This window comes from Rattus norvegicus, chromosome 20, assembly GCF_021556685.1.
Source record: "Rattus norvegicus strain SHRSP/BbbUtx chromosome 20, alternate assembly SHRSP_T2T, whole genome shotgun sequence".
NCBI lineage: Eukaryota > Metazoa > Chordata > Mammalia > Rodentia > Muridae > Rattus > Rattus norvegicus.
This window is the reverse complement of record NC_141553.1, coordinates 108,441-180,529: the sequence shown is the minus strand read 5'-3', so window position 1 is coordinate 180,529 and position 72,089 is coordinate 108,441. Positions and strand designations below refer to the sequence as shown.

At 41.7% G+C, this 72,089-nt stretch overlaps 2 protein-coding genes and 3 pseudogenes across 6 annotated transcripts in view; 2 read left to right on the top strand and 3 right to left on the bottom strand.

Moving 5' to 3' along the window:
- Tmlhe (trimethyllysine hydroxylase, epsilon) overlaps positions 1-20,603 on the bottom strand; it is a 52,991-nt gene extending 32,388 nt beyond the window's left edge. For 2 of the 4 annotated variants that reach the window (NR_197948.1, NM_001434566.1), the window contains 2 exon segments: positions 9,532-9,713; positions 20,451-20,533. Coding sequence is in view for 2 of the 4 variants with exons in the window: in NM_001434566.1 (NP_001421495.1) it covers positions 9,532-9,712 (181 nt within the window). In the remaining 2 variants the exon portion in view is untranslated. 4 annotated transcript variants of the gene reach the window in all.
- Dnd1-ps3 (DND microRNA-mediated repression inhibitor 1, pseudogene 3) lies at positions 11,930-12,914 on the top strand (annotated as a pseudogene).
- A 7,075-nt stretch (positions 20,604-27,678) lies between the features above and the next one.
- Cbwd1-ps1 (COBW domain containing 1, pseudogene 1) lies at positions 27,679-29,438 on the bottom strand (annotated as a pseudogene).
- A 2,290-nt stretch (positions 29,439-31,728) lies between these two features.
- Positions 31,729-33,920, top strand: Slc37a3-ps1 (solute carrier family 37, member 3, pseudogene 1; annotated as a pseudogene).
- A 5,499-nt stretch (positions 33,921-39,419) lies between these two features.
- On the bottom strand, positions 39,420-60,083 carry Or2n1el1 (olfactory receptor family 2 subfamily N member 1E like 1). 2 transcript variants are annotated; one of them, NM_001101012.1, is made up of 6 exons: positions 60,056-60,083; positions 59,549-59,706; positions 51,414-51,584; positions 50,417-50,469; positions 47,942-47,993; positions 39,420-40,608 (listed from the first exon to the last, which is right to left on the bottom strand). In NM_001101012.1, exon 6 carries the CDS (start codon positions 40,586-40,588, stop codon positions 39,650-39,652), a length of 939 nt encoding a protein of 312 aa, NP_001094482.1. In that variant the 5' UTR covers positions 40,589-40,608; positions 47,942-47,993; positions 50,417-50,469; positions 51,414-51,584; positions 59,549-59,706; positions 60,056-60,083; the 3' UTR covers positions 39,420-39,649. The 2 variants fall into 2 exon arrangements, with proteins under 2 accessions (NP_001094482.1, NP_001417458.1); NM_001430529.1 differs by lacking the exon at positions 60,056-60,083 and adding an exon at positions 59,994-60,003.
- Between the last annotated feature and the right edge of the window lie 12,006 nt (positions 60,084-72,089).

Here is a 72,089-nt window from a genome sequence, read left to right as displayed (position 1 = left end):
ACCCAATCACAGAAAGGCATACATGGTATGCACTCATTGATAAGTGGCTATTAGCCCAAATGCTTGAATTACCCTAGATCCCTAGAACAAACGAAACTCAAGACGGATGATCAAAATGTGAATGCTTCACTCCTTCTTTAAATGAGGAAAAAGAATACCCTTGGCTGGGAAGGGAGAGGCAAAGATTAAAACAGAGACTGAAGGAACACCCATTCAGAGCCTGCCCCACATGTGGCCCACACATATACAGCCACCCAATTGGACAAGATGGATGAAGCAAAGAAGTGCAGACCGACAGGAGCCGGATGTAGATCGCTCCTGAGAGACACAGCCAGAATACAGCAAATACAGAGGCGAATGCCAGCAGCAAACCACTGAGCTGAGAATAGGTCCCCCGTTGAAGGAATCAGAGAAAGAACTGGAAGAGCTTGAAGGGGCTCGAGACCCCAAAAGTACAACAATGTCAAGCAACCAGAGCTTCCAGGGACTAAGCCACTACCTAAAGACTATACATGGACTGACCCTGGACTCTGACCCCATAGGTAGCAATGAATATCCTAGTAAGAGCACCAGTGGAAGGGGAAGCCCTGGGTCCTGCTAAGACTGAACCCCCAGTGAACTAGACTATGGGGGGAGGGCGGCAATGGGGGGAGGGTTGGGAGGGGAACACCCATAAGGAAGGGGAGGGGGGAGGGGGATTTTGCCCGGAAACCGGGAAAGGGAATAACACTTGAAATGTATATAAGAAATACTCAAGTTAATAAAAAAAAATAAATAAATAAAATAAAAAAAAAATGGGGTTCAGAGCTAAACAAACAATTCACAGCTGAGGAATGCCGAATGGCTGAGAAACACCTAAAGAAATGTTCAACATCTTTAGTCATAAGGGAAATGCAAATCAAAACAACCCTGAGATTTCACCTCACACCAGTGAGAATGGCTAAGATCAAAAACTCAGGTGACAGCAGATGCTGGCGAGGATGTGGAGAAAGAGGAACACTCCTCCATTGTTGGTGGGATTGCAGACTGGTACAACCATTCTGGAAATCAGTCTGGAAGTTCCTCAGAAAATTGGACATTGAACTGCCTGAGGACCCAGCTATACCTCTCTTGGGCATATACCCAAAAGATGCCCCAACATATAACAAAGACACGTGCTCCACTATGTTCATAGAAGCCTTATTTATAATAGCCAGAAACTGGAAAGAACCCAGATGCCCTTCAACAGAGGAATGGATACAGAAAATGTGGTACGTCTACACAATGGAATATTACTCAGCTATCAAAAACAATGACTTTATGAAATTCAAAGGCAAATGGATGGGACTAGAAAATATCATCCTGAGTGAGCTAACCCAATCACAGAAAAACACACATGGTATGCACTCATTGATAAGTGGATATTAGCCCAAAAACTTGGATTACCCAAGGTGCAATCCACAGACCACAAGAAGAAGGAAAACCAAAGTGCGTATGCTTCAGACTTTCTTGGAAGGGGGGAAAAATACTCACAGGAGGAAATAGAGAGACAAAGTGTGGAGTAGAAACTGAGGAAATGACCAGCTAGAGACTGCCACACATAGGGATCCATCCCATATGAAGTCACCAAACCCAGATGTTATTCTGGATGCCAAGAAGTGCATGCTGACAGGAGCCTGATAGAGCTGTCCCCTGAGAGGTTCTGCCAGAGCCTGACAGAGGCAAATGCTTGCAGCCAACCATTGGACTGAGCACAGGGTCCCCAATGGGGGAGTTGGAGAAAGGACTGAAGGAGCTAAAGGGGTCTGCAACCCCATAGGAAGAACAATAATATCAACCAACCAGAGCACCCAGAGCTCCCAGGGTTTAAACCACAAACCAAAGACATGGACAGACCCATGGCTCCAGCTGCATATGTAGCAGAGGATGGTTTTGTTGGGCATCAGTGGGAGGAGAGGCCCTTGGTCCTGTGAATTCTCAATGCCCCAGTGTAGGACCAGGGCGGGGAAGTGTGAGAGAGAAGATGGGTGGGTGGGGCAGGAACCTCATGGAGGCAGGGGTTGGGGGGATGAGATGGGGGCTTTCCAGAGGGGAAACCAGGAAAGGGGATAACATTTGAAACATAAATAAAGAAAATATCCAAAAAAAGGAACTTCAGGACATCCAGGGGTTCATAAAGAGACTTTGTCTTAAAAACAAAAAGAGGGGTTGGGGATTTAGCTCAGTGGTTGAGCGTTAGCCTAGCAAGCGCAAGGCCCTGGGTTTGGTCCCCAGCTCCAAAAAAACAACAACAAAAAAAAAAAAACAACAAAAAAAAAACAACAACAACAAAAAAAAAGAAAACAAACAACAACACCTCCCCCCAAAAAATGATGCCGAAAGATTTGGGAATGCTCATGCCAATAAATGAGCCTTGACTTTCACTTCGTGCCATACACAGAAATTGAATAGGAATTAAAATACTAAAATCAAAACTTCTAGAGGAAACTAAATAAAAATCTGGATATCTTGGGCATACCTATAATCCCAGCACTCGGGAGATGGTGATAGAAGAATGTGGAGTTTAACGTCAGCCTCAGCTATACAGTTAAAAGCCAGCCTGAAATATAGGAGGGAAACTGAGGGGAGGAGGGGGGTGGAGATAGAGAGAGAGAGAGAGAGAGAGAGAGAGAGAGAGAGAGAGAGAGAGAGAGGGGCTGTTAATAAACCAAATAGGAATATACAGAGATACAGAGATATCTTGTTTGTTTATTGTAGTGCTGAGATCAAACTCAATCCTCTCATTTACTAGGCAAGCAATCTACCGTTGAACTATATCCCCAGCGAAAGTAAAAACGTAAATAAAGGAAACACACTAGACAGCTTTAAAAACTAAGTACAAATTAATCAAGATTGAGGGGCTGTGGAAATGGCTTAGCTGATAAAATGCTTGTCTTGAAAGCACTAGGACCTGAGTTCAACCACAGCAACTTTGGTGACATTTGTCCTCATCCACTCTCCATGAGGCAGCTAAACTCACTGATCCATATTTGGGCACATTTTATTAGAGTTTCAAAACAATGCTTCATTCTTGCAAACAATATTAGGATACTATGTGCCAAGCACTGCTCTATATACTATGGACAGGTGAATAGCAGAAAACTTCCTACCCTTGGGACTTACATCCTCGGGTGAACAGATAAATAAAATGAAATATAAAGTACCCTGATGTACTAACGTAGCTAATCGTGTAGTATAGGACAGCTCGGGATACACAAGCCCCTGTTGTAGTTTGTTATGTGATTCTAAAAAGTGAGCGTGTTATCTCCCCTGCAACAGCAACAAATCAGGGCTACCCCTAAAACAGCACAGCATATGTACCCGAGAACTAAGCACTAAGTGGGAAATCCAGCACCACGGCGAAGAGTAATAATATATACTTATATTGGGAAGTGAATCGTCTGCCGATTTGCATCCGCTGGCCATATGAAGGATATCTAAGAAATTATATTTGAGAGATGTAAGTTAAAGAGTAAACCATGTGGGTTCCTTTGAGTTCCTGCAGACACACTTTTATGGCTAAAAGAACAGCAAAGACAGGGTTGGGGATTTAGCTCAGTGGTACAGCACTTGCATAGCAAGCGCAAGGCCCTGGGTTTGGTCCCCAGCTCTGAAAAAAAAAAAAAAAAAAAAAAACAGCAAAGACACAAGTCAAGAAATCAGACTGGTGTGTCAAAACCAAGTGATTACAGTGTCAAGGTATTTTCTCCAAGTGGAAGACGTAGAATGAGGGTTACAATTTTGAGAGAATTTAAGAAAATAGAATTATTTTAAGATATAAAAATTCCACTCACAAGTCACCCCATGTCTTAGTTAGGGTCTCTATTCCTGCACAAACATCATGACCAAAAAGCAAGTTGTGGAGGAAAGGGTTTATTCAGCTTACACCTCCACATTGCTGGTTCATCACTAAAAGAATTCAGGACTGGAACTCAAGCAGGTCAGGAAGCAGGAGCTGATGCAGAGGCCATGGAGGGATGTTTCTTACTGGCTTGTTTCCCCTGGCTTGCTCAGCTTGCTTTCTTATAGAACCCAAGACCACCAGCCCAGGGATGGCATCACCCACAATGGGCTGGGTTCTCCCCACTTGATCACTAATTGAGAAAATGCCTTACAGCTGGGTCTCATAAAGGCATTTCCACAACTGAGGCTCCTTTTCTGTGATAGCTCCAGCTTGTGTCAAGTTGACACACAAAACCAGCCAGTGCACCCCACAACTCTGCCTGCCTCCCAAGCAGTCAGCTCTAACCCAAAACACAAAGGTAAGACACACACTCCAGTCCCAATCCCCTAGCACCTGCTGGGATCCCAGCAAGCCTAGCATTCGTTGGCCGTACCCAGCCCCATCCAAGCTCATCTTCCTCTGGTCAGCACCTACACCTGCATCAGTTGCAGATCAGGGTATGGAGCATCACTCCACAGCTCTGCCTGCTTCCCAGGAGGCCTGAATCAACCACAGACACCCAGGCCACCCAAAACCAGAGACAACCAGATGGCAAAAGGCAATCGCAGAACATAATCAACAGAAGCCAATACAATATGACATCATCAGAATCCACCTCTCCTACAGCAAGCCCTGGACATCTTAACACCCCTGAAGAGCGAGACTGTGACCTTAAATCTCATCTCTTGAAGACGATAGAGGCATTCAAAGAGAATATAAATACTTTCCTTAAAGAAATACAGAAAAAAATCAAACAGGTAGAAGCCTTGTAGCAATACATCCTTTAAAGTAATACAGAAAAATAAAATCAAACAGGCAAAGGAAATGAATGAAACAGTGCAAGAACTAAAAAAGGAAGTAGAAGCAATAATGAAAACACAAAGAGCATCCTTGTAGGGGCAGGAGGAGGGGGCAGGGTGTGGGGGAGAGGGGAGGGAAAGGAGATAACATTTGGGGTATGAATACATAAAATAGCCAAAAACTAGAATTAAAAAAATTTTTTTCAAAAAAAAAGACAAAAATGGAGGCAACCCTGGAGAAGGAAAACCTAGGAAAGATAACAGGAACTACAGACACAAACATCACCAATAGAATAAATGAGATGGAAGACAGACTCTCAGGCATAGAAGATACCATAGAAGAAGCAGATACATCGATCAAAGAAAATGCCAGATGTAAAAAGCACCTAATTCAAAACATCCAGGAAATTTGGTAACTATGAAAAAAACAAAACTAAGAATAATAGGAATAGAAAACGGACAAGATTCTAGCAGAACACCAACTATATTGAAACAGAAGAGAAAATCCTCTGACACATAACAATCAAAACAGTAAGTATACAGAACAAAGAAAAATTATTAAAAGCTGCAAGGGGGAAAGGTCAAGTAACATGAAGGCAGACATAAGAGAATTTCACCTAACAGAGACACTAAAAGTCAGATGTCTTACTTATCCCAAGAGATACTAGTCCAGACTACTATACCAAGCAAAACTCTGAATCACCGTAGATGGAGAAACCAAGATATTGAATGATAAAAACCATGTTTAAACAATATCTTTCTACTAATCCACCCCTACAGAGGATACAAGAAGGAAAATTCTGACACAAGGAGGGTAACTATACCCAAGAAAGCACAAGAAATTAATCATCTCATAGCAAAACCAAAAGAAAAGAAACACACATACACAGAGAGAGAGAGAGAGAGAGAGAGAGAGAGAGAGAAACACTACCAACATCAAAATAACAGGAACTAATAATCATTGGTCATTAATAACTCTCATATCAATGAACTCAATTCACCAATAAAAAAGACACAGGCTAAAAGAATGGATATGAAAACAGGATCCATCATTCTGCTGCACACGAGAAACACACCTCAGCACAAAGCTAGACACTACCTCAGAGTAAAGGGCTGGGAAAAGATTTTCCAAGCAAACAGAACTAAGAAACAAGCTAGAGTAACCATTCTAATATCTAATAAAACAGACTTTCACCCAAAAGTTATCAAAGAGATGGGGAATGACCATTCATACTCATCGAAGGAAAAATTCACCAAGATGACATCTCAATTGTGAATATCTACGCCCCCAACGCAAGGGCACCCACACTCATAAAAGAAACTTTACTAAAGTTCAAATCACACAGTGAATCCCAATACAATAGTAGTGGGGGACTTCGACACCCCAAATCTCCCCAATGGAAAGGCCATTGACACAGAAACTAAACAAGAAACAAGGAAAATAACACGTTATTAACCAAATTGATTTAACAGATATCTATAGAAACTTTCACCCAAAAACAAAAGAATATACCTTCTTCTCAGCACCTCATGGGACCTTCTCCAAAATTGACAAAGCAAGCCTCAGCAGATAAAAGATGACTGAAATGGGCTGGAGAGATGACTCAGCGGTTAAGAGCACTGACTGCTCTTCCCGAGGTCCTGAGTTCAAATCCCAGCAACCACATGGTGGCTCACAACCATCTGTAATGAGATCTGATGCCCTCTTCTGGTGTGTCTGAAGACAGCTACAGTGTACTCATATATAATAAATAAATAAAATATATAAAAAAAGATGACTGAAATAACATCACGCATTCTATCAGAAACAACAGAAAACCCAAATAATCACGAAAACTGAACAATTCACTACTCAGTGATCACTTGGTCAGGGGGAAAAAAACAAAGATATCAAAGACTTTCTAGAACGTCTATGTACTAATTTCCTCCATGAAGAAATTAGCGAGATCTCATACCATCAACTTAATAGCACACCTGAAAGCTCTAGAACGAAAAGAAGCCAGCACACCAGGGAGGGGCAGACAGCAGGAGATGCAAACTCGGGACTGAATACAATCATTTAGAAACAGAAAGAACGGCACAAAGACTCAAGGAAACCAAGAGCTGCCTCTGAGAAAATCAACAAGGTAAACGCTAACAGCTAAAGTAACTAAAAGCCACAGAGACAGAATCCAAATAAACAAAATCAGAAACAAAATGGGAAACATAACAATGGACACTGAGGAAATTAAAGAATCGTTAATCAGGTCTTACTTTAAAAGCCTGTACTGCACAAAACTTGAAAATGTAAAGGAAATGGATGAATTTTGAGAGAGATCCTACACACCAACGTTAATTCAAAATCAGGTAAATTATTTGAACAATCCCACAACCCCTAAGGAAATAGAAGTTGTCATTAAGAATCACACAACAGGGGCTGGGGATTTAGCTCAGTGGTAGAGCGCTTGCCTAGGAAGCGCAAGGCCCTGGGTTCGGTCCCCAGCTCCGAAAAAAAGAACCACAAAAAAAAAAAAAAAAAAAAGAATCACACAACAACAATAACAAGAACGAAAAAGCCCAGGGCCAGATGGTTTTAGTGAAGAATTTTACCAGACTTCGATTCTCCCCAAACTGCTCCACAGGATAGAGACAGAGAGAGCCCCACCTAACTCATTCTATGAGGCCACGATTACCCCGATACACAAAGACTCAACAAAGAGAACTTCGGAACAATTTCACGTATGAAAACCGACACAAAAATACTCAATAAAAACCTCACAAACCGAATCCAAGAACAAAACAAAGACATCATTCACCATAACCAAGTTGGCATCACAGGGACGCAGAAATCGTATAACATATGAGAACCCATCAACATAATCTACTACATAAGCAAACTGAATGAAAAGAGTTACAAGGCCATCTCATTAGATGGCAAAATCCAAAACCCCTTCATGTTAAAAAACTTGGAAAGGGCTGGAGAGATGTCTCAGTGGTAAGAGCACTGACTGCTTTTCCAGAGGTCCTGAGTTCAAATCCCAGCAACCACATGGTGGCTCACAACCATCTGTAATGAGATCCGATGCCCTCTTCTGGTGTGTCTGAAGTGGGCTACAGTGTACTTATATGTAATAAATGAATAAATCTTAAAAAAAAAAACTTGGAAAAATCAGGGATTCGAGGCCCATAATTAAACAATACAGCAAACCAGCAGCCAACATCCACCTAAATGGAGAGAAACGTGAAGCAACCCCACTAAAATCAGGGACAAGGCAAGGCTGCCCGCTCTCCCCCTATCTTTCTAGCTTGAGCAGTTAGGCAACAAAAGGTGATCAAGGGGAAACAAATTAGAAGGAACTAGTCAGAGTATCACCATTTGTAGATGATAAGATAGTATAAATAAGTGACCCAAAAAATTCTACCTCAGAACCCCTACAGCAGATAAACATCTGCGGCAAAGTGCCTGGGATGCAAAATTAACTCAAAGAGGTCAGCAGCCTCCCTTATACAAACGATAAAAAGGCAAGAAAGAAATCAGGGAAACGACTCCCTTCACAACAGCCACAAACAATAAAACATATCTCGGTGTGACTCTAACAAGCAATTAAATGATCTGTGTGACAAGAACTTCAAGTCCCCGAAGAAACGAGTTGAAGATGTCAGAAGATGGAGAGATCTCCCATGCTCATGGATTGGTGAGGGATGAGGTCACCATGCAGGTGAAGGCAGGTAAAAGGAGGCCTGTCATTGGACGAGAAGGAAGGATGGGTGGGGAAAAGTTTTATAGAAGAGGATGGGGAGGAGGGGGGAGGAGGGGGAGGGGAGGAGGGGGAGGAAGAAGAGGAAGGGGAAGAGGAAGAGGAAGGGGGAGGGGGAGGAGACTTGAGAGGAGGAGAGCGGACGAGTGGAGAAAACATGGAGGCGACGTTAAGATTCCTCTCTGCACATTTACAGGTTGCTATGAATATTCTTGAGGGATGGATGTGTACAGGGCTTTGTATGTCTAAGTGGGCAATTTTATCTTATCAGTTGCATCAGAGGTTATCGTGTTGTGTGTTCTTTCATGTGGCGATGTAATTGAATTCAAGAGAGTGTGTGGTGGCTGGAGACACTGGGCCGCCACGGAATTGGGATGCGTATGTCTGGCCTGGTGTCAACCAGGGAACTGGATGGGTAGAGATCGCTGCCGGGCTCAGAGAGAAGCCATCGGCTGTGTGATGTGGGATGGAGCAAAGTGGGTGGGAGGCTTTGCTGACCGAGATGAAAATATCAAACAGATGTCGTGGGGCACTAAAAGAAAGCCCGTGTTTTATTTTACCACAACAGATCAGTAGGTTTAATACAGTGAAAATGGCCACCTCACCAAATGCAATCTACAGATTTAAGGTAATTGCTTCAAAATTACAACACAACTCTTTACAAATCTTGAAACAACAATTCTTTTCTTTCTTTTTTGTGGATGATGCAGGGTAAGGAGTTTGGCTGGAACACTGTAGAGTTATCCTTAAGTTGGGATTTTAATGTTGTATTTTTGTTGTATTTTTGTATGTTGTATTTTTGTTGTATTTTGTCATTTTTGTGATTTCTCCAATAGTCTTGAAGATAAGTCTCCAGATAACTATTCCAACTCTACTGGAAACATGATCAGACTACACAAAAAATTTTGTTGTGCAGCAAAATGAACATATTTAATGCCGTTGAGTAGTATGTTTAAGTGGTTGATGGGTATATTTTATGTCATCTATTTTTACCACAATTAAAAAAAATAACATTTCCTCAGACATCTCTTACCCAAATGATCTTCATGTTGGTGCCAAGTACAATTCACAGACTTGGAAGCCGTATGGCACCAATGGAGCGAAAATGGAAATAAACTTTTAAAGCTGGACAGACGAAGACCGTGAGCTATGTCTCCTCTCTTCATCAAGTTCTGGAGCCTGCTTTGTTGCTGCAACAACTTATAGTACCACATCCTAGAAGACAAGAGAGAACAACAATATAACACGTGAGGCCATGGGAATCATGTAACAGCTATACTCATAAAGATAGAAGCATTGAAAAACAGGTTCAGTGATCTCAATTAGACAAAAAGGGTAAAAATGTATTAAAAAGTTATGTTAGTTTGTTATATGGGAAGAGGGAGAAAGCCATGGGTATTAGTCAGGGGTCTCTTCAGTTGCAAAGCTTATGGAATAAATATCTGTCTGTCTGTCTGTCTGTCTGTTCCTTCTTTCTTGTCTTCATATAGGATTCCAGTAGAAGGCATGGCCCAGGTTAAAGCGGTGTCTTTTCACCTCCAGACCTAGACTGGAGGTCTGTCCTCCTTTCTCAACCGTCCAGAGAAATTACTCACTCTACACTTGGGCTGGATACCCAGACTGAATAAAAGGGAAAGAGAGAGAAAGCCTGGTGGGTTCTCGACTTCCTGTCTGTCTGCTTACTTCCTCCCCCCACCAAAGCCATAGCTGCTTCTGCCGCCACGACCTCCCTGTCGTGATGGGCGACGTCGCTTTAACCCGTTAGCAAAATAAGTCTTTCCTTTTAAAAGTTGTTTTGTCGGATAATTCGCCACAGTGAGAAAAGTAACTAAAATCACTTTTTGTTCCAGTAACTATTTGGAGATTTCTTGGGATTTCCTGCATAAGGGATGACAACTATGAGTAATGACAGATTTATATCTTCCATTCTAAACTTTGTACCTTTTCTATTATATAGTGTACAATTATATATATATATATATATATATAAATTTACTTATTTAATGTGCATGAGTGTTCTGCCTGCATGTATGTATGTGTACCATGTGAAATGTGTAAAGCATATGTTTACCAGGAATTTTATCAAATTTTTGTTGATTTCACAAAATGAATTATTAATTATTAAGTGTTATCTCTCTAGCTCTATCAAAAACTCGTTCAAAATATTGGTACTGTTTCTTAGGTTTTCTTTTTGAGATTTTATTTATTTTTATTGCATATTTATTGGCATTTTGCCTGTATGTATGTTTGTGTATCACATGTATGCAGTACCCATAGGGGCCCAAAGAGGGCATCCTCAGATCCTACAGCTCTGAAGTAGATGTGTGTGAGCTGCCATGTGGGTTTTCCGAAGGGTTAACCAGTGCACACATCTTCTTTCCATGTTTAGCAGAAATTACTAGAGAATCAAAGGGAGTCTGGGGTTTTCTTTGTGGATATTATTTTCTTTCTGGAACTCGAAATCTGCATTAAAATTATTGTTTGGTTTTAATATTTCTTATATTCATTTTATTCAACTTTGTTACTTTTCCATCATATTTTTCTATTATTCAATTTTGATAGTTTCTATTTATTATGTCCTCTTAGTTTCTGTCCAGTATGCAATTAAGACCATCTAAGTAAGCTTTAATTTAATGTATTTCCTTTTTGCGTTTGAGTATTTATACTTGGTCCTACAATTTTCTTTAAAATTCTAATTGTAAGGCAGGGCGTGTTGGCCTTTAGTCCCAGCACTCAAGAGGCAGAGTCAAGATCCACCAAAAAGTGAATATTGACTGATGACATTATCTTTGCCTCATTTCATATTTTTGTTTGAGTTTTACATTTCAACTAATGACTGTGTTTTAGCTTTTAACTCGACTGAATGGGGTTTTATGACTTATTTTTCAGCACCTATTCTATAGTATTGTCTCTATTTCCTCTCATACCTCTGATTTATATGCTTTCCCTCTCATTTTTACTGCATCTCTTTGTTTTTCCTTTACTCATTCACTCTTCTTTTCATTTAGTTATTAAGACCTATAGCTGGTCTTTTACTACTTTGTGAGTTCTTTTTCCCACCCGTTATCCCACCACCATCCCTCAGTTTCACATCCTATCGGTAGACTGGAGAGAAACGAGAGCAGAGAGTGGAGAGAGAATCCCTAATCTAATTTCTTTCTTCTTTTGTTTCTTCTTTGACCACAGCTGCTAACAAGCTACAGCCAACCCTTGAACAACCAACAACCCGTCTCTTGGGCCCTAGCATTTATATTCCCTCTGAAAAGTTCCCCAAATTCCAAACATCACACAATGACAGAAACTATCCTCAGTTAGTCAAGCCCCTGCTAGCCCATGCATGAGGCAACCATAATCGCCTGCTACACAGCTGTCTCGTGTTCCACACCTGGGATTAAAACAAAAACATGAACTACAAGACTTTGGGGAAAACTATGCAGTCCAAACGGGAGTGTGAGCAATGGTGTGAGAGGGTGAATCCAGAGAACCAGGCAGCCCCGAAGGTGTGAGTAAGGGAGACCGGCATCCGCCTGGTGCAGGTCAACCGGCAAAGGAAGTACGGCTGGGTGGGCAGCCCGCCGCCGTCAGGGTCCGAGGTGTTCATCGGACGACACCGCAGGACGTGTACGAGCACCAGCTGACCCCACTCTTGCAGCGCGTGGGACGCCCCTATGAGTTCCGCCTATGATGACCTTAGTGGCCTGAACCGGGCTTTGCCTATGCGCGCTACAGCGGTGCCCAGGGCGCCAATGCATCGCTGCACCACCACCTTGGCCTTCCTGCCAGCTCCTGGTACCGAGAAGGGCGAGCTGACGGTGGACCGGCTCCCTCTTAGCTTGAACTGATGCTCGCCCTGCAACCGCTCGGTCCCTGCCTGCAGGAGACATTGCTGCTACCCAGCCCTGGGTCTGCGCCCTCTCCAACTGCACTGGAGTTTAGCACGCACCGAGCTGCTGCTGTGGCCAAAAAGGCTCTGGAAGAAGGGCAGTCATGCTTCTGTGGAGAGCAGGTGGCTGACCTCAACCAGCACCTGCGCCAACAGCTTGCAGGTCCCTCACTGCGGTGTCTAAGGCCAGATGTCAGCAACTACCCCAGGCCAGGGACAAGCTGGGGTCCCAAGGGACTCAGGCTGCTCTGCAACTGCTGTGACAACGGACGAAGCTGGGCAGCCCAGTGTCCCTGACCAAGTGTTTAGGAACAGGGCCTGCCGGCTGGCATCGCCTCTGGTACCAAGTTCTGGTCCCTGGGCATCCAGTGCCCTTCAGTGGCCTCATTTGGGTTGTGCTGACCTCTGATCGGCAGGATGGGCGTGAGGTGGCCAAGGATGCTGCATCTGCACAGCTGCTGGAAACACTGAGTGAATCTAGGACCAGCTTAAGGTCTCCTAGGGCTGGAGCAGGTTCTGTGGTGAAGCAGTGACCCCTTCTTCCTACAGGCACCCTAATGGTAAGCAGAGCCTGTGCCAACCCCCAGCCCGCAGGCCTGGGCAGCCACTACTTATCCCAAGGAGAAGGTCTGGTGAAAGCTTCCCCTGCTGGGACAGGACCCTGTCACACCTAGGTGCTACCTTAGTTGTGAGGAACCTTGCCCTCCCCCTCTGAGCCCAGGGTCTATCCTTAGTCAATTCCCAGCTTGACAAACATCTGCCACACCCACACAGGAGCTTACTATAAATCTGTTTTTATTTGGAGAACGGGCTGAACCAATGAGCCCTTCCTCCCACCACTGGTCACTGGTTTGGCTTACATGATTCTTGTTTTCCTATACCGGTTTTATTTATATTAAAACCCTGGTTGGTAAAATAAAAAATAAAAAATTCTTACAACATTTCTATGCTTTTAAAAGAAACCAAACTTGCAAAACTTTTACTACAAAGATCCTTTACTTTAAAAAGTCTTGAAACTACATATATCTTAGCGGTATCCTGGCTTCTCTACTATTGATTCATACTGGTGGTATAAGTGAACTACAAAAATATTTATATTACATTAAAATATTGAAACTGTGGTTAAATAATTGCGATGATACTATTTACTTTCCCATGCTAAATAGTGGTGGCTATCTTAAGCAGAACAATAAAGAAGAATAGAGAAAAGAAATGAAACTGAAGGATACACCCATCTTAACAGATGTGCAAAATATCAAAGAAACACAAAAAGATTTGCAGTAAGACAAACCTCCAGAAGTCCTCAAGAACTGAAAACAAAGATAATGAAATAGCAGAATGCCAGAAAAATATTTCAAAATATTACTATTAAAAATGTTTAGTTATGTATATTCTTTGGATTCCTGATCTTTCCAAGGTTTTTATCATGAAGGGATGTTGAATTTGTTTGTCAAATGCTTCCTCAGCATCCAATGAGATGATCATGTGGTTTTCTTCTTTGAGTTTGTTTATATAGTGGATTACATTGATTGATTTCCACATACTGAACCATCCCTGCATGAAGCCTACTTGATCATGACGATCGCTTTGATGTGTTCTTGGGATGGGTTTGTGAGAATTTTATTGAGTATTTTTGCGTCGATATTTATAAGGGAAATTGGTCTAAAGTTCTCTTTCTTTGTTGTGTCTTTGTGTGGTTTAGGTATAAGAGTAATTGTGGCTTCGTAGAAGGTATTCGGTAGGGCTCCATCTGTTTCAATTTTGTGGAATAGTTTGGATAATATTGGTATGAGGTCTTCTATGAAGGTCTGATAGAATTCTGCACTAAACCCGTCTGGACCTGGGCTCTTTTTGGTTGGGAGACCTTTAATGACTGCTTCTATTTCCTTAGGAGTTATGGGGTTGTTTAACTGGTTTATCTGTTCCTGATTTAACTTCGATACCTGGTATCTGTCTAGGAAATTGTCCATTTCCTCCAGATTTTCAAATTTTGTTGAATACAGGCTTTTGTAGTAAGATCTGATGATTTTTTGAATTTCCTCTGATTCTGTAGTTATGTCTCCCTTTTCATTTCTGATTTTGTTAATTTGGACGCACTCTCTATGTCCTCTCGTTAGTCTGGCTAAGGGTTTATCTATCTTGTTGATTTTCTCAAAGAACCAACTTTTGGTCCTGTTGATTCTTTCTATGGTCCTTTTTGTTTCTACTTGGTTGATTTCAGCTCTGAGTTTGATTATTTCCTGCCTTCTTCTCCTCCTGGGTGTATTTGCTTCTTTTTGTTCTAGAGCTTTCAGGTGTGCTGTCAAGCTGCTGACATATGCTCTCTCCTGTTTCTTTTGCAGGCACTCAGCGCTATGAGTTTTCATTGTTACCACTTTTCCTCTTATCACTGCTTTCCTTGTGTCCCATAAGTTTGGGTATGTAGTGCTTTCATTTTTGTTGAATTCAAGAAGTCTTTAATTTCTTTATTTCTTCCCTGACCAAGTTATCATTGAGTAGAGAGTTCTTCAGTTTCCATGGGTACCTGGGTTTTCTGTTGTTTTTGTCGTTACTCAGGTCTAGCCTTAGTCCCTGCTGATCTGATGGGATGCACTGGATTATATCAATCTTCTCGTATCAGTTGAATCTTGTTTTGTGACTGATCATATGGTCAGTTTTGGAGAAGGTACCATGAGGTGCTGAGAAGAAGGTACATTTCCAATTCATAAGTCCCCATAGTCTTTATCAGTCTCAACAACGTTAAAAGTCCCAAGTTCAAAGTTCCCACTAAGATTCATCCAAACACTTAACTGTAATTCCCAAAGCAAGACAGGAAACCATCAGGGTCAACTCCAAACTCTGCACCTTCAAGGCTGACATCAAAGCCGTCTTCAGGTCTCCGGTTGCTTTTTCATTTTTGTTGACTGCAACAAAGTTCTTTCCTGTGGGCTGGTTCTACTCCCTGCCAGAAGATTTCCTTGACAGGAATTCCACGGATCTGGCTGGAGAATCTTGGGGTCTTCAAGGCAGCTTCAGTGTCACAGCTTCTTGATTCAAAATCTGGGACCCATACATGATCTTCTGGGCTCTTCAAAAGGGCTGGTGTCACCTCTCCAGCTCTGCCCTCTGTAGCACTCTAAGCTCAGGTTGATCTACTCCACTGCCACTGCTGTTCTTGGGGATCATCCCATGATGCTAGCATCTATAATATGCTGGGATCTTCCTCTGCAACTAGGCCTTCACCAATAGCCTTCATAGGCCCTCTTCATGGTGCCAAGCTTCAAATCCTTTGTATGACTCCTTCAGTCTTGGGCCATCAACTGCAACCGAAGCTACCCCTTCACCAGTGGCCCTCCATGGCCTTTCACAGTGTCGAACCTCAGTTGTTCTTTATGACCCCTTCATGCCTTCATATCTGGGTGACTCTTACCCATTACCAAGTCCAGCTGCAGCATGAGGTACAACCTTGGCTATCTCTGGAACAGAGCTCCTTTGTGTTCTCAGAAAAACACTCCCCAGAAGATTTCACCTCAGCGATGCTGGTCTCTTCTCAATCACTGCTAATCTCTTAGCTCCCAGCATCAGGTGTCCAGTATTCCCTTGTATTCTAGACTCTGAAGCCAGAGCCACATGGCTGAAGCTGCCATGTCCTGCTGCTTGCTGGGGTTGGAATATGGCCCCCTCCTTCTATTACATTATCACCAGCTTTCTGTTTTCCACCTTCTTCACTGCCTAAGCTTGGCTATCCTGGAACTTGCTTTGTAGACTGACTTTGAACTCAGAGATCTGCACGCCTGTCTCCTAAGCACTGGGATTAAAGGTGTGAGACACTAGGCCTGGATTTAAGTTTTTCTTCACCTAGAACTTGCTGTATTCTAGGCTGGCCCTGAACTCAGAGATCTGTTTGGCTTTTCTCCTGGAATAAAGGCTTGCACTACCATTCCTGGATGTAAATTTAGCTGGGTGGGATCTTGCCCCAGGTCACTACTCCCTTAATTGAGTTTAATATCCTTGAACACAGGATTCAGCTCCATTTCACTTCCTGGTGCCCTTTAATACGCGAACCATAGATTTTATATTTTTTTTTCTTTCTCAGCTTGCTATGCTTGTTTAAAATGCTCTTCATGAGACTTAACCAAAGAACAAAGTCTATGATGGATATTTCTGAGACTTCCTTTGTCAATGCTATTAATCTGAGTCTCTCACCTTAGTCTCAGGTAGACTCTTCTTCACCAAAATACCACAAAACCAGTCTCTGTGCCACATACTGAAATTGTTGTCCTCTGAAACCTCCTGAGCCAGGTCTGCACAGTTCAAATTACTCTCAGCAACAAAGTCTTCCACATTCCTACTAGGACGGCCCATTATATAACCCATTTAAAGCACCCCACCCCTTCCCAAATCCAAAGTCCTAGAATCCACATTCTTCCAAACAACTGGACCGTCTTGCAGGTTCAGAGGTTCAGTCCACTATGACCAAAGCAGGAACATGTCAGCACCCAGGCAGGCACGGTGCAGGAGGAACTGAGAGTTCAACATCTTCATCTGAAGGCTGCTAGCAGAATACTCACTTCCAGGCAGCAGGAATGAGAGATTTATAACCCAAACCCACAGTGACAAACCTACTCCAACAGGGCCACATCTTCTAATCCTGCCACTTGCTGGGCCGACCATATACAAACCATCACACTGATAGAGCAGAAACTTCCGAAAATATAAACATAAATGAAGGCAATGAAAAGGAAATCACCAGATAATGGCCATTTCTTATCACCAAATGTAACTTCCAGTCCTGGGACTGGGTTACATCTAATTGTGTTCTCGGCCAAAAGGATCTTCTGTGAATCCCCAAACAATCCAGGCTGTTGCCAAGACAATAAGTTGATTTCCACAAACGCCAATAAAGCTCATGGCTGAATACAACACCTACACAACTCATTGAACATGGAGATGTCAAGATGGTACCAACATAGAACCTTCACCCTTACATGCTAATCTCTTTGATACAGGAAGGCACTCTGCACGCTGCCAAATGGTAAATGTATTACCATTTCAGCCACGAACCATTTGATCTACAGTGGCGTCCTCCCTGGAAGATATACTAGAGCAATGGTGGCACAGCTTGTGGGACTGACCAACCAGTATATGAGATGGAACCCACACCTGAGAGACTAGACAGCTCATGGACTCAGCGTAAAAGGAATTACTACTGGCCTAAATGACATTCTGCTACACTCGTAGAGCAGCGTATTGCTCAGCCATCATCAGAGAAGCTTCCTCTTGCAGTGGATGGGAACAAACGCAGAGACCCACAGCCAGACAAAATGCAAGAAGTGAGAGACCTCAGAACATTCAGTCCATCCAATACCTCCCCTCGAGGAACCCTGAGGAGGAGGAAGTGGAAAGAGAGAGCCAAAAGATAGAGGACACTAAGAAAAAAGGTCTTCTCAACACAGCATGGCTTGTTTCACGTAATCCTACCGCCAATGCCGGGAGTTACACTGGAGTCCTTTTCAGAAAGTCCTGACTTAGACCAATATCCTGATGTGATTTCCCTTTGTTTTCTCAGGCAATTTTAAGAGTTTTCAGGCTCTGTATTAAGGTCTTTGGTTCACTTTGACTTGATTTTCATACTGGGGGAGAGATGTGGATCTAATCTTATTCTTCTATGTGTGGACATGCAGTTTTCCTAGCACTTTTTGTGGACGATGCTGTCTTTTCTCCAATATAAGTGCCTTTGGTCCCTTTGGCAAATTTTAGATGTTTCTTTCTGGGGCCTCTGTTCTATTCCATTGATCTACATATCTGTTTGCATACTGTTTCACACAACGAGAAAAACTACAATTGTTTTTGAAAAGGAAAAATTGTATTGAGGAGGGTGAAATAGTTTAAAATTCTCATACACCGATGGTAGATTATGTGGTTCTGATAAATATAAAATGGTGCTGCCCTTTCATAAAAGTTTGGCAAAACATTAAACATAAAGTTACATAAGTAATAATAAAAACAAAAATAAAAACATAACCAAGCAGGAGATAAAACACTGTTAGGGGGCTGGAGAGATGGCTCAGTGGTTAAGAGCACTGATTGCTCTGCCAGAGGTCCTGAGTTCAAATCCCAGCAACCACATGGTGGCTCACAACCATCTGTAATGGAATCTGATGCCCTCCTCTGGTGTGTCTGAAGACAGCTACAGATGGTGTACTTATATATAATAAATAAATAAATCTTTAAAAAAAAAAACACCGTTAGGTACTCAAAGAATTAAATTATAGAAAGGAGTTTTTTGATATAAGTATACATGAACATAATGTAGTTAATTACATTTTGCTGGCTTGAAATTTGGAGGATGGGAGAGAAATGGACTGATTTTTAAAATAGTCATGATATGGAAGCGACAAGACTCCATACTGGTTAGAAGCATGAATGAGAAGAGTAAGGATCCTCATAACTGAGCATGTTTAAAGTCAATTCCTGTCTCCCTCCTATGTTGCTCATCTCTACTCCTAAGGCATTAAGTGGGTTGGCCTACATCACAGAGTAGGCGTTCACCACTAAACAAGGTGTGAGAAATACAGGAAAAGAGATCAATGCAGAATAAATGTGGCTAACAACGCAGTCACCACTGGGTTCTGGTAACGACCAAGCCTAAAGTCACTTTCAAAGCCATCGACAGATGTTCAGCACAATCCCCCCGAGACCATCTGAGAAGCCACCAGTTCCTTTTCTTCCATCGCCTTCAAAATCAGCCACTCCTTCCCAGAACCCACAGGCGTGGCCCGGGCTGGGTCTCCCCAAGATTCTCACGCTGCAGTCAGTCTTTCCGTGGGGAACACAAAGTTTCTGTTCACATCGGATGAGCATGAGGAGGGCCTGGTGCTGTATAAAAGGTCACCGTGGGACTCACCTGGTGCATCTCTGGTCACCAGGTAAAAAATCCTAAGAGCAGAGAGGTTTATTGATCCAGAAGTTTATTCCTCAATGCCCAGATCCGAAAGGCAGAAAGCAGCTGCCAGAAACAGTGAAGACACAGAATGGATATTTTGCTGCCAATTCTCGGAGATGAGGAGCAGGGGCAGAGTAGGACTGTGAGACGCCTGGGACGGACACTAAGACAAGCATGTGATCCATCTGCCAGTCTGTGTTTCCAAGAAAGAACCAGGAGAAGCAAACACATGGTAGAAGTCCCCGGACTCTACCACTACAGTGCACATTCATCACACTGCTTATGAAGCAATGCATGACTTCTTTTACTATTGTGGTAAATCATGTTTTCTTTTCATGTTGTTCTATAACAAAGGAAGATTTGGTCCATAGGGCTTATATTCTCCTGCACCTTTGTAGTCACCTCCTGTTAAATTAACTACTTTTAAACTTTAACTACCCTGTACCCTGACAAGTAAAATAAAAGCAACAAAACCGAAAGACCACCGTATGAAAATGAATCAATACAATGTTCCTAAGTCGGAGAGATCAGCAGTTTTGTTCAGTAATTACACAGCACAATCTCCAACTATTTTGTTTCTATAAAACTTGCTGGTGGTGTATTATGTTCATTCAACGCATAAATGACATTTTGGACAATAATTTTTGTTTAAAATCCTTTACTAATAAAGTATCCACATGAGCACTATTCAGAGTTAACTTTCAATCATGCACGAAAGAATGCCATTTCCAATAGTTTTTAAAGTTCTTCAGAATTGCTTTTTCTGAACAGAAAGAAACGTCTCCAGCCTCACTTCCCTCTACAGCTACACTGACAGCCTTGCTCTGAGAGCGGCTGGCACAGGGTACACCCCGGTCGGGGACATTAGAGGCAGCCTGGGGGTCACTCTCAAGCCCAGGCTGCTCCAGCTCTCAGCGTCAGGCCCCCGGCCCCACGCTGACCTCCAGGAAGGCTGGGTCGCGAGGAGGGCCTTGCAAGGCTGGGGTGCCCTCCTCAGCCAGTGTGAGGCGAGCACCATCACCCTGGGACCGGGATCGGTGCAGCCACCGCCCCTGCCCGGTGCCAGACCCCAAAGCACAAGACTGGGAGCTGCGGGTCCCGGCCACCGACCATGCCCCTTCCCGGACCCGAGGGGCTGCCCTACCTGCGCTGGAAGTCACGGCTCGGAGGTCTGCGGAGGAAAACGCAAGCAGAGACTTGGTGTGGTGCAGCCTCCTCGGTCCTTCTGCCCCCTCCCCGCGGCGGTCGGACTCCGCTCCCCTCCCCCGCTCCCCTCCCCCGGCCGCTCCCGCCCCGCGGAGGACTTAAGCCCCGCCCCGCTCCTTCCGGTCTCACGGGGCGCTTTAGAGACCCGGGTGTAGCCAAGTCCGCAGTCTTCACTGAGCAAATGTGCAGCTCAAACAGGAGAAGGACGGGTCCGGGCTGTTACAGTGCCTGCCTGCCTGCCTGCCTCTGTGTTCTGCAATCTCTTGTCTATGTTTTTATTAGTGGCATCTTACTGAGGTTTCGTAAGAACTGAAATTCTTCCACTGTCCTTGCACAGGTTGCGTATCTCTCACGCCTCATTTCCACAGATTCGGATGAGCATTTTGAATCAAAGGCCCAGCTGCACTGCTAGCATAGTTAGCTTTAAAGGGGGAATAAGCCGCAGGAAATGAACCTTGGTGTGAACGAAATTTAATAATAATGCATACTAGAAAAACTAAGAGATGGAGCATGAAATAATCTGTCACCAAGTACAGAAGAAAATACTTCTTTGGACTCAACATCAACAAAAGAAGTAAAAGCTTTCATTATGACAGAGGCTTTCTTATATTCCTCTATCATTTTATCCTGAAATTCTTCCTATCTGTAATTGTTCATTGGAAAAATCATAGTCTCTTTTTAAAACTCAATTTCGGTATTCCTCTGTTACTCCTCAGTCGCTTCTATATAAATTTGTGTTCTTTTTCATTGACTCCGTATGCCTCATATACCACTTCTTCTGGATTCTCGTTTCTCTTTCTGCATATTTCTTCTGTGCGGTGAACAAGCAGCCCTTTGAAAGCAGAAAGTTCTCATTTTTTCAAATGTGGTTACCAAGCCAAGGATGTATTCTTAAATGAATATTTGTCAATAATTGCCTAAGACCACTGAATATGCACACTAAAGATTATACCAAAAAATGTGAATTAATGCTAAGAAGAATAACTAAATAAGATGAAAAAAATCTAGATTTAATCTAACTGGTATCCGTTCATGCAACAAATATGGAGTCTACGAGACGTCACACTTTGCAGTGATTTCTGGGTATAAACTGATGATCAAAGCCAGGACATAGTTTACACCCTGATAATTTTATGCTTAATGAATAAAAATCAATGATGAGCAGACAGATAGGAAAAAGAACATTCCAGAAAGAAGGAAAGCATGATTCAGTGTCTTTTAATATGAAGGAGCTTAACCGTAGTGAACAAGATCAGTAAAGGTTAAGATGGAGTCGATAAATATAAAGTCCTCGAGAAAAGGCAAGAAGTTGGTAAAGTTTATTTAAGTCAGAGAAGTTCTGCATTATACTAGCAGAGAACATTTATGAAACTTATACTATCTGCCAAATATTGACCTGTTTTATAGTAAACATTTAAGACGGATTGTATTATTTGCACCTAGGGGTAAGGCACAGATAGGTTAAACGATCCCAACATCATATGGAGGTTACGTTTCCAAGCTGAGATTAAACCTAAGTAAGTAATATACAATGGGAACTACAATAAAAACACCGTAAAAATCTAAAAGGCACGCTTTTAACAAAATACATTCATTGGCTCTAGATATTTGACACCATTTAAATAATAAACCATGCAAAGAGCTTCAAGAAAATAGTACACGGGATAGAAATATTACCATTGTAAACCCGTGCCTTAGCAGTGGTGACCGGGGCGCCTTTGGTACGCGATGCTGCCCAGGCACAGAGAGAAAGGGAGGAAAAGTAGATGCTTTGAATGCTGTTTTGTGGAGCACACTTACAGTTTTGGTCAAAGGCTTCGTTTCTCTAGGCTTCAATTTCCTATTTCATACATGGGTGTAATAATAACATCTCTCTCACAAGACTACCATGACTAAAAGAGACCATACATGTAAAGACGGGCTTGCCATGCCGTGTCGGGAATGGACATCTTAGTGACTGAAAGAGAGAAAGTATGAACAACCAGGAAACACAGAGCCCAGGTGCAACTGATCAATAATAAATGAATGATAGAAGGAAAGTTTATTTTCCTCTTCTTTGTACTATTGATCCCTCAGTCTTACTCAGTTCTTACTGTTAGAAACTAAACTTTGAAGCTAGGTGTGGGGACACATGCCATTAATCCCAGCACTTGGAAGGTAGAGGCAGGGGAATCACTGTGAGTTGGAGGCCAACCTGGTCTACATACCAAGTTCTAGACTACGTAGGGCTACGTAGAGAGACCCTGCCTCAAAGGAGGGGAAAAGAAAAGAAGAAAAGTAAAGAAAGTAAGCATTGAGATAATTTCCTTTGTCAGCTTCTCTGATGTGTGCATGTGAGTGTGTGTGTCTGTGTGTGTGTGTAAGTGTATGTGTGTGTGTGTCTGTGTGTGTGTCTGTGTGTGTGTCTGTGTGTATGTGTGTGAGTGTGTGTGTCTGTGTGTGTGTCTGTGTATATGTGTGTGAGTGTGTGTGTGTCTGTGTGTGTGTCTGTGTGTATGTGTGTGAGTGTGTGTGTCTGTGTGTGTGTCTGTGTGTATGTGTGTGAGTGTGTGTGTGTCTGTGTGTGTGTAAGTGTGTGTGTGTCTGTGTGTGTGAGTGTGTGTGTCTGCCTGTGTGTGTGTATATGTCTGTGTGTGTGAGTGTCTGTGTGTGTGTCTATGTATCTCTCTGTGTGTGAGTGTCTGTGTGTGTGTCTGTGTGTGTGTGAGTGTGTGTCTGTGTGTGTGTCTGTGTGTGTGAGTATGTGTGTGAGTGTGTGTAAGTATGTGTGGGTGTGTGTGTGGGTGTGTGTGTCTGTGTGTGAGTGTGTGTCTGTGTGTGTGTCTGTGTGTGAGTGTGTGTCTGTGTGTGTGTCTATGTGTGAGTGTGTGTGTCTGTATGCGTGAGTGTGTGTGTGAGTGTGTGTCTGTGTGTAAGTGTATGCATGTGTGAGTGTGTGTGTGTGTGAGTGTGTGTGTCTGTGTGTGTGTCTGTGTGTATGTGTGTGAGTGTGTCTGTGTGTGTGAGTGTGTGTCTGTGTGTGAGTGTGTGTATGTGTGTGAGTGTGTGTGAGTGTGTGAGTGTGTGAGTGTGTGTGTCTGTGTGTATGTGTGTGAGTGTGTGTCTATAACTCATATAGTGTATGACAGTGTATTTTAGGAGTGAGTGAGTAGATGGATGGATTAAAACCTAGGAAGAGCTGGGCATGATTTTACCTGTAATCTCACTAAGAAAACCCAGTCAGGAACATCATGAATCTGAGGCTAGTCGCTTCTGCATAACAAAAACCTGTCTGAAAAAAGACAAATATATTTTTCTTCTCTTCATAGAATATACTAAGCTTGTTTATGTTCAACCTTCAAAATATAATAAGCACATTCACTTATCCTCACCTTTGCTGCTTATCGTCTAAGCCAGGGGTAGGAGTTATTTTTCTGTAAAGAGCCATATAGTAAATATTTTCAGATGCTTTTGAGATTTACACAATCTGTCTGCAACTGAATTCTACTTTTATAAATCAGAAATAGCCATAGAGCACAGAAAATCGCATTTTAAGTGACTGTGTGTGGAGGGGTTCTAGTAAAAGTTTATCTACAGAAACAGGAGACAGGATTGGGCCTGTGGTTTATAATTCACCAACTCCTGATCTAGGCTGAATTACCACCGTCTCTTGGACAAACGATGCGTGGGAATCATTGTTTGTGACTATTATTATTATTTCTGCCTTGACAACTTAGTTTTATCAATTGAATTGGAATTTCAATTATCTTTTTAATTCTACTCAAACCTTAAAAGTTCTTGAGACGTTTAAGCTATATATTCTGATTTGAATTTGTATCCGTCAAAAGGTATTTAAAATTATTAAAATAAAAGGATTAGATAAATCTAGAACAGTTTATTTGATTGAGGAGCAATTCGCGAATCTGGCAGCCCTGAGGATCAAGAAAGGTTCAGAGAGCTCCACCCACACCACACGGGCAAACGATATTTACAAATAAAACGTGAAAACAATGGACAAAGTTAGCATGTTTGGTTATAGCCTGAGGTCCGTGTTATTCAGGGATTTTCTGAGCAGTTTGCAGCCTGTAGTTGACTGAGCCTTGGCTGGCAGGAGAGAGTGAAATGACTACAGTCGTCCCCCTTTATCTCCAAAAGACGCACTCCAAGCCTCCCGTGGATGTCAGATACTCCGTGTAGTTTCTATGTATGTTCAGAACTGTACATATCTGTCACATTTGTCACCGTTGTAACAGCAGCAACCTGAGGGGAAGAGTTTTTAAAAAGAAAAGATTCACTTTGGCCCAAAGTTTCAAAGGTTTCAGTACATGGTTGTCTGGAAACAATGTTTTGGGCCTAAAACAACGCAGATTATTGTGTATACAGCGGGGACCGTGCACTTCATACTGGCCAAGAAGGACAGAGAGGGAGACCAAGCTGGGGTCAAGATCTATCCTTTAAAGCAACAGCCTTGGTGCCCAACTCCCGCCAACTTGGCACCGTTTTACCCAATTACTTGACTTCCCAGTTAAACGTTGTCTTCAAATTTTGAATCTTTGAAGCCAATGATTAGGTCAGAACTTCCATGATATAATTGTCTACGAAAATAATCTCACAGACAAGTCAGAGTTATGCTTTACTAGCTTCTAAGCACCTCTCAATCAAATCAAATAGATAATTAATATTAATCAAATGTATCCGTAAAATAGAACAATTAAAACAATACGAAGAATGAAAATTACTTAAAACTTACGAATTGCTCATTTTTAGGATTTTAAGTGTAATACTTTTTGGATAGCTGTGGCTGAAGCTGTGGAGAGACTGGATTAGGGAGGGCTTTTGTGTTAATGAATAGGTTACAGTGTGTTCACACATCAAGTTAATACATAGACAACTCTCGGCCAAATTAACACACACAGCAGCTTTTGGGTCAACTTCTCAGCTTTGAAAATTGATCAAAAGCCTAGACATCCTGTCACCATCATAGTGACTGGTTTGGTCTCGGTATAGAATCCAAAAGTCACAATGAATTGGATACTTTTTTACGTGTTCTTTATACCATTTGTTATTCTATGATGAAACCACTTAATGTTCAAAGGACATTGGTGCATAACATGCACTAGTGAACAGCGGTGACACGATTGCTTCAAACTTCTGAGAAGAGACCCGTACCAGGCAGGCTGCTGGGATAGCGCCTAGGAGGCCACACTGAGAAACCAAAATGTGCTCTGTAACGAAAACGAGACTTTTCATGAAATGGACTCACTAAAGAAAATCAATTCAAAGTTCAGATAATAAAAATAGTTCAGCAGTGTTCAAATGTAATTGTTTATGGTTTTGGCTCGGGTCATAGTAGCAATCAAGGATCATAGTTCACTGTGATGTGACCTGACTTAAAGAAGTAACCATTTCCGTTGCAAACAAAGCTGCGATGATGAGTCGTAGTAATCTGAAGACTCAAAAGGAACAGAAAGAATTGGAAAATGTTGGAAAAAGGCACACTTGTCATCCACCACTCAAGACACCAGTAAATAAATTGCTAACTTCAAACATATAGATCATGTTTGCTTCACCATATGGAATTCCTTCTGTGTATTTATTTGTTGGCTGTGCCAGACAAACCGCAGAATTGAATATCCATTTAAAGATTAGTTTAGTTCTGTTTAGTTGCGAACATAAGCCCCTAACATGGGCAAGGGAAGATCTAAAGCCTTGTGTTACTTTATTCAATATATATGTCTACTGTGCATAAATGGCTACATCTGTCCAATGTCCTTGGAAGTCTAATTGATTTGGCTATAAAATACAAAATATTCCAAGAGTGAGCCACCAGGAAACTTTCTTGAACCCTACTTGGAATAACTCTTCTGGAAAACTTTTTAAGCCATTTTGTGTTATCTTAACAATTTCTAAACTGTCGGCCTGGTTTAAAATGAAATTCTGCCAAATCATTTTGGGATTTAAGTAATTTGTGATTTGTAATTAAGTAATTTGGATTTGCAAATTCAAGTTCAAGTTTTATCAGTGAGTTAGTTTCTTTATTGGAGTTCTGCGAATTATACCTAGACCAAGATATGTCATAAAAGTTAATATCTATATCTACAATATATAAAATCTATAATATCTATATAATATCTATAAAGTTATTATCTATATCTCCTATACCAAGATATAGTATAAAAGTAATAGAAACCTGTAGATTTCCATCCTTTCATGAATCTTCTCTTTCTTTTTTTATAAGCAAGATGAATTTAATGCCAGCCATAAAACCAAAGTTTAAAGTTCAATGATTATAATCTTCTAAGCATAATACGGAACAAAGAGCCAAAGTACCATCACACTATCACTGATTGTAAGAGATGGTTTAATTTCTTTGACTCTTTAGGAACATTAAAAACTCATTTTATTAAAAACACAGGGGTTGGGGATTTAGCTCAGTGGTAGAGCACTTGCCTAGCAAGCGCAAGGCCCTGGGTTCGGTCCCCAGCTCCGAAAAAAAAAAAGAAAAGAAAAGAAAAAAGGAAAAAAGGAAAAACACAGCAACAGAGTTGAAGGGATGGCTCAGTGGTTAACAGCGCTGGCTGCTCTTCCAGACATCCTGGGTTTAATTCCCAGCAACCACATGGAGACTTACAGCCGTCTGTGACATCAGGTCCAGGGGATCCAGTGCCCTCTTCTGGATTCCTCAGACACTGAATGAGCAAAATACACAGACATACATGCAGGCGAAATACCCACACACATAACATACACAGACATACATGCAGGCGAAATACCCACATACATAACATACACAGACATACATGCAGATGAAATACCCATACACATAACATACACAGACATACATGCAGGCGAAATACCCATACATATAACATACACAGACATACATGCAGGCGAAATACCCACACACATAACATAAAATTAAGTTTAAATTTTTTTCAATACAATGATAGCAATTTTATGATGCCTTCAATGCAATCATTGTATCTCAGCAATTATCTGAAGTTTTTAAGAGAAAATGAAAATGTTCAAATTTGCCATCATTTTTACAAATAATGATGGATTAGTTGTCAGCAGTCAAGCTTAAGCATCAAAGAAAATTCTGGAATTCTTGTGAAATACTTGCCTCAAAAAACGAAAAACAAAAAACCTCCAAATGATATAGTTTATGAACATCGGATGTTTTTATAATAATTTACTAAAATTTTATGTGTTTTTATAAAATAAATACTACATCTAGTAGGAAACCAGCTCCTCCTGCGGTGGACAAACTCCATCCTTGCCTGGCGTTGTCCTTTGCTCCTCTGCCTCTGCCACAGCAGTGATGAAGAGTTGTTGAAGAATATCCTCATCTAAAGTTTCACCAATAAAGACCAGCAGACTCGCTGTCTCCGCACCCTCCTTCCAGCTCCCTCCGCTCTCTCCATGGATGCCCTGCACAGCCATTCGCTGTGTTTGTCTTTGATAGACACCAGTGCCTTTAGCCGAATGACCTCCATGCAGCTGCCATCCCTGTTTTTCACATTCTTTTCCCCAGGATAATCCATGCAGCTGCCATCCCTGTTTTTCACATTCTTTTCCCCAGGATAATACATTTCCGCCCTCCTCCTCGGCACCTCCTGGCCCTTCAGCTGTGACTGTAACAACTCTCTGATCGAGGTGAGGTGCTGGCGACACACGCTGGAGTTTGTTCTGCAAACTTACACCGGAGAGATCATCATAGGCACGAAGATCTAATATATTTGAGAGATGAACTCTTGATCTTTGAGTTTATAAAACGTTTCCCAGTCCATTTATTGATCTGATAGTTGTCCTTAATTTGTTTAGCTCCTCTTCTGAAACCAAGTCTGTTTTATTGACGAGAATCGTGTCTGCCAAAGCAACTCGCCTGGTAGCTTCATTGACAAGGCCATCGGGTCTTTCTTCAGTTAAATGTTTTAATCCGTATTTTGAGTCTACGAGAGTTATGATACCATCAAGATAAACATCACTCCCTAACTCAGCATCTGTAGGGAGTGGCGCGGCGAAGTAAAGATGGCGCCGACAGCCAGCCCCGTCCGAATGTGAATAACTTACCGCGCATGCGCAGACTTGCCCCCTTGTCAGGGCAGCTGTATGATAATGAGGTGCATTTGGCGCCCTCCTGTGGTGAACAACAGTACTGCGCATGCCTGGGGTTTTGCACCTGACGTCAGTCTGGCTGGGGCGGTACTATGCTAATGAAAGTTCATGCCGCGCCAATCTCTGGAGGACGAGTAGCTGGGATGACAGTGGGGTGACTCGTGCCCCACCAATCCCTGAAAGAATATTAGCATACTGTTGTGTATATAAGGCGAGCGGCTTTGCAGCTCGCTCGGCGCGGTAACACTTGGAGCTGTGACACTTAGGGCTGGCTGCTGCCGCCGCTGCCTCCCTGTATCAAGAATGAAGGTGTCCTGCAGTAAAGGCTGTTGAGAAGAATCCAACCGTGTTGCGTCTTCCTTGCCGGCCGAGGTGGGCGTGACAAGCATCTGCCCAAAACATGCACCAGGATCTGCTAGCCCAGTGGTCTCTAAGGAATCAAACTTGCCCTTCTTCTGCGTCAGGGTCTCCACAGCCCCAAGGCCACCGTCCTTGAGTGAACAGCAGAGGCAACCGTTTCTAAGTCCCAGCCATTCCTCACAGAGTTCTCCACCTTGACTGACAGCTAAGGATTTCTCTGCTGCACTCCCTTCTCCGAATTCATATACAATCACTGCTACTTTTCTATTATGTTGTTCTGTCAAAATGTAGTTCAGAAGTGTTGGCTTTCCAGCTCCTAAATACTCGGTGAAAATTGTAACTGGAATCCTAATGATGAGGTCAAGATTTTCCTCTTCTTCTTGGTGGTTGGTCTCAATGGGGACCAATTCCAGACAATCCTCCACGTACTCTTCTTCCACCTCCACGGTTTTCATAGCAGGTAACAAGCTGCCCGCAGTCACACTCGTGAATTTTCTTAAAGATTAAGCATATTAGGATTATATGAGTCAAGAACTAACTAGAACTACAGTAAAAAAAAAAAAATTAAGCACTATATATGATAAAATAAAGTGGTCATTGTCTTAGTCAGGGTTTCTATTCCTGCACAAACTTCATGACCAAGAAGCAAGTTGGGGAGGAAAGGGTTTATTCAGCTTACACCTCCACATGGCTGTTCATCACCAAAGGAAGTCAGGACTGGAACTCAAGCAGGTCAGGAAGCAGGAGCTGATGCAGAGGCCATGGAGGGATGTTTCTTACTGGCTTGCTTCCCCTGGCTTGCTCAGCTTGATTTCTTATAGAACCCAAGACCACCAGCCCAGGGACATCACCACCTATAATGGGTTGGGTCTTCCCCTCTTGATCACTAATTGAGAAAACGCCTTACAGCTGGGTCTCATGGAGGCATTTCCTCAAGGGAGGCTCCTTTCTCTGAGGTAACTCCAGCTTCAATTTTTATTTTGCATATCATTTTCATGTTTTTTAAATAAAAGACCATCTTATATAGGGTTATTGTTACAGTTCGAATATAAAATGTCCACTTCAAGCTAAACTGTTTAAACACTTGGTTCACAGCTGGAGAAGTTGTCGAACCCGTGATCTATAGCAGACATAGGCTGCTAGGGATGGGATCTCAGAGTCTTCACCCTGTCCATTCCCATCCTGGCTTCTGTCTAATCTGCTAAAAAGTGATGAGTGTTGCTTCCTGCTTCTGCTACTAGGACTGAGCTGCCTCAGCCATCACTGTCTTCCTTGCTACATTGTAATATCTCTTGAAACTCTAGGCCGAATGAAATCCTCTCTCCCGTAAGTTGATTTTGTTAGATATTTTGCTACAGACATGAGAAAAGCCCAACTAATTCAATTACTTCTGCTTTTTTCCCATTCCATTTGCATGAAGTATTTATTCTCTCCCTCTCACTTTCAGTCCACATGTCTATTTCGAAATACATATATTTGATTTTATATCACATCTTCCTACATTTTACCTACTGTGTTAAAATAGTGGTTTTAATTTGATCTTAAAAACAGGACTATACTAAAGATATAAATTATTTACATGGCATATTAACAACACTGGAGGTTCAAATTTTGCATGTAAAATTGCAAGTAAATGTAAATCAATTAGTTTTATTATACCTTTTCAGATTTCTTTGGTTTCCTTCTGTTATCTCCTTGCTCTTTTTGAGGCAGTCTCACTCTGTAACCTCAGCTGGCCTAGAAATCTGTGTGTAGCTCTTGCTGGCTCAAACATACCTCACTTCCGCTCCAGCTTTCCGAGGGGTGAAGCATAAGCATGAACCTCCATGCCTGGCTGAACACTTCCTGTAGGACAGCCCTAGTGAAGATATATTCCCTCATATTTTGCTTATCTGGAAATATCATTTCTTCATATCAATTTGGAGGGATATAGGAATCGTTAGCACGATTACCCCTTCGTTACTATAAACATCTCTGCTACCTGTGGGGATTCCGCTGAGAAATCTGTGCTCATACCATTTGGGGACATCATTTATGAAGTATTCTTTGGCTTCTCTTTAGATTTTAATTAATATATTATTCATTTTTAATATATATGTTTAAAATTATTTCAATCTTTAGAAGATTTTCTAAAAGAAAAAAACCGTAGCCCCTGGGTGAGGTGGTGGCGGGGGGCGGGGGCGGGGGCGGCGGGGACGGCGGGGGGGGGGAGGGAGGCGGGGGAAAGCGGGGGGGGGGGCGGGGGAGCGGGGACAGGGCACCGGCAGGGCCGGCGGGGGCGTCGGGGGCGGTGTGGGGAGGGGAGGGCGGCGGGGGGGGTAGGGGCGGGGGGCGGCGTGGGGGTAGGGGAGGGCGGCGGGTGGGGTAGGGGAGGGCGGCGGGTGGGGTAGGGGAGGGCGGCGGGTGGGGTAGGGGAGGGCGGCGGGGGGGTAGGGGAGGGCGGCGGGGGGATAGGGGAGGGCGGCGGGGGGGGGGGGGAGGGCGGCGTGGGGGGCGGTAGGGGAGGGCGGCGGGTGGGGTAGGGGAGGGCGGCGGGTGGGGTAGGGGAGGGCGGCGGGGGGGTAGGGGAGGGCGGCGGGGGGGTAGGGGAGGGCGGCGGGGGGGGGGGGGAGGGCGGCCGCGGGGGGCGGTAGGGGAGGGCGGCGGGGGGGGGTAGGGGAGGGCGGCCGCGGGGGGCGGTAGGGGAGGGCGGCGTGGGGGTAGGGGAGGGCGGCGGGGGGGGGGAGGGGGCGGCCGCGGGCGGTAGGGGAGGGCGGCAGGGTCTAGCAGAGCCGGTGCTTCGGCGCATCTCAGACAGAAGAAACCATGTAACTCAGTCACTGGGAAGACTCTGGTCCAGGTGAAGATGGAGGCGGGAGGAGCATGGTCTGGGCACGATTTATGCAGAGAGAAGAAGCTCTCGTCTCCTGCTTCAGCCATCACCGCGTTGCTGTGTTCTTGCTTTCGTTCTTCGGATATTCATTGCTCCGTGAGTCAGGAAAATCAGTATTTCCAGGAAGTGGGCCCTAAACGCTTTTACCACGTCAGTTGACCTGGCCTGCAGAGCAGCATCCACCTGCTTCCCAGCGCAGAGGAAGCCACTCTTTGTCTTGGGGCACAAGACACTGTTTCTGGCCTCCCATACTGGGCCTCTTAGTCCGTGGCGTCGTGGGGATTGGCTGAGTTTGCGATGTGTTCTGTGCTCTTCTGCGTCCGCGGTGTTTGCCTTGGGAACCGCTGCGCTTCCCTAACAGGTGGCTGGACTGGGGCTTGCGGGGTGTGCGCAGCCTGCGGGGTCCGGAGGCTGGCGCTGTGTGTCGGGAGGAGCTGGTGGCGGAGCCGTCTTCGGTCTCTGCGCTTCGGCGGGCAATGTTTCCGGAACGAGCCTGGATTCATCGGGTCTCCGCTATGGTTACGAGGCTGCCATTCTGATGACCGCGTCTGTGCAGTTTGCTGGTGGGGTTGTCGTCTTCTTCGGACTTACGGTGTCACCGGAAGAAATTGGTCTCCCATCGAGGCAGAGCTTGGAAGAAGATTCACGGAGGCCACTCACTAATGGTGCCGAGAATGAGGGTAACCGTGAGCCTCAGTCCAGGAGGACAGGGCTGTCATCCAAGTGAAGGCGCTAAGTTTTCTTCATGCTTGATGCCGTCCTGGAGTCAACCATACTCACTGGCCCACATGCCTGCCTGAAGCTACTGAATTACTCCTTTTTCTTCCGGTTGCCCTTTTACCTGAGTAACAACTTCGTGTGGACGAAAGCCAAAGCTGACAAATTGTCCATTTGGTACCATGTTGGAGGCCACCTGTGCTGGGCCTCAGCCCGTTCCTGGCATTGGGTCCCTTGTTGGGTGTAGACGCTCTCCAAAAATGTCCATCAGTGACCTTTACAGGGCGGTTTTGTTTTGTTTTGTTTTGTTTTGTTTTGTTGTTTTTTGTTTTTTGTTCTTGGTGGACCATCCAACCTAGTTAGCTCTGCTATTTCTGCAGACTTGGGTCACCGAGAGCTGATCCAAGGACGCAGTGGTGCTCTGGCGACTGTCACAGGAACCATCGACGGAACAGGGAGAATTGGTGCTGTCATGGGCCAGGATTTGGTGTCTTTGATCCAGGACAACTTGGGATGGATGTAGGTTTTCTACCTTTTTGTTCTCATGATAAGTCATTCAATTCTGTTGATCTCACCATGAATAGTGAAGGAACTATTCTCTCTCGTGCAAAGGACACAAGCTCACGTACTTAAGAGAGACGGACTGGAAACTTCTGAGGGCCCAGCGGTCTTCAGTTCCCTCCTGTGCAGTTATCTGAACACTAATGGAGCCTCAGCTTGCCAGGCCTCCTGCCACACTGCCAGCTGCCCCAGACACTGGCAAGCAAGGGGCGCATTGTTTTTGCACACTACAGCAGTTACGGAAGGTTTTTATTACATTTGTGGGTGTACTGAAAGGAAAACGACCCTGCCAGCATCTGTGTTGGGTTTGTCAGCTAATCCCTCTAACCTTAAACGCCAGTTCTGGTCCTGGACCCCTGTTCTTCAGCCTTAAGAGCTAAGTGAGCAGGAGGCAGGATCGTGCACGTTTGTACGGACGAGAAGACGGTGGTGCAATGCTCCGACACCACGTTTGCAGAGAGCGGATCACATTTCAGAGCAGAGCTGGGTTCAGACGATGCTTCGGGCCTGCCCAGGACAGAGCGCACCTCACCGAAGTGGGCAGACGGCGGGGTCACTCTGTGGCCTCCGGGAGTCCCCGTCCTCTCTGGAATGGCAGTTTGCTTGTTCTCCTCCGACTTCACTCTCATTTGACTCCTCGGAGCAGTCTTGCGTCCGTCCGTGATGATTAAGTTATTTCAGGCATTCAGTATGGAGCTTCAACCCCGGATTCAGTCTGGGAACAGCAAGGCCTTGTTGGTCTCTGCCGCAGGCGCAGCCGGGTTCCTGAGTTACCTCAGCGGAAGACCAGGCTTAGGGAGAAGCCAGAGGCGTCCCAGGGCTGTGACCTGTGCAAACAGAACCATCTTAGAGGATTAAGGCCTGAGGCCTGCCCTTTTAGAAGATTTAAAGGCATTTCTACTAAGGATGCTGAGTCAGTTTTAACAAATAAAACTTTGCACCACCTCATTTCTGAGCAGCCAATCAGACTGTTCTGCATGGACACACAAAGCACTGTACACTTCGGGGAACCTCCTATCATACTGACTTCTAAAGCCGTCTCTTCAGGTGAATGTGGACAGGGCCTTCCAGGATCAACGCCAGCTGGCATGTAAGCTGAGTTAAATAAACCTTGCATGCCTACAGGATTGACTGTGCTTAAGTAAATAAGAAAAGGAGCTAGAGCCATACCCTTCCTTCACTCTGGCAAAGTCGAATGCCATCTGTCTGTAGGAGAAAGCCTTCTCATTTAAGTATCTACTATAACGTCGTATGAACGTGGACATATCATAACCTGGGGAGAGGGAGAGGAGACGAGTCATGAACACAGCGCTTTCCACTGGACTTTTCATACGAGTTTCTACAGCTCTTTTCTTTTTTCTTTTTTCTTTTCTCTTATTGGATGTTTTCTTTATTTACATTTCAAATGTAAATGTTATCCCCATTCCCCATTTCCCCTCCACAAACCCTTTATCCTGACTCCCCTCCCCCTGCTTCGATGAGGGTGCTCCCCTACCCACCCACCCCCTCCCACCTCACCACCCTGACATTCCACTACCCTGGAGCACTGAGCCTTCCCAAGACCAAAGGTTCCATCCTCTGCTACATATGCAGCTGGAGCCATGAGCACCTCCTGTGTACTCTTTGGTGGGTTCAGTCCCTGGGAGCTCTGGTTGGTTGGTACTGTTGTTCTTATGAGGTTGCAAACCCCTTCAGCTCCTCTAACTCCTCCACTGGGGACCCTGTTCTCTTCAAAATAGACAGGGATTGTCACGGTTGCCTCTAAGATGAAGCTTGCCAGGTTGCAGAAAGCAACCTACTTACAAGCCAAGATTCTTCCACATGGGCCGCTCTGGCCATTCAGTGTGGCGAATAGACTGTCCAGCATGGGATGTGTTTTGATTTTTTTTTCCTTGCATTTGTAATTACTGTTACACACAGCAGCCTGTTTCATGGGTAACACATGCAGCCATCCAATATGGGGCTATCTGGCTTTACATGTATGTGATAGTAAGCAAATACAACGAATGAGCCAGAGGTTATGGCTCCAGCTGCATCAACCTACAAAAACATTCCTTTAAGAGGGGGATTTTCTTTAATTTGGTTGATGACTTCTACTCCCTCATCTCCCGGATCTTTATAAACAAACTGTGAGACAGATTAACCCAAGGTTCACTTTCCAAAGTGAACACTCTGAGTGACAAAATAAAATTGATATATATTTTATATGAAAAAAAAGAAGATTGTGGATTGTATGTCTTCAAGATTATGGATTCTATATGAATCAATACTTCAAGGTCATTCTGTACATACGTTTTAAATTATGTAAACAAATCAGTTTTAAGTTAGTCTAGGGATCCAGGGATGCAGTGTGTGTGTGTGTATGTGTGTGTGTGTGTGTGTGTGTGTGTGTGTGTCTGTGTGTGTCTGTGTGTGTCTGTGTGTGTGTGAGAGAGAGAGAGAAAGAGAGAGAGAGAGAGAGAGAGAGAGAGAGAGAGAGAGAGAGAGAGGACACATTGTATGGCTTTTGTTTTTCTTTTTTTTCTTAGTCATAACCAATTTTATTCACGTAGAATTCTGTTCTATTACACCAAGGCTCTAATTTATTATGATTACATATCTAGATAAAAGCAAATACAACAACCATTAGAATTAGGAATAGAGTTGTCTAGATTTTTGTTTCCTATAAATTCTTTTAAATTTTAAAATTCATTTGAATAATATTAAATGGCTTTCTTGTTCCTCCCTTATGTTCTTTCCTTTATTTTTTATTGGATATTTTTATTTACATTTCAAATGTTATTCCCTTTTCTGGTTTCCCATCCATAAGCCCCCTTACCCCATCCCTCTCCCCCTTCTTCTATAAGGGTGTTTCCCCTCCGCATCCTCCCCCCTTTCCACCCCCCACATTCCCCTGCACTGGGGGTGGCAGCCTTGGCAGGACAAAGGGCTTCTTCTCCCATTGGTACCCAACAAGGCCATCCTCTGCTACCTATGCAACTGGAGCCATGGGTCAGTCCATGTATAGTCTTTGGGTAGTGGTTTAGTCCCTGGGAGCTCTGGTTGGTTGGCATTGTTGTTCTTATGGGGTTGCAAACCCCTTCAGCTCCTTAAATCTTTTCTCTAACTCCTCCAATGGGGACCTGGATCTCAACTCAATGGTTTGCTGCTAGCATTTGCCTCTGTATTTGTCGTGCTCTGGCAGAGCCTCTCGGAGAACAGCTACATCCGGTTCCTGTCGGCCTGCACTTCTTTGCTTCATCCATCTTATCTAGTTTGGTGGCTGTATATGTATGGGCCACATGTGGGGCAGGCTCTGAATGGTCATTCCTTCAGTCTCTGCTCTAAACTTTGCCTCCATATCCCCTCCTATGGATATTTTTGTTCCCCCTATTAAGAAGAACTGAAGCATCCACACTTTGGTTATCCTCCTTCTTCAGTTTCATGTGATACGTGGATTGCATCTTGGGTAAATCGAGCTTTTGGACTAATGTCCACAAAATTGTGGCTTCTTCACAGCTTTCTACTCAATGACCACTGGGTCAAAGAAGAGATAAAGAAACTAAAGACATTCTAGAAGTCGATGAAAATGAAGGTATAGCACATACAAACTAATGGGACACAAGAAAAGCAGTGCTAAGAGGAAAGTTCACATCACGAAGTGCTTTCCTAAAGAAACTGGAGAGATCCCATACTAGCGAGTCACAGCACACCTGAAAGCTCTAGAATAAAAGGAAGCAAGCACACACTACAGGAGTCAACCACAGGAAATAATCAAACTCAGGCTGAAATTAATCAATCAGAAACGAAGAGAACAATACAAAGATCAACAAATAAAAGAACTGGTTCTTTGAGAAAATCAGCAAGACAAGACAAACCCTTGACAAATAACATAAAAGGCAGAGAGTATCCAAATGAACAAAATCAGAAATTAAAAAGGAGACCGAACAATGGACATTGAGGAAATTCAAAGAATCGTCAGTTCTTACTTCAAGAACCTGTTCCCCACAAAATTAGAAACTCTAAACAAAGTGAATAATTTTGCAGATAGATAACACTTACACAGCTAAATCAAGATAGGGTGAACTATGTTAAATAGTGCTTTAACCCGTAAAGAGATACAACCATTAAAAGTTCTCAAAACAAAAAAACAAAAAACAAAAACAAAAAAACAAAAAAAAAACCCAAGATCTTTTTTTTTTTTTTTTTGAGCACAGAATTCTACCAGACTTTGAAAGAAGGGTTAAGAGAAATACTCCTCAAACTATTTCACAAAATAGAAACAGAAGGAAAATTGCAAAACTACTTCTATGAGGCCACTGTCACCCTGACACCTAAAGCATAAAATGACTCAACACAGAAAGAATTCAGACCAATTTCCCTTATGAACATTGGTAGAAAAAATACTCAGTAAAATGCTCAGAAACCAAATCCAAGAACATAACAAAAACATCATCCACCAAGATCTAGTAAGCTTTATCCCAGGGATGTAGGAATGGTTCAATGTATATGAAAACCCATCCATGTAAACCATGTAAACAAACTGAACTAAAAAAATATGATCATCTCAGATGCTGAAAAAAACCAGCATCTATCACCCCTTCCAAAGACCTGGAGAGATCAGGGCTGTAAGGCACATAACTAAATGCAGTAAAGGCAATACACATCAAGCCAGCAGCCAACATCAAACTAAAGGGAGAGAAAGTTAAAGCAACTCCACCAAAATGGAGGACAAGACAAGGCTGCTCACCCTCCCCATATCTTTTCAATGTAGCCCTTAAAGTTGTAGGTAGAGTAATTAGATAACCAGAGGAGATCAGGGGATACTGGAAAAGAAGGACTCAGTGTATCGGTATTCACAGACGATATGATAGTACACACACCCCAAAAATTTTACCAGAGACCTCCTACAACTAAAAAAATACCTTCAGCCAAGTGGGTAGATACAAAATTAAATCAAAATAATCAGTTGCCCTCCTTTATACAAATAGACTGAGGAAGAAATCAGGGAAACAACCTTTCACAATAGGCACAAATAAGGTAAAATACCTTGGTTTAATTCCAACCAAGCAAGGGAAAGACGTGCATGATAAGAATTTCAAGAAAGAAATCGTGGAAGATCTCAGAAGACTGAAAGATCTTCCGTGCTCATGGATTGGTAGGATTAACATGGTAAAAATGGCCATTTTACGTCCCTGTCTTACTGAGAACAATGCTTGTGTGGTTTGGGGGTAACTCTTGGACCCCATCAGTTTGATTATATTATGTTTTCTTTTTTTTTTTAGATTTATTCAACTGAGCTCTATGTACTTCTGTATGTGCTTTTGTTTCTTTTTTTTTTTCTTTTCTTTTCTTTTTTTCGGAGCTGGGGACCGAACCCAGGGCCTTGCACTTGCTAGGCAAGCGCTCTACCACCAAGCTAAATCCCCAACCCCTGCATGTGCTTTTGTAATAGTGGCTATCATCCTTTTATTTCTCGTGCAGGACTTACTGGTTATTGTAGGGATTTGATGGTGTGATTTCCCTGTTTTGTTTTGTTTTGTTTTGTTTGATTTTGTATTTTTTGGTTTTATTGTCTGAACGATGCTTTACTGTCCTTTCAATTCTGAAGGGTAGATTTCCTGTATATATTTTTAGTTTGTAGCTGTTTTCCTCTTTGGAGTTTATCCTGTTCTCTTCTATTCTCTACTATAATGTAAACATAAGCTTAGAAAACTGGATTTATTATAATAAAGAGTCCCTTATGTTATGGCTGGTGAACTTTTGGCAGGCGGGGCCTAAATGGAGAAAGTGGGTCACTGGGACAGAGCCTTGAGGATTTCAGTTCCTTCAGTTCTTTCCCCATTTTCTCCTCTGTCTTTCTCTCTCTCTCCTGGTCAGATCGATGTAACAAAGCTGACCCATGCTCCAACAAAAATGGCTTAAAATATTAATATTTCAACACCAAATTCATAAATTTTATTTCATAAATTATAAAGAATTTTACATGATAGTTTTAAGTTTGGGGGAATAGATTAACAACTAAATTGTAGAAATTTCAATTTGTATTGGAATACATCTTGAGTATCACTTGCCTCTAAAATAAATTTCATCAAAAATATACTCATTGTTTATTGATGTAATTCACTTGTTTTACATCAGAAAATATTTTTTCTCTTATTGATTCATGTTAAATTTCAAAGGCGCATCTAAGTGTCCCACTTTAGTCTCAGAAATGTCTCCAGACTGTTCTTCCTTAGTAATGTCACCTTCATTTTTCTCATTGATTCCAGACTTATACCAGCTATGTTTGAAAAAGAATCAAACATTTACCCATAGTTCTTGCCTGCTTGTATATTTTAATATATCATGAAATTCTTTATTTAAATGTCAAACACTTCATCCTAATTCATAAACAAAACTCACAATGCTCTGATACTAGAAATGAGAAAAACCTGGCAAGAAGGCCGTAATCTGTGGACCTGGAATATATGACCATTATTAGAGAAATCAATATAAAATTATTACAATATAATTATTATAAAATTATTAGTTTTAATGCCAAACAACTTTCACTTTGAACTGAAGATGCTTCTCAGTAGCTTTTTTAAGGCACCCTTTACATCCTTGTTCCTTAAGGTATAGATGAAGGGGTTCAGTGTAGGAGTTATCACTGCATAAAAGAGAGCCATGAACTTGGGTTGGTCCCTTGTGATGGAGGAAGAAGGCTGAAGGTACATGCTAATGGCTGGACCATAAAATAAAGAAACTACAATGAGATGAGAAGAACATGTCCCAAAGGCTTTCTTCCTTCCTTCAGAAGATTTAATTCTAAGTACTGCACGACCAATATTAACATAAGAAGCAAGAATTAAGCACAGAGGAACAGCCAGTATGAAAATGCACACCACAGAAAGTGCCAGCTCATTAAACTCCTTTTCCCCACAGGCAGTTTTTATGAGAACGGGGATTTCACACAATAAGTGATCCAGTTTATATTGGCCACACAATGGCAATTGTAATGTAAGTGTAGCCTCCGAAAAAGCGAAGATCACTCCAGTCAGCCACATGATAGACACTGACAAGACGCACACTCGCTGACTCATGATGAGGGTGTAGTGGAGAGGTCTGCAGATAGCCACGTAGCGATCAATGGACATGATAGCCAAAAGCAGACATTCCGTGCCTCCCATTATGTGGAAGACATAGAGTTGGATAACACATCCAACGTAACTGATGGTTTTTCTGGAGCTTCCCAGGTTAAACAGCATCTGAGGCACAAGGCTTGTGGTGTAGCACATGTCCAGAAAGGAGAGATTTGTGAGAAAGAAATACATGGGGCTGTGGAGACGAGGATCCAAGGTGGACACCAGAATGATGGCGATGTTCCCCATCAAAGCCATGGGGTACGTGATCAGCAGAGTAACAAAGAGCGGGAGTTCCAGCCAAGGGTGGTTAGCAAAGCCCAGGAGGATGAATTCTTTTGGGTGGCTTTCATTGGATACAGCCATTCTTCTTTGATATATTTTACCTGCCGTTTAGAAGTGCGTGTTAATTTAAAATGGTAGATATATAAAGAAAAGTTATTGGAAACTGAGAGAAGTGCTAGTCACATGCAAAGATAAATACACGAAATAGCGTAGTTGGTTGATGTTGGGATCTGGAGAAATTACTCAAGGCTGAAGAGCGCTTACTGTTTTTCTAGAAAACCAAACATGAATTCCCAGTACCCGTGATGAGTGTAGCACAACCACCCACATCTCCAGGTCCAGAGAATAAAACACCCATTTCTGTACTTGTGTGGACCCCCAAGAGCACACATAGGCATGAATTAAATACTAAGAAAACTTAAAAGACAAACTCTACCTTTAATAACACAACCTCTAAAAGCCAAGCATGCTGTACTTCAACTCCTTAAAGAAAATTTCTGCCACATTACATTACTCTGTCCAGAATAACTAATTATTATTCATAAGCAAAGTACAAGAAATCCATTTTAAACACTAAAGAAATCTCTGATTATGAAGCCACTGCTACAGAAGATTCTTTCAAGAATTTTACCCACAGGTTAAAAGAAACCAACAAACAAAAACAACAAAACCCCATGACTATGAATGTACAGAAAAGAATGCATCTCGGTCTTCCTGGTTGCTGCCGCTGCAGAGAGCCCCTGGGCAGCACCCCACGAGCGAACTTGAGCCTCAGGACCACAGGTAAGACCAAATTTTCTGCTGCAAGAAAGCTGCCTGGTGAGCTTGGGACACACGGAAGCAGAATTTCTCTAGAACCGGGCACGTTCTGTGTTTACCGGAAGTCCCACACCCGCGGATCCCGGCCCGCAGCAGCTCTCTGCTACCAGACCCGGTGAGAGAGAGACCCAACCGCCTGGTCAGGTGGGCACTCCTGAGGCTGCAGAGCGGAAGAGACCACCAACACTGCTCACCCCTGCCCACATCCCTGGCCCAAGAGGAAACTGTATAAGGCCTCTGGGCTCCCGTGGGGGAGGGCCCAGGAGCAGCAGGACCCCTGCCAGAGACACCTCCGGACCCTGAAGGAAACAGACCGGATAAACAGTTCTCTGCACCCAAATCCCGTGGGAGGGAGAGCTAAACCTTCAGAGAGGCAGACAAGCCTGGGAAACCAGAAGAGACTGCTCCCTGCACACACATCTCGGACGCCAGAGGAAAAAGCCAAAGACCATCTGGAACCCTGGTGCACTGAAGCTCCCGGAAGGGGCGGCACAGGTCTTCCTGGTTGCTGCCGCTGCAGAGAGCCCCTGGACAGCACCCCACGAGCAAACCTGAGCCTCGGGACCACAGGTAAGACCAAATTTTCTGCTGCAAGAAAGCTGCCTGGTGAACTCAAGACACAGGCCCACAGGAACAGCTGAAGACCTGTAGAGAGGAAAAACTACACGCCCGAAAGCAGAACACTCTGTCCCCATAACTGACTGAAAGAGAGGAAAACAGGTCTACAGCACTCCTGACACACAGGCTTATAGGACAGTCTAGCCACTGTCAGAAATAGCAGAACAAAGTAACACTAGAGATAATCTGATGGCGAGAGGCAAGCGCAGGAACCCAAGCAACAGAAACCAAGACTACATGCCATCATCGGAGCCCAATTCTCCCACCAAAACAAACATGGAATATCCAAACACACCAGAAAAGCAAGATCTAGTTTCAAAATCATATCTGATCATGATGCTGGAGGACTTCAGGAAAGACCTGAACACACTTAGGGAAGCACAGGAAAACATTAATAAACAAGTAAAAGCCTACAGAGAGGAATCGCAAAAATCCCTGAAAGAATTCCAAGAAAACACAATCAAACAGTTGAAGGAATTAAAAATGGAAATAGAAGCAATCAAGAAAGAACACATGGAAACAACCCTGGATATAGAAAACCAAAAGAAGAGACAAGGAGCTGTAGATACAAGCTTCACCAACAGAATACAAGAGATGGAAGAGAGAATCTCAGGAGCAGAAGATTCCATAGAAATCATTGACTCAACTGTCAAAGATAATGTAAAGCGGAAAAAGCTACTGGTCCAAAACATACAGGAAATCCAGGACTCAATGAGAAGATCAAACCTAAGGATAATAGGTATAGAAGAGAGTGAAGACTCCCAGCTCAAAGGACCAGTAAATATCTTCAACAAAATCATAGAAGAAAACTTCCCTAACCTAAAAAAAGAGATACCCATAGACATACAGGAAGCCTACAGAACTCCAAATAGATTGGACCAGAAAAGAAACACCTCCCGTCACATAATTGTCAAAACACCAAACGCACAAAATAAAGAAAGAATATTAAAAGCAGTAAGGGAAAAAGGTCAAGTAACATATAAAGGGAGACCTATCAGAATCACACCAGACTTCTCGCCAGAAACTATGAAGGACAGAAGATCCTGGACTGATGTTATACAGACCCTAAGAGAACACAAATGCCAGCCCAGGTTACTGTATCCAGCAAAACTCTCAATTAACATTGATGGAGAAACCAAGATATTCCATGACAAAACCAAATTTACACAATATCTTTCTACAAATCCAGCACTACAAAGGATAATAAATGGTAAAGCCCAACATAAGGAGGCAAGCTATACCCTAGAAGAAGCAAGAAACTAATCGTCTTGGCAACAAAACAAAGAGAATGAAAGCACACAAACATAACCTCACATCAAATATGAATATAACGGGAAGCAATAATCACTATTCCTTAATATCTCTCAATATCAATGGCCTCAACTCCCCAATAAAAAGACATAGATTAACAGACTGGATACGCAACGAGGACCCTGCATTCTGCTGCCTACAGGAAACACACCTCAGAGACAAAGACAGACACTACCTCAGAGTGAAAGGCTGGAAAACAACTTTCCAAGCAAATGGTCAGAAGAAGCAAGCTGGAGTAGCCATTCTAATATCAAATAAAATCAATTTCCAACTAAAAGTCATCAAAAAAGATAAGGAAGGACACTTCATATTCATCAAAGGAAAAATCAACCAAGATGAACTCTCAATCCTAAATATCTATGCCCCAAATACAAGGGCACCTACATACGTAAAAGAAACCTTACTAAAGCTCAAAACACACATTGCACCTCACACAATAATAGTGGGAGATTTCAACACCCCACTCTCATCAATGGACAGATCATGGAAACAGAAATTAAACAGTGATGTAGACAGACTAAGAGAAGTCATGAGCCAAATGGACTTAACGGATATTTATAGAACATTCTATCCTAAAGCAAAAGGATATACCTTCTTCTCAGCTCCTCATGGTACTTTCTCCAAAATTGACCATATAATTGGTCAAAAAACGGGCCTCAACAGGTACAGAAAGATAGAAATAATCCCATGCGTGCTATCGGACCACCACGGCCTAAAACTGGTCTTCAATAACAATAAGGGAAGAATGCCCACATATACGTGGAAATTGAACAATGCTCTACTCAATGATAACCTGGTCAAGGAAGAAATAAAGAAAGAAATTAAAAACTTTTTAGAATTTAATGAAAATGAAGATACAACATACTCAAACTTATGGGACACAATGAAAGCTGTGCTAAGAGGAAAACTCATAGCGCTGAGTGCCTGCAGAAAGAAACAGGAAAGAGCATATGTCAGCAGCTTGACAGCACATCTAAAAGCTCTAGAACAAAAAGAAGCAAATACACCCAGGAGGAGTAGAAGGCAGGAAATAATCAAACTCAGAGCTGAAATCAACCAAGTAGAAACAAAAAGGACCATAGAAAGAATCAACAGAACCAAAAGTTGGTTCTTTGAGAAAATCAACAAGATAGATAAACCCTTAGCCAGACTAACGAGAGGACACAGAGAGTGTGTCCAAATTAACAAAATCAGAAATGAAAAGGGAGACATAACTACAGATTCGGAGGAAATTCAAAAAATCATCAGATCTTACTATAAAAACCTATATTCAACAAAATTTGAAAATCTTCAGGAAATGGACAATTTCCTAGACAGATACCAGGTATCGAAGTTAAATCAGGAACAGATAAACCAGTTAAACAACCCCATAACTCCTAAGGAAATAGAAGCAGTCATTAAAGGTCTCCCAACCAAAAAGAGCCCAGGTCCAGACGGGTTTAGTGCAGAATTCTATCAAACCTTCATAGAAGACCTCATACCAATATTATCCAAACTATTCCACAAAATTGAAACAGATGGAGCCCTACCGAATTCCTTCTACGAAGCCACAATTACTCTTATACCTAAACCACACAAAGACACAACAAAGAAAGAGAACTTCAGACCAATTTCCCTTATGAATATCGACGCAAAAATACTCAATAAAATTCTGGCAAACCGAATTCAAGAGCACATCAAAACAATCATCCACCATGATCAAGTAGGCTTCATCCCAGGCATGCAGGGATGGTTTAATATACGGAAAACCATCAACGTGATCCATTATATAAACAAACTGAAAGAACAGAACCGCATGATCATTTCATTAGATGCTGAGAAAGCATTTGACAAAATTCAACACCCCTTCATGATAAAAGTCCTGGAAAGAATAGGAATTCAAGGCCCATACCTAAACATAGTAAAAGCCATATACAGCAAACCAGTTGCTAACATTAAACTAAATGGAGAGAAACTTGAAGCAATCCCACTAAAATCAGGGACTAGACAAGGCTGCCCACTCTCTCCCTACTTATTCAATATAGTTCTTGAAGTTCTAGCCAGAGCAATCAGACAACAAAAGGAGATCAAAGGGATACAGATCGGAAAAGAAGAGGTCAAAATATCACTATTTGCAGATGACATGATAGTATATTTAAGTGATCCCAAAAGTTCCACCAGAGAACTACTAAAGCTGATAAACAACTTCAGCAAAGTGGCTGGGTATAAAATTAACTCAAATAAATCAGTTGCCTTCCTCTATACAAAAGAGAAACAAGCCGAGAAAGAAATTAGGGAAACGACACCCTTCATAATAGACCCAAATAATATAAAGTACCTCGGTGTGACTTTAACCAAGCAAGTAAAAGATCTGTACAATAAGAACTTCAAGACACTGAGGAAAGAAATTGAAGAAGACCTCAGAAGATGGAAAGATCTCCCATGCTCATGGATTGGCAGGATTAATATGGTAAAAATGGCCATTTTACCAAAAGCAATCTACAGATTCAATGCAATCCCCATCAAAATACCAATCCAATTCTTCAAAGAGTTAGACAGAACAATTTGCAAATTCATCTGGAATAACAAAAAACCCAGGATAGCTAAAGCTATCCTCAACAATAAAAGGACTTCAGGGGGAATCACTATCCCTGAACTCAAGCAGTATTACAGAGCAATAGTGATAAAAACTGCATGGTATTGGTACAGAGACAGACAGATAGACCAATGGAATAGAATTGAAGACCCAGAAATGAACCCACACACCTATGGTCACTTGATTTTTGACAAAGGAGCCAAAACCATCCAATGGAAAAAAGATAGCATTTTCAGCAAATGGTGCTGGTTCAACTGGAGGGCAACATGTAGAAGAATGCAGATCGATCCATCCTTATCACCCTGTACAAAGCTTAAGTCCAAGTGGATCAAGGACCTCCACATCAAAGCAGACACACTCAAACTAATAGAAGAAAAACTAGGGAAGCATCTGGAACACATGGGCACTGGAAAAAATTTCCTGAACAAAACACCAATGGCTTATGCTCTAAGATCAAGAATCGACAAATGGGATCTCATAAAACTGCAAAGCTTCTGTAAGGCAAAGGACACGGTGGTTAGGACAAAACGGCAACCAACAGATTGGGAAAAGATCTTTACCAATCCTACAACAGATAGAGGCCTTATTTCCAAAATATACAAAGAACTCAAGAAGTTAGACCGCAGGGAAACAAATAACCCTATTAAAAAATGGGGTTCAGAGCTAAACAAAGAATTCACAGCTGAGGAATGCCGAATGGCTGAGAAACACCTAAAGAAATGTTCAACATCTTTAGTCATAAGGGAAATGCAAATCAAAACAACCCTGAGATTTCACCTCACACCAGTGCGATTGGCTAAGATCAAAAACTCAGGTGACAGCAGATGCTGGCGAGGATGTGGAGAAAGAGGAACACTCCTCCATTGTTGGTGGGATTGCAGACTGGTAAAACCATTCTGGAAATCAGTCTGGAGGATCCTCAGGAAATTGGACATTGAACTGCCTGAGGATCCAGCTATACCTCTCTTGGGCATATACCCAAAAGATGCCTCAACATATAAAAGAGACACGTGCTCCACTATGTTCATCGCAGCCTTATTTATAATAGCCAGAAGCTGGAAAGAACCCAGATGCCCTTCAACAGAGGATTGGATACAGAAAATGTGGTACATCTACACAATGGAATATTACTCAGCTATCAAAAACAACGAGTTTATGAAATTCGTAGGCAAATGGTTGGAACTGGAAAATATCATCCTGAGTGAGCTAACCCAATCACAGAAAGACATACATGGTATGCACTCATTGATAAGTGGCTATTAGCCCAAATGCTTGAATTACCCTAGATCCCTAGAACAAACGAAACTCAAGACGGATGATCAAAATGTGAATGCTTCACTCCTTCTTTAAATGAGGAAAAAGAATACCCTTGGCAGGGAAGGGAGAGGCAAAGATTAAAACAGAGACTGAAGGAACACCCATTCAGAGCCTGCCCCACATGTGGCCCATACATATACAGCCACCCAATTAGACAAGATGGATGAAGCAAAGAAGTGCAGACCGACAGGAGCCGGATGTAGATCGCTCCTGAGAGACACAGCCAGAATACAGCAAATATAGAGGCGAATGCCAGCAGCAAACCACTGAACTGAGAATAGGTCCCCTATTGAAGGAATCAGAGAAAGAACTGGAAGAGCTTGAAGGGGCTCGAGACCCCAAAAGTACAACAATGCCAAGCAACCAGAGCTTCCAGGGACTAAGCCACTACCTAAAGACTATACATGGACTGACCCTGGACTCTGACCTCATAGGTAGCAATGAATATCCTAGTAAGAGCACCAGTGGAAGGGGAAGCCCTGGGTCCTGCTAAGACTGAACCCCCAGTGAACTAGTCTATGGGGGGAGGGCGGCAATGGGGGGAGGGTTGGGAGGGGAACACCCATAAGGAAGGGGAGGGGGGAGGGGGATGTTTGCCCGGAAACTGGGAAAGGGAATAACACTCGAAATGTATATAAGAAATACTCAAGTTAATAAAAAAAAAAAAATTCAAAAAAAAAAAAAAAAAAAAAAAGAATGCATCTCAATGGTAAGGTAATAAATACGAGTATAAAGATTACAGAAGAACCAAACATTACACATTTGTGGATAACATAATAGGAAGTCATACATACCTTTCAGAATTAATAATCTCAATCTTCCAATTAAAAGGCAGAGACTACCAGACTGGAATGAGATACAGGAAGCGATTATTCATAGAACGTAAAAACCAAACACATCCCAATGGCCAAAGCAAACAGAATTAAAGTGGAATTACAAGAAAAGTTGGTTCTAAAAGCAAATAATTTTAGTGATAAAAAGGATACCTTTGTATAATCCAAAAGGAGGGCCTAAAATTCATGAGTAATGAATCATACAGGGAATGTTGGCATATCCAAGTTCAGTAACCAAAAGAGATGAACAGATTCTAACATAACAGTGGGCGACCACATTATCAATGATAGACAGATCATTCAGGCAAAGAAAATAAAACAAAGAAACAGAAAGCAAACAAGAAAACAGCCCACTAAAGACACATTCTTATTAAATCAAACAGACAATAAGCATGCTTTTTATTTTAGTTGTTGTGTGTCTGTGTGTTTGGTTCTTTTGTATTGTTTTGTTTTTGGCTTCCCTCTTCCCCTGCTAAGCCAGGGCTTCTCCATGTAACCCTGGATGTTCTGGAACTTTCTTTGTAGTCCTGACTGGCATCATCCTCAGAGACCTGCCTGCCTCTGCCTTGTGAGTACTAGGACTACAGACATTCACCCCACTACCCAGCAGCATGTAAATAAATAATGAACTAATCTCTTGTATCTTATCAGATTATAATGGAATATACTATAGATCAATAAATATAGCATCTGGAGAAATTATATTAAACATAGTAACTAAACAACATATCATTAAATGATGAGTGTTGTTATTGAAGAATTTAGGAAGTAAGTTAATTTTTCATAAAATTACATGAAAAAAAAGGCATACAATATAACATTAGCCAAACAGACAGAATGAATGCTGTTATGAGACTAGAGCTGTTGTTTATCTGCATTTAAACAAACACAAATGTTCTGTAAGTAAATTACATATAAAGGTACATAAAAGTTTTAAGTAAACAAGATCTACAAATATCAAAATTATTAGAAGAAAAAGGATAATAAAAATAGGCAGAAATGTATTCTCCTATAATTTGAAAAATCCTCAAGAAATCCAAAGCACATCTATGAACAGACGAAGGTGAAGCAAGATTCAAAATTAAAAACTAAAGTGGTCAATATAAGCAAAAGCATAACGGTAAATCTGCCAACATAACTAAGATCAAGACTGATTGATTTATTGATAAATTCCGACAGATCTTAAGACACAAACCATTTCCAATGTTCTTCAAAGTATTTAACTAAGGAGAAATGAAGACTAAAACATGTGTCATGTGAATCTAGGAATACCCTGATACTCAAACAGGCTCAAAACAAGGCAAAAAGGAGAAAATACAAACAACACGATCAAGTAGGATTCACTGTGGGAAACTTAAGATGGTTCAACATATAACGCAATCAATGTAATATGACGTATAAGCACAAGTAAAGGGTCGGAATCACATCATTATCTCAATAAATGCATAAAATTATTTTGACAAAAACATTATGTCTCTTAGTAATACAAGTAAAAAAGGCAGCAAAAATACTATACCTTAATCCAACTGAATAAAAAGGCTACAATGTTGCAAATAAGTAGACAATATTATACTAAACTTGGAAAATTTGAAAACATCTTCCATAATACAAGACATAAAAGAAGAATTTTTTCTGTCACTTTGAACATTGTGGGTAGAATCTTGGCCAGATTAGTAAAGAAAAGATAGTACAAAACAGTATACAAATGGGAATAGAAAATAATCAAACTGTTTTTCAGATAATAAGATCCCATAATTATAAAGTGCTAAAGATTCCACCAGAAAATTCTTATTTTGATAAGATAAACACTATATCTTATAAACACAATAGAAATGTAGAACAAAGCAACCTGCACACACAGAAAATATTAAGTATTTTTTCTTATTCAGCCCCATCTCTTTTTGTGTGCGTTCACACAAAGATGTTCAAATGTGTGTAGATGCAGATGTGTGTGGTGTGAGAGTGTATGTGCACAGGAGTGTGCGGGTGGAAGATGAGGTTTGATATAGGAAATCATTCTTGATCTTCTTTCGTCTTTCTCATTGAGAGATACTCTCCCAATTGAACCTGGAGCTTGTCAATATGGCTACTCTCCCTAGTTAGATATTTCTGGAGAAATATTTCCCATCTCCAAACTGTAATTAAGGGTGGAATGCTGCTTCTATGTGGCATTCTCCACATTAGATTTGCTATAAAAACAAAGCAAAACAACAAATTCCCAAAAGAGAAGCAAAAAAGACAAGAACATTCAAAGAATTCCCTAGATATAAATTTAATCAAAGAAATTAAAGACATTTACAATAGAAAATTCAAGAAGTAAAGAAAGAAACTTTAGAATACAGTAAAAGGTAGAAAGAATTTGTTTGTCAGATCAGCAGAATTTACGGTATGGAAGTGGCATTTCACTAAAAGCAATATACAAATTCGATACAATACCCATTCAGTTCCAATGACCTTCTTCACAGAAATAGAATAGCAGTCTCAAATTCCTGTGGAAAATGAAATAACCAAACAATTCTTAAGCAGAGAAAAACCAATAGGAACGTCACAATATCTGCTTTAACTGCGGTCATAATTTATAATGACAAATACTGACTGGCACTGGCTCAAAAGCAAAAAAATGCACCAATAAAAGAGAATAAAAGATGAATGCAAAATTTTTACTCAGTATTAGAGAAAAAATTATATCATCATAGGAAATGCATGGAGCTGGAGATGTTTGTGTTGAGCGAAATAATCTGGTGCTGTAGATACAAACTCTGTATGATTTCTAAAATATGAACAGTAGAGTAAAGGAGCTCACGACAGTGAAGAGAGAACAGGAGGAGGCAGGAAAACAGTAGCAAGGATTTGTGCATAACCAAAGTAGACTACACGAAACGACACACTGAAATGTCTAACTTACAACTTAACATACTTTAATGAAGAAGGAGTTAGCACATCTCCCAGTGGCCAATTCCACACACTTCAGATACATTTTAACTGAAGTTAATTGGCATCAGGAAAGTCATCAGCATCTCCATTAAGCTGAGAAGTTTTGAAAACCCGCATGTGTTTTCTATGGATTCTTGAAATTAGGAATCTATAGTTTCCGTATCTTACCATGTCATTTAAGACGTTAATTATTTTAATACTTAGGCCTTGCTAATCACTAGCAGAGTATAGTAATGAATAGTTAACTATCTAAATGTGGCGTGTAAAATGTCATTTGGAGGTGAATGGAAGATGAACTAAGGAGATTGGAAGTTTATTGGAATCTTCAGCACACACGGTGACTAGTAATTAGGTAAAATTACTGTCACTCGTCATACTTTTGATGGGCTAGCACGCAACTGAAAGGAAGAATTCATAGTTTAGTTATCAACAGCTTCGTGTTGACAGTCACTTTTGACAATTTCATGCAGGAGAGAAAGTAAAATCTGTCTTTAGTTACCTTAAGAACATGATCTGGTAGTGTAAGACCACGGACTGATTAGTAAATGAGCATTTCAGTAATTTTAGTGGATGAATTAGTAAATTATTCTCTCACTTCCATACCGTCTTAACTCTTTATTTAAATAATCCCTCCTAGTAGATTTAGGCTACTATGACAGGTGCTTCACACCTGAAAGGGAAGAACAATACACAAAACAATTTTAATTTTTGGATCCATGTCCAAACACTCTGTGTTACTACGCCACTTAGTTCTGAGGTTTGTAATGCTCTTTATAGATAAAAACTTAATACAATTGTCTGGAATTGTAAACTCACAGCACCAGTAGCATAGGTGTGTTTCATGAATGAGGGTGACACCTACATACGTCACTTAGCTGACATCATTCATGGTTTTATTTTAAAACAATTTGAACTCAGAAAAAATCTTGACCTAATTTCTTTTACAACTGAAAATGGAATGTGAAATAAATTACACTGGGCTGGGGAGAAAGCTCAGTGTTTGTCATGCAAGCCTTGTTAGGATTCAAGGTCAGTACTCAGCACCTGGGTTGAAAAGAGCTGGGCGTGGTGTGTACTTGTAATCTCAGCCCTGGGGTGGTAGAAAAGACAGAGACTTTCTGGTCAGCCACACCAGGCCAATTGCTGAGCCCCAAGTCAGTGAGAGACCCTGTCTCATAATGCAAGGTCCATGGCTCTGAAGAACAACACTAGAGGTTGCCCTCTGTCTTCCGCATGTGCATAAACGTCGTCTCTCTCTGTCTCTCTGTTCTCTGTCTCTCTCTGTCTCTCTGTTCTCTGTCTCTCTCTGTCTCTCTGTCTCTCTCTCTCTCTCTCTCTCACACACACACACACACCCCACCCACTCCACAAATAATTTCACTGTGTTTAAAACAAATTTTTAATAATTTGTTTTCACATACTATCAATTACATTGTAAGATGTGTATTGTTCATTTATTTAGCATTTTCATATTCACAATTAATTTGTTAAGCCATTGACTGATCTTAAAAGCTTTTTTTTTCTTTTTTTCTTTTTTTTTTTTTTTTCTGGAGCTGGGGACCAAACCCAGGGCCTTGCGCTTGCTAGGCAAGTGCTCTACCACTGAGCTAAATCCCCAACCCCATTAAAGCTTTTAAAGGGGCTATTTATACTATAAATTCTCCTCGAGTTTACTATAATGGAATACAAGAGTGTTGATCCCCCATTATTCTGTTGACTTCTTAATTTATTTTGTATTATACAAATGTTTAAATTATACAAGCTTAGCTTTGACTTAACTAATGCAGGAATAATCATTGGCCATTTCATTTCTCTAGATATTTATTTAGCAACCACACAGATGCTTCTGACTTGTGATTTACTCTAAAACACCTCTCTGCTCTTTAATTATATTATAATATCCCAGTCTTTTCATTTCATGCTCATATTCATCTACTTTTGCTTCATTTATCTATTTTGTGTCTTCTGCTCTAAGAAACTTTCTATTTTGTTTTACTACAGAGCTCTATATTCTCACAAAATTTAGTCTTTTTAATGATTTCTAGACTGCATTCATCTTGGGATCTTTGAACATCAGCTCATCTATTTATTCTGGTGTCTCTCTGTTTTCTTCATTTGCTATTTAATTTAATTTTAATATTTTTTTTTCGGAGCTGGGGACCGAACCCAGGGCCTTGCGATTGCTAGGCAAGCGCTCTACCACTGAGCTAAATCCCCAACCCTATTTAATTTAATTTAAGTCATGACATTTGTTTGATATTTACAGTTAAAGACAAAACACATTAATCATTTTTTGTCTGATCCTAAAACCTATAAATGAAATCTCTCTCTCTCTCTCTCTCTCTCTCTCTCTCTCTCTCTCTCTCTCTCTCACACACACACACACACACACACACACACACACACACACACACACACGCACCTACGTCTACCCACCCATATGGAGACTCTACCACAGAACCTTTAATTACTCAAAACTGATTCCTATGGTACATTTAACAATTAAATAAAGACTTAATACTTTCTTCAAATATTCAATACAAGTCAAAAGCTCTACTTACTCAAGTTAATACAAATTTAAGATAAAGAGATTGAGAAAAAAATCAGTGACCTAGTTGTTTCTAAAACTACTGAACAAAGTATTTCTAATTTCCCAGGTTTCCCAAGGTAAAACAATGTATGCCATTCATGTATATAATATGTATATAATATGTATATAATATATTCAAGTATCCATAGATGTTTCTACCTTCCTTGAGACCTCCTGGATTTTGAAACAAAGTGTTATTTAACTTACCTTGTTTTTACATTGTCCACTGGAGTGAAATTATGAAAAGATTCATTTACATCTGTCAGATTTTAGAGAACAGAGAAACTGTTGTCCACAGTACATAGTCAACCATGAATCTCATTACTTACTTTTACAGTCGACACAAGTGCCATGGAACCTACATCAGAGAGCCAGTAGTAGGAAGTATCCACCATGGTGTGTGAGTGTACTGCTATGTGCTTGCTGTATGCAGCCTCAAATATTTGAGGCATTGTTTTCCACCAGACCATTCATTTATCCCTCTCCCAGGTGTGTTAGCACAGAAAATTCCTTGGGACAGTGCTCTCAGTGGAGATGTTTCTTATGCACAATTAACAGACACTAAACAGAGGTTGGGAGATATCTTCTGTTCAGACATGCTTTAAAGTAAACACATCAAAACTCACAAAACACTTTATAAAAGTGTTGCATTGAATGTAATTAAAATAAGTAAATAAACAATATATGAGTAAATGAGTTTTGGAAATTTATATAAGAATTTAAATACATTCATTCATTCGTATAATTTTGAAACCATTGAAATTATAATTCAGATTGTTGCCAAGACTAAAAGAAATGTAAACACAAAGCCAGACAGAAACCTTTCATCTACAATTGTATATTGTTTGCAAGATATTATGGGGGGAATGGTGTCACAAAGCATGTGGGAGTAACCAACCAGTGACTGATTTTACTTAAGGGTCATTTCATGAGATGCATCCCATACCCAACACTGCTTGGATGACTAAGAAATTGAGACAAGATAATTCAGAGACTTAGGATAAAATAAAATAATACTCTTCTCAAATAAGAAAAAAACTAGTGAGAAAATTATTCTTAATAATATTTACTATAACCATAAATGAGTGCTTTGCTCAATGATCATCAGAGAATCTTCTTCCTGCAACAGATGGGAACACATAAAGAGACTCACAGACAGACACTATGCACAGAGTGAAAGACCTTGCAACTCTAAGCCCTAAATGAGAGGTCTTTATCAACTTGAGATACCAAGAAAACATGGCCCTGTAAATCAACACGAGCAAAGTTTATATAAACTCAAAGAGACTGATGCAGCCTTGAGAGGTCCCTCATGGATCTGCACCAGGCTCTCTGCTTATATATTACTGATTCCAGTTTAATGTTTTTATGAAATTCCTCTGTGTGTGAATAAGTAGGTCCTTGACTATCATGGCTTCTCTTGGGCTCTTTTCTTCCTGTTGGTTTGACTTACTCAACTTTAACATGACAGTTTTTGTTTTAATCTTATTATACTTTATTTTGTTACATTAAAAACTGAATGAATGAATGAATGAATGAAAATGAATGAAAACATAATTGTGATCAGACCTACTGATCCAGAAACATATAGGTTAGATTTCCTCTATGAAACCATTCCGCACCCACCCTCAGTCTCTAAGGCAAACCAAGCTGCACTGGATGGACTGCTGTCCTCCAGACTTTCACTGTCCATCCACCTCTCCAACCACTTTCATCAAACCTGCTTATACAGAACCATGCTCATGCATTGGCAGGATTAATATAGTAAAAATGACCATCTTGCCAAAAGCAACCTACAGATTCAATGTAATCCCCATCAAAATTCCATACAATTCTTCATAGAGTTAGGAAGAGCAATTTGCAAATTCATCTGGAATAACAAAAAACCCAGGAGAGCGAAAACTATTCTCAACAATAAGAGGACTTGCGGGGGAATCACCATCCATGACCTCAAGCAGTATTACAGAGCAATAGTGATAAAAACTGCATGGTATTGGTACAGAGACAGACAGATAGACCAATGGAACAGAATTGAAGACTCAGAAATGAACCCACACATCTACAGTCACTTGATCTTTGATGAAGGAGCTAAAACCATCAAATGGAAAAAAGATAGCATTTTCAGCAAATGGTGCTGGTTCAACTGGAGGTCAACATGTAGAAGAATGCAGATCGATCCATGCTTATCACCCTGTACAAAGCTTAAGTCCAAGTGGATCAAGGACCTCCACATCCAACCAGGTACACTCAAACTAGTACAAGAAAAAGTGGGGAAGAATCTCGAACACATGGGCACTGGAGAAATTTTCCTGAACAAAATACCAATGGCTTATGCTCTAAGATCAAGAATTGACAAATGGGATCTCATAAAACTGCAAAGCTTCTGTAAGGCAAAGGACACTGTGGTTAGGACAAAACGACAACCAACAGATTGGGAAAAGATCTTTACCAATCCTACAACAGATAGAGGCCTTATATCCAAAATATACAAAGAACTCAAGAAGTTAGACCGCAGAGAGACAAATAACCCTATTAAAAAATGGGGTTCAGAGCTAAACAAAGAATTCACAGCTGAGGAATGCCGAATGGCTGAGAAACACCTAAAGAAATGTTCAACATCTTTAGTCATAAGGGAAATGCAAATCAAAACAACCCTGAGATTTCACCTCACACCAGTGAGAATGGCTAAGATCAAAAACTCAGGTGACAGCAGATGCTGGCGAGGATGTGGAGAAAGAGGAACACTCCTCCATTGTTGGTGGGATTGCAGACTGGTACAACCATTCTGGAAATCAGTCTGGAGGTTCCTCAGGAAATTGGACATTGAACTACCTGAGGACCCAGCTATAGCTCTCTTGGGCATATACCCAAAAGATGCCCCAACATATAACAAAGACACGTGCTCTACTATGTTCATAGCAGCCTTATTTATAATAGCCAGAAGCTGGAAAGAACCCAGATGCCCTTCAACAGAGGAATGGATACAGAAAATGTGGTACATCTACACAATGGAGTACTACTCAGCTATCAAAAACAATGACTTTATGAAATTCATAGGAAAATGGATGGAACTAAAAAATATCATCCTGAGTGAGGTAGCCCAATCACAGAAAAACACACATGTTATGCACTCATTAATAAGTGAATATTATCCCAAAAGCCCAAATTACTGAAGATGCAATCCACAGACCACGAGAAACTCAAAAAGAAGGATGACCAAAGTGTGGATGCTTTAGTCCTTAGAAGGGGGAACAAAAAATATTCATAGGAGGAAAAATGGAGACAAAGTTTGGAGCAGAGATGGAAGGAGTGGCCATTCAGAGCCTGTCACATATACATACAGTCACTAAACCCAGACACTATTGGGGATTGCAAGAAGTGCATGCTGACAGGAGCCTGATAGAGCTGTCCCCTGAGAGGCTGTGCTAAAGCCTGACAAATACAGAGGCGAATGTTCATAGCAAACCATTGAACTGAGAACGAGGTCCCCATTGGAGGAGTTAAAGAAAGGATTAAAGGACCTGAGGAGTTTTGCAACCCCATAAGAACAACCATACCAACCAACCAGAGCTCCCACCATCTAAAGAGCACACATTGACTGACTCATGGCTCCAGCTGCATTTATAGCAGAGGACGGCCTTGTTGGGCACCAGTGGGTAGAGAGACGTCCTTGGTCCTGCCAAGGCTGAACCCCCACCCCCCCAGTGAGCGAATATATATAGAACACCAGTCAAAAAATCAAATATTTCTGGCAAAAAACACCCACAAAATCTGGGATATTATGAAAAGCACTAATCCAAGAATAATATGAATAGAAGAGGGTGAAGAATCCCAGCACCAAGGACCAGAAAAATATTTTCAACAAAATCTTAAAGGAAAACTTTTTCAACCTAAATTAAGAGGTGCCTAAAAATATACTTGAAGCATACAGAAACCAATTAGATTGGACCAGAAAAGAAAACCACCCACCACATAACAATCAAAAATTTAAATACACAGAACATAGAAACAATGTTAAAGGCTGCAAGAGAAAAAGTCTGGGTATCACACAAAGGCAGACCTATCAGAATTGCACCCGACACATCTCAACAGAGACTGTGAAAGGTAGAAATGCCGGACAGACGGCTTGCAGCCTCAAAAAGCCCACGCATGCCAACCTAGACTACTAAACCCAGCAAAACTCTCAGTCACCGTAGACGGAGGAACCAAGACATTTCAAGACAAAACCAAATTTAACTACTATCTATCCACAAATCTACAAAAAATATTAGAATGAAAACTACAACCCAAGGAATGTAATAACGATAAAATCAGAAGAAATGAGTAATTTACATATCAGCAGAAAACAAGAGAATTACACACGCGCACACGCGCACGCACACACAACATCACCAACAAAAAAATAGGAATTAACAGTCACTAGTTATTAATATCTGTCAACAAAATTAATGGATTCAATTACCCAATTAAAAGACAGAGGCTGGGGGTTGGGGATTTAGCTCAGTGGTAGAGCACTTGCCTAGGAAGCGCAAGGCCCTGGGTTCGGTCCCCAGCTCCGAAAAAAAGAACCAAAAAAAAAAAAAAAAAAAAAGACAGAGGCTGACAGAATGGATGTGAAAACAGCCCGCACCATTCTGTTGCACCAGAAACACAACAAGAAATATAGAAAATTTCTCAGAGTAAAGAGCTAGGAAAAAAGTTTCCTAGGAAAACTGACTCAAGAAGTAAGCTGGAGGAGCCATTCTAATACCTAATGAAGTAGACATTCAACCAAAATTAAGCAAAAGAGACAGAGGAGGACACTTCCTATTCATCAAAGGAACAAGGGGGCATCTATGACATCAGTCTGAACATCTATGCCCCAAATGCACGGACACACACATTTGTAAAGGAAACATTGCTTGAATTGCGCATTGAATCTGACACAGCAACGGTGGGGGATTTTAACACTGCGCTCTCGTCAATCAACCAGTCACCCAGACAAAAATAAACAGAAATGATAAACCTATACGATGTTTCAAATCAAATGGACTGAACGATGTCTGCAGAACATTTCATTCAGACACAGACAAATATTCCTTCTTCTCAACACCTCGTGAGCCTCCTCCTGTTTGTCAGAAATCAATCACCCACAGACACGAGGATTCGAAACAGCGCCTTCTGCCTTATCAGACCGTGGATTAAAGCCGACGTCAACAGCAGAAACAACAGGAAACCTACACAGTCGTGCAACGAAACAACTCCACTCAGTGCTCTCTGGTCACTGAGTAAAGAAATAAGGAAACAAAAAGAAATGAAAGACTTTCCAGACTTCAGTGATAACCAGATTTATGGGAAACAACGGAAGCAGCGTGAAGAGGACAGAGCGTTAGGCGCCTCCATAAAGAAATTAGAGAGTTCCCCTGCCGACAATTTAAAAGCTCATCTGAATGCTCTAAAAAACTGCAAACACAAGGAAGACGATGAGATGGGGGAAATAATCAATATCCAGGCAGAAGTCATGCCAATCTAAAAACGATAACAATACAAGGATCAACAAAACGAAGACCTGGCTCTGAGAAAATCAGCAGGATGACCAAGGCCCTGAACAAAGCAACTGAAGACCGAGAGACAGGACCCAAATAAACTAAATCAAAAACAAAAAGGGGGACATAAGTGCCACTGCGGAAGTTAAAAAGAAAAATTAGGTCTTATTTCAAAAGCCTGTGCGCTAAAAATCGGAAAATCTTAACAAAATGGATGATTTTCTAGACAGAACCCTCTTGACAAAATAAAATCAAGATCGGGTAAACTATTCGAACAGCCCTATTATCCCAAAGGAAATAGAAAAGTAGTTAGAAGTCTCCCAAACCAAAAAAAGGCCCAAGCCCAGATGGTTTTCGTGCAGGATTCTACCATATTTCCAAAGGGGAGCAAATAGCGATGCTCCCCAAACTGCTCCACAAAGTACAAACAGAGGAAACTCGGCTGAACTCGTTCTATGAGGCCGCAGTCACCCTAATACCTAAAATACTCAACCAAGAAAGAATTTCAGACCAATTTACCTTATAAACATTAATGCAAAAATACTCAATATTCACAAACAGATCCGAGAGCACACACAAAAAAACATCCTCTACCATGATCAAGCTGCCTCCATCCCAGGGATGCCGGGATGGTTCAATATAGGGAAATCCATCGATGTAACCCAGCGTGTAAAAATCTGAAAAAAACCACATTATCTTCTCATCAGATGCTGAGTAAACTGTTGGGGTCCAGCCCTCGACACAGGAGTCTCTCTCTCTCTCTCTCTCTCTCTCTCTCTCTCTCTCTCTCTCTCACACACACACACACACACACACACACACACACAACTTGGGGCTGCACACACTCTGCACTCTCTTGTGCACTCTGAGTTTTTTTATTGCAGTTTTCTTTTCTCAAACTCCCACACTCATGCACACCTCCGTTCCTTACCCTTTCGTTCTCACACACGCTCTTCATACACACCTCACATTCCCTCTTCACTCACTCTTTGCATTCTCTTTTCCTGCTCTCTCACTCGCTCTCACATTTTCTCCTTCATGCTCTCTCATTCACTCTTCACGTGCTCTCTCTAGCCTGTCTCCTGCCCCAGTCTTTTATTGATAATTCAAAAGGAGGTAGAAAAAGGACATTGTATAATCACTGCAAATCAAATTCAAAGAACAACCACATCCCACAAATAACTAAAAATTACAATTGTTCCCCAAAGTTTCCAGTATCCCCTATTCCCAGGCCTGTGGCCAAAATAATAATAATTGCAAACTCGTCATTATTTAAACTTTAACTTTTAAGTTATTATACTTCAGAGCGCAAAGCTCGGGGGTCAGCTACCTGCATTTTCCTGTGAGGCTCTAATGACAAATGACAAAGGCAAAGGCCAGAAAGAATCAAGTTAACCCTTAACTCGGTTCACTAACTTGATTTCTGTTCCTCCCACAGTGACTCTCTTCAGAGTCCCAGTATTTTGACTTTGTTTACTAGTATATAATTTTATGTATTCTATACTTCCTTATCCAGGAACCTCTCTCAAATGTTATATAAAACTTGATTCCTAACTTCAATAACTTTTTCCTTTCTTAGGGTCCCAATGTTGGCTCCAGTTCATTTTCTAGTAATTTCTCTAAAGTTTCTATGCACGTCAAGCGTTAATCTGGAGCTACTGTTGTGCAGTCATTGCTCTGTTTCCAAGATGAGAGCTCAGGGCATGCACCCGGGCCATTGGGGCTGTGCTGTGCCCCAGGCCTCGATTCCCAGTTGTTTCCCAGTCATAACCTCAAGGAACACCCAGTTTCACAGAATTCACCAGAGCAGAAGGAGAAAGAAGTAGGAAAGTCAGATGTAATAGAATAATTATGCACACCAAGGCCAGCTGAAAGGCAGTCACGCACGAATGAAATGTATGCAGCTGTTGTCCGGGGCTAAGGAGGAGAAATTGGAAAAACCAGATTTTACAAAGAGCAACCCTGGCCTCCTGCTGGCCGTCCCTGTCGTCCATGTTGTCCCCAGCAATAAAGTTTTTACCAAACCCAACCTCCCTTTATGTTAAAAGGCTTGAGGAGATGAGGGATACAGGTCCTGGGAGGAGAGGAGGGAAGGTTTGGAGGACCTGGAACAACCAGGGACAGCGCGGGAACATGGCCCGGGGCGCACAGAGATGGGGAGCCCGCGTGGCTCTGGCCCAGGGCCCCTGCACTGTGTTGCAGTCGCGTCCTCCGGGTTCCTGTGGGGCTCCTATCCCTGGGGTGGAGCTGTCTCCGACTTTCCCCTGACTTTGGGACCCTTTTCCTCTTCCTGTCTTGCCTTGTCCAGCCTTGACGTAAGAACCTGTGTCTGGTCCTGTTGCTGCTTTTTTTTTTTTTTTTTTTTTTATTAACTTGAGTATTTCTTATATACATTTCGAGTGTTATTCCCTTTCCCGGTTTCCGGGCAAACATCCCCCTCCCCCCTCCCCTTCCTTATGGGTGTTCCCCTCCCAACCCTCCCCCATTGCCGCCCTCCCCCCCATAGACTAGTTCACTGGGGGTTCAGTCTTAGCAGGACCCAGGGCTTCCCCTTCCACTGGTGCTCTTACTAGGCTATTCATTGCTACCTATGAGGTCAGAGTCCAGGGTCAGTCCATGTATAGTCTTTAGGTAGTGGCTTAGTCCCTGGAAGCTCTGGTTGCTTGACATTGTTGTACTTTTGGGGTCTCGAGCCCCTTCAAGCTCTTCCAGTTCTTTCTCTGATTCCTTCAACGGGGGTCCTATTCTCAGTTCAGTGGTTTGCTGCTGGCATTCGCCTCTGTATTTGCTGTATTCTGGCTGTGTCTCTGTTGCTGCTTTTTATGCCAGATTTTGTTGTTCTCCTCGGAAGGCCTTCTCGTTTCTCAGAAAGAAACATGGCAAATCATAAATAATACCGTCTCCTTTACAGTGTTTACAGAGAAGTAATCCAAAGATGCTTGAAATTTAATGTTAAATATTCTGATGAAGCTGTAAATAAATGATAATTCTACTAAAAAAAAATCCAGCTAACCAGAATGAAAATAAAAACAGACAAACAAACCAGTTCTTTCCGTTAGCTTTTGCCCCCTCACATGTCCAGTGATGGCCTATGTGGTTATCATTCTTAAATCGCTTTACTCATCGATCTGTTGAAAGAAAATTACATTAACTTTTCTTTCCAGTTTAAGATGCATAGTCTGAGATCCGAAGACATAAAAACATGCATAGATTTTAAAGTCTTCTGGCAATTCTTTATTACCAGGGATTAATGAATCCAAATCAATTAAAAGTGAACTCTGAGACAGGATGTAAGGTTTCAAAGGAGGGAGGCACCAAGGGTCCTGCGTATTTGGACGCCTATGAAATCACCGATTCGTGTGGCAGGACAGCCCCACGGGTGCAGTGACGGCCACGTATCTCGGTGGTGACAGGCAGCTCTCTCGTTGGATTTAAGACTTTCTCAATTCGAAGATAATCGCACCTCATAATGGAAACCTAGCTAATTACTCAGGGAGAGAGAAAGGTAATTCAATTAATTTTTTAATTTATGAAAACTGTACTTTGGAATTTTTGGTCAGTTATGTCTTTCTCTTCCCCGAATTCTCTGAGAGAAGGAAGAGTTTGTTTTTTTGTTTTTTTTGTTTGTTTGTTTGTTTGTTTGTTTTTTTCCGGAGCTGGGGACCGAACCCAGGGCCTTGCGCTTGCTAGGCAAGCGCTCTACCACTGAGCTAAATCCCCAACCCCAAGAGTTTGCTTTTTAATTATTTGATTTGCTTTGTTCTGGAGAAGGAGAAAGCGAAGACGGTGGAGCTGTGGCTGGTTTATTAACACTGGTGTTTACTAATTTATGAGAAATTAGTGACTTGTTGCTTCAGCTCAAACAATAGCTCAGATAAAAGTAGGCAATCATGACAGACAGAGCAAAGAACAGCTGCTACCTCCAAACTAAAACACAGTTGAGAAACTTTTGAAACACTCAGTTATTTCTAAAAAGATGGACTCCTGGGAGCTCATTAGTGAGACTCAGGGACTAACGGCAATGAACTCATTTACCTGGGTCCATTGGGAGTCTTTCGCAGTCTTAGCAGAATTGAATGGTAGAAATATATTTTATTCACATTCTCACCCTATTAAAAAATTTCCAATACTGAATTTTAGTGCATATTCCAATATAACGGTGATGAGTGAGGAAGCTGGAAAGTGATTCATGTGCTATAGTTCATCAGGTTTTCCTTTAAGGATTTCCCAGAGCTACGGTGCATCACTGAGCCTTCAGCTCTCTGCTTTGTGGTTGTGTCTCAGGATACAAGGTCTCAGTTACCGATCAAGACGCACACCTGACTGCACGCATGACCATCGTGGTCATGGACCTCTGAAACAGTAAGTTGCTTTGGTCTTGGTGTCCTAATAAACATAAATATTCTAAAAACCCTCCAAACTTTACTGAATTTTATGTAGACATATGTTAATATATAAAAATAAATATTAAAGAAAAAAATCCCACAGTGAACACCTTGAGCAAATGAGGAGATTCATTAGGCAAAAGCAAACATTGTAATTTAACTGTGTTGATAGTTCTGCCCATGTTCGTATGCTTACCACGGCATCCACTGTACTAAATGCGTTCTGCTTACTTGATCCAGTCTGAAAACAGTGCTTCTAAGGAAGTCGGGAAATTGTGTTATAAAGAATCAGAGATCTGCTGTGAACTCTAAAGGTGGTCGACGTCCTAACGTGCTTCACTGAGGAGCTGAACCAAGTGTGTGATAAAAGACTGAACGTATGTTAGTGACTTTGTCAATAAAGTAATAGTTCTTCTCATTATATTTTCCAGTAAACATTGGGAAAAGGATGCTTTCAAATAAATCCTTTCCTTCTTAATCTGGTTGAACTAAAATGGAATTCTTCCTAGGGTCCGAGAAGCAGTGACGGGGGCAATGATGGTGGTGGAGACAATCTTCAGTTCTTTGTGAACCGAAGGTGGAGATTTTAAAGCCGTTTTATTCCTTCAAGGTTAACTATTTATTTATTAGTCAAAGATCTTATTTCCATGAATAATAATGATTCAGAGAGATTTTAGTATAAGAATTTTAAATATAATTTTGCTTACCTAAATGATGTCTGCATATTTGAAAGAATGTTATGATTAGGAATCAGTAGCATACGAAGTTAGCTTTCAAATAATTATTTTCATCAACAGGCCTGTCTTGGTATTCAGCCATAACCATGTTACAAGTTTATCAAGAGAACGACCTCTTCGTGCAGCCGTTTTCACATTCCTTCAGAAATCTAAGATTTAGGCAATTCCACACATCAATAACTAATGTGCTTAAAACTGCATAATAATAAAACAAGATATTATAATTGAAAACCAGTTTGAAGTTTTTCACTCACCATGCCCTTTAACCACCTGCTTAATACTCACACATTACATCTAGACGTGATTCTTCTTTGTTGAGGAAGTGATTTGTTTTTGTCTTTCCTGTTTTTTACCATCTACATTCTTCTGAAGATTGGAGGCCAGTTATTTGACAAGAATGAAGTCAACATGGTTCAATGAATCATTATGGCTGAAATAAGATTATTCAACTTTAGTGAGAAAGCTATGGAACCGTCTTGTCGCTCACTGGGTAGGATTAGCTCTCCCAGTATAATAGCCAAATGTCTTGACCATCATGAAAAAGGATAAACAAACAGATTTGAAATTCTTCTAAATATATTATAATGCTACTCATATAAAGTATAATGGTATACAAGTCAGTATAATAGATAAAATAGTCCAAAATAAGCATATGTGTACCACAGGAGGCAACAAACAATTCCAGCAATTGTTGACCTCTTCTTTAACTTATATAGAGAAAAGTGGTATATAGCAAAAGGGGAATATAGATAGATAGATAGATAGATAGATAGATAGATAGATAGATAGATAGATAGATAGATAGGTTTATGTATGTATTTCAGAGTAGTCTTCCAATACATAAAAGAGCACATACTGGTTAGAAACCCTACAAATGTCATCAATGTGCTCAATCCTTTTCACAACACAAATATCTATGAATACTTACAAGAACACACACTGAAGATGTGCGCCTTCTGGCAAGCAATGTGGAACGGCCTTTGCATGTAGCAGTAGCCTTTGAAATGAGAAAAAGCCGTCCTTAGAGAAGCACCATGAATACAGTCAGTGTGGTAAAGGTTTGCACTTCATGGTATCTTTCTACGAGAGTAAAACCTCTAGTGTACAGTCAATCTGTCAAAGACTGTGAACATCGCATTAGTCTTTGAGACCCTGACAGAGTACACACTGAAATGGAATCCTTAACTATAAAGGATTTGGCAATATCTTCAGTCAGCCGCTTATTTTCAGTTACAGAGTTTTCTGGCAAAAGCCTCTGACAGTCGTCAGCGACGCATTCAGGCACCGTGGTGCCGCTCCTTACTGTATTTGTAAGCGCGTGTGGACGAAACCCTATGAATTTAAACAGTAAGATCACCCTTTTGATTTCAGAATTCTCTTCAACTACATGAAAAAATTCATCTAGGTGTAAAGCGTTAGGTGTGTATCAGTGCCTTTCCTTCTGCTGCGATAAAATACAGCATTAAGGCAACTTATAAGGTTTATTTGGGTTATGGTTCCAGAGGGATATGGGATCAGATGGACGTGGAAATGCAGCCACGTGCTTATGTCACGTAGCAACCGAAGCATGAAGATCGGATCTCATATCAGCAACCTAAAGCATGAGTGGGAACTAGAAATGCTGTGTGGATGTAAACGCTTGACTGCACTCCCAGTGCCTCATTTCCTCCAGCAGAGCGGTATTTCCTAAATCTCTCCAGATGAAGCCCCCGACTGAGAACTGATTTCCCTGACTTGGAGCCTAGATCCTTGCTGTCTCTTGCACGAATCAATCCATGACGAAGAAAAACACGATGTCTGCGTTTAGTTGCCTTAATACCTGAGTGAGTGGAATGAGCCCTTACATTAGAAAGATGTCATGTGATGTCAGTACATCTCTGCGCATGTATGTGCACATAAATGCTGCTTCCCGTGAATGTTAAACCCTTTGACCCTGTAGGAGGAATTAAAGGAAGTTGCCGAAAACTTGTAGTTGGTCCTGGGAATGAACTTAATTGCTCAGTCATTTCTCTAGTCCTGTAAATGTTTACAATTTTATATCTATGTCTATGTCTATGTCTATGTCTGTCTGTATATATATATATATATATATATATTTCATCTTTATGTCAGGAAGTAGGAAAGAACTCATACAAAAGCAAAAATGAATTCATGTAAATGATTTGATAAGGCTTTAGACATCATTGTTGTGTTAAGCTTCAAGGTAAAAACTGTTTTATCACTTCCCATCATAGCCTTATAGGAAGTAAATCATTTACCGTGTTCACTCCAGTGTAATGGAGGAGATCACCAATTCTTGGCAAGTTCTTCATGGCCGTGGTAGGGAGAGCCTGACGCGGTTCACACCCCTGGAGCAGAGCCCTGATCTCCACGAGTGTTGAAAGCTGCTGTGGGCTGTTTGAATAACAATGTACATAATTTACTTCATGTTCCTCCTTTGAGAAATATTTTCATTCCCAAGGTTATTGTGTAAAGTTCTTCCTGCCAAGGTTAATGATTCCATGATGATTAGAAACACATGAGTCCAGGAGTCGAGTGTGCGTCTATGTTCCTCAACAAAAATGGTAACTGCTGTGACGTTCAGGACAGACCTTAATGCTGTGGGAAAGAACTCTGAAAACTGCGTTTAAACATATTTAGTTTCTAGAATATGCAAAAATAAAGATGCAATATGAATGGTATGAGGGGCTTCACAGACCTAAAACAACAAAGCAGCTGGGGTAAATAAGGCCATTTTTCCAGAAAGATACAAAGATAGGAAGATTCCTGAGTTCAAGGTCAGCCTTGGACAGAGCCAGTTTAGGCCCAGGTCTAGTGGAAATAGTAATTTCAGCAGGGGATGCTTAGGACGGAAGGCAGATCTCTGAATTCAATTGCTATGTTCTGAAATGTACTCGTTGTCTTTTTAAAAATCAAGGGGCTAAAGTCATAATATGCTGATTTGCAGGATAACCAAAAAGGAACCGGGGGTGGATGATTGAATTTATATGCAAGCAGAAGACTGTGGTTTAGTCTGCAAGAGCTGAATTGTGTGGTGATCTTCACAAAGCTCTCTCAAGCAGAACACATGGAAATGCTAGATAATGTAAGAGCAATTAGATTTATTTAAGGGAAAAATCTGTTGTGTGTATGTGTTTAACTTGATTGTAGGTTTTCAGTGCCATGACAAATATCTGCAGACTGGAAGACGACTTTGTGTGCTCTAATTTGGACATCTCTATACGATGGTCAGTGTTCAGTTGCCAGCTTTGCACACCACAGGCGATCCCCACTGACCATCTCACTGATGCTCAAATAAGATTAGTGGAAACTCAGTAAAATATTGTCTTCTTTTCAGACTGCAAACATTGTCACCTAAGGATGGAGAAAACAAGGCAATTTTAATAATAAATCCCTTTTCCAAATAAAAGTGATATATTGCTATCTTTGGGAGGGAATGTGTTTGCTTGTTGTTAGGAGTAAGTCCTTGTTCGTAACAGTTTCTCAGAACCACGAATGAATCCCAGAGAACTGTCTCAGTGAGTAAAGTTGTGTTTTGCTTGATGACCTGAGTTCAATGTCTGGGAGACCCATATTACTTCCACAGATTTTTCTTTTCTTTTCAGATTTGTATACTTGGCCTGTGGTATATGCAAACTCACACACCAGTATATACATACGTAATTTTAAAACCCAAATAAGGGCCGGTGAAGGCACTTGAATCAAACGACGCTCTGGGATTTACGTCTAGAACTCACATAGGGGGAAATAGACAATAGACAGCAATATCTTGTCCTCTCGCTGCCACATCCACACCATAGCACAGGTGTATATACACAAACACAGGTCAAATATTTTTAAATTCATGATATTAATAAAGCAAAGAAATAGCACAATTAGAAAAAATGCATGAATTGATTCATTTAAATTATTATTATATGATTTCAAGAACTATTACTGTTCATCCAAAGAATGAAGGTTCCTTTGTGAATCTTACTGTACTGTATCCTTTCATTCTCCAATTCAAAGATGTGTCATTTTAAAAATACATCTCAGCTGGCCTTGGAGGTTGTTGTTGTAATCACAGCTCCTGGGAGGCAGCAGCAGGCCACTCACTGAGTTTGAGGCCAGCTTGGTCTACACAGTGAGTTCTGAGACAGCCTTGGCTATGTGGAGACATCCTGTCTTAAAAGGATCCCATAAAGGAAGAGTATATTTCAAATTATGGAAATTTTTATAATTTAATCTGACTGGACTCTGACTGGTTTCAAAAAACCTTTTGTTATCTTTATTCACATTAAGAGAACTGTGTTAACAATAAAGATAAGCAATGTGGAGAATCAATTTCACAAAGGAATAGAAATCTATCAAATCCTTCAACAATCATCTACATCATCAAATTCAAGTGATGGGAGACATAGTAGAACGTCTTCATCCTCTGCATTATAAAGACCTGTATGGACGCAGGGGAACTAGGGTTATTACTCCCATTGAGTATCCCAGCACCCACATCCGATGGTGCGAGCTGCCTGTATTCCCAGGTACAGGACAACTGATGCGTCCTTCTGGCCTCCTAGAGTCCCCGTCCTGCAAATGGTGAAAAGACAAAAGCACATTTTATTCCCTAGTATATGTATATTATTCTTCATGTATATGTCATTTTTAATTGAAATTGTTTTAATTCAGATCAATAAAATTTCCACTGTGTATACCAAGAGTATACCTGGTGCAAGCCCTCATTTACGTCCTTAACAGGCAGAGGATGACGATGTTTCATTGGTTCTCTGTCTTCCATCACTTGAATTGATGAAGTCTCTGTTAGGTAACAGTCGGCCCAAAGAGAGTGATCCCCTGTGACTGGAGTTACGCATGGCTGTGAGCCGTCTGTGTGGTGCTGGAAATTAAAGGAAGGAAGGCCCTGAGGATGGAAAGCCAGTGCTCCTTCGGCTCTAGGCTCGTTCGGTCCCACGTGATTCGTAGCTGTAAGGTGTGAATGGTTGCCCTGTGTTCATCCTTACCCCAGCCCTGATTAACCAGAAGAAATGTAAGATTCATCACCTCAGACAGTAACTTAGACACCGTGTGTCAAGACATTTCCCAGCCCAAATCTCTACAAAATTAAGGAAGACTTTAAAAAAAAAAATAGGAGAGAAACTGACAGCACAACTAACCGGAACCTCCAGAGCTGAACTAAACTAAGAACCGAAGAGAACACAAGGAGGGACCCATGGCTCCAGCTGCAGGTGTAGCTGAGGATGCCTTGTTGGGCACCAATGGAAGGAGAAGCCGTTGGCCCTGCCAAGGCTGGACCCCAGGGTAGGGGAATGTGGGGGGTTAACGGGGGGAGGATGGGGAGGGGGGAAGCCCATATAGAAGGGGAGGGGAGGGGTTAGGGGGCTCATGGACGGGAAACCGGGAAGGGGAATAACATTTGAAATGTAAATAAGAAATACTCAAGTTAATAAAAATTGAAGAAAAAATAAAAAGGATGCTATAAATGTGAGCCATGTTATAAACGCCCTGACCATCACAGGTATCTTCAAAGCTGCAAAACAACCCACAAGAAGGGGAACACGGAAAATGTCAACAAAGTGATTATTCTTTAAAATCTTGTTCTTCTTTACCATTAGACCAAATTGTAAAATGAATCCCTGCAGATAAAAAGGTCCTTCTGGGTCATGTATGTGGTAAGACTTTGATGTGTGCCAATTATCTGTACAGGAATGAGAGAAGCAATGATGAAGAGGAACCCAATGAAAATAGTCAACGTGGTAAAGCATTTACATATCACAGTAGCCTCCAAAACTGTAGTAGGACCCTTACTGGAAAGAGACTCTATGAACGTAGCCAATGTGGTAAAACCTTTGCTTATCTCCCTGGTCTCTGAAGACAAAAGAACACACTGGAGAGAAACCCTATGGATGTGTGCAATGTGGTAAAATCTCTGTACATCTTAATAGTCTCCAAATACATAAAAGAACGCATAGTGGAGAAAAACCTATGGATGTGACCAATGAGGTAAAGACTTGCGTGTCATTATCATCTTTGGAGGCCTGAATGAATTCATACTAGAGAGAAATTCTATGAATTTAATATGGTGAAACTTTTGAACATTTTTAGCCTTCATCATTATGAAAGAATTCATACTGGGGAGAAATTGTATGAATGTAAGCAATGTCATGATTGTGTTGTGCAGCCCAAAGATTCACACTGCGCAATTGCAGGTCAATGCAAATGACAAGAACTTATTTTAATCAATGTACTACTGATCAGGACCACAGATCTAACTCAGGAGCCAAACTGCGACTCTAACACTCCTGTGCCTGAATCAGAATATTACAAACATTTTAAACTTGAACATCAGAAACACCGGTGCCAAGTTAAATCTAAATTTTTTTCACCAGTCGGGATGCAGCCATAGGGGCTTTCCTTACGTATCTGATCTATGCTAACTTATGCAGGATATAGATTTTACAGTCAAACCAATCATACCCGTTAGTTGGTGTGTACTTTAGAACAGTCATGTTTTGAGAAACGAAGATGAATAACATAAGCTGTGGTTAGGAAGAGTCATTATGTTTCTGAAACAAAACACAAAAAGTGAGGCTGATCTGCTTTTAGAAAGTCGCCGTCTCCCCCAGAGCCCGGGAGAATGAACTTAGTTTTGCCCTGTAATGAAATGGATGCTGGTAACAAAAAAGGCAATGCTTAGGAAAATCTTATTTTGCTTCTTCCTAACGACTGCATCATTACAGTCATCTTCAGTGATATAAAAGGATACACAGTGCAGAAAAACCTCACAAACATAGCCAATGGCACAAACCCGTTTTACCACTCAGTTACGTGAATTGCATAAGAGAACACACGCGGGAGAGACCCTGTGAATGTAACGGGGGTGGTAGAGCCCGGCCATCTCCTAATGCATAGAGGATGCGCACGGAGCTGCTCTGAGCCGGAGCAGCGTGGGGTGCGGCAGCCTTGAAGCCCTGATGGGGTCCTGGGCCCCGCCCGGCTCGAGCAGAGGGAAGCAGGGTGGGGACAGTGGTGCCGTCCACCAGGCCCGTCTGAACCTCCACTGCCCGAGTCACATCCTGAACATCAAACGCAGTGCCTTCGTGATGCATTTGAGGAACTTAGTGACTTTGCACAACCCCATCTCTGTAAACGAGGCAGCTTTATAGACGCCTTGCAGAAGAGATGCTGGATTGCCTGACAGTTCTTTGAAGACACAAGCCCTAAACTCTGCAGGACCGTGATGTCTCCTTTGGGTGTGGCCACGGATCTAGGGACCTACGTGATCTACAGGAAGACCCCAAACAAGCGAAACTGGCCATGCGCTCCTTCCAGTGACCGGACAGGGAAGACCGGGTGTGCTCCAGGACAGCGTCTGCCTGAGTTGCTAGCCGGGGAGGTTACCGAAGCTTAAACACCCAACAGGACTTGTCTTCATTGGAATATTCTAGAAAAGGCATTTAACTACCTGCCAGATTCAAAGACATTGAAATGTGTCAGGGGAACATCCAGCCCCGCTCTGTAGCTGATTATCTGGTTGCCCGTGCCTGCTGCTGTGTGACAGCTCCGTGAAAATGTGTGTTTTCTTCCCCGTAGCCCTTCCCCCAAAAAATACGCACTGGAGAGAAACCCTAGGGATCTAACCATTTTGTTAAAGACCTGGCATTTCACTGAGGTCTCTAAATGCATAAAAGAACACATACGGGTTACAAACCCCACATATGTAATCAGTGTGTTAACACACGCATGTAGCTGTGGATGTATAACAGAACATACACAGAAGATGTGTGATTACTGACAAGCAACGCGGGGGAGCCTTTCCCTTTCTGCTTTTTCTTTTTTATTTTTCAGACAAGGTCTCCATATGTAGCTCAGGCTGGTCTCAAACTCTCCACTCTTCTGCCTTGGCCTCCCAAGCTCTAGCTATGTAGGCGCGCCATACCACAC

Excerpts from the sequence above, each read along its gene's own strand:
- Or2n1el1 (NM_001101012.1), bottom strand. The coding sequence starts at position 40,588 with ATGGCTGTATCCAATGAAAGCCACCCAAAAGAATTCATCCTCCTGGGC.